Source organism: Lactuca saligna, chromosome 3, assembly GCF_052625555.1.
Source record: "Lactuca saligna cultivar CGN05327 chromosome 3, ASM5262555v1, whole genome shotgun sequence".
Classification (NCBI taxonomy): Eukaryota; Viridiplantae; Streptophyta; class Magnoliopsida; order Asterales; family Asteraceae; genus Lactuca; species Lactuca saligna.
The window spans coordinates 214,968,432-215,040,520 of NC_136419.1; the positions used below are offsets into that span (position 1 = coordinate 214,968,432).

At 35.4% G+C, this 72,089-nt stretch overlaps 4 protein-coding genes across 4 annotated transcripts; 2 read left to right on the top strand and 2 right to left on the bottom strand.

The window, feature by feature from the left end:
• Positions 1-19,746: 19,746 nt before the first annotated feature.
• LOC145037802 (mitochondrial carrier protein MTM1-like) lies at positions 19,747-22,734 on the top strand. Its single transcript, XM_078986527.1, has 10 exons — positions 19,747-20,262; positions 20,413-20,487; positions 20,766-20,876; positions 20,955-21,014; positions 21,213-21,383; positions 21,462-21,561; positions 21,726-21,820; positions 21,900-22,052; positions 22,169-22,227; positions 22,401-22,734. The coding sequence occupies exons 1-10, from the start codon at positions 20,086-20,088 to the stop codon at positions 22,537-22,539; spliced, it is 1,140 nt and encodes a 379-aa protein (XP_078842653.1). The 5' UTR covers positions 19,747-20,085; the 3' UTR covers positions 22,540-22,734.
• Positions 22,735-27,920: 5,186 nt separating this feature from the next.
• LOC145036365 (uncharacterized) lies at positions 27,921-34,503 on the top strand. Its single transcript, XM_078984812.1, has 2 exons — positions 27,921-28,637; positions 34,498-34,503. Exons 1-2 carry the CDS (start codon positions 27,921-27,923, stop codon positions 34,501-34,503), a joined length of 723 nt encoding a protein of 240 aa, XP_078840938.1.
• Positions 34,504-39,063: 4,560 nt separating this feature from the next.
• Positions 39,064-41,646, bottom strand: LOC145037803 (Nucleotide-sugar transporter family protein). Its single transcript, XM_078986528.1, has 8 exons — positions 41,496-41,646; positions 40,764-40,847; positions 40,462-40,676; positions 40,291-40,369; positions 39,969-40,138; positions 39,694-39,880; positions 39,506-39,583; positions 39,064-39,404 (listed from the first exon to the last, which is right to left on the bottom strand). Exons 1-8 carry the CDS (start codon positions 41,544-41,546, stop codon positions 39,270-39,272), a joined length of 999 nt encoding a protein of 332 aa, XP_078842654.1. The 5' UTR covers positions 41,547-41,646; the 3' UTR covers positions 39,064-39,269.
• Positions 41,647-44,208: 2,562 nt separating this feature from the next.
• LOC145037804 (protein SUPPRESSOR OF PHYA-105 1-like) lies at positions 44,209-50,494 on the bottom strand. Its single transcript, XM_078986529.1, has 9 exons — positions 50,138-50,494; positions 48,624-49,484; positions 48,281-48,438; positions 47,514-48,210; positions 46,567-46,713; positions 46,174-46,491; positions 45,478-45,537; positions 44,950-45,405; positions 44,209-44,456 (listed from the first exon to the last, which is right to left on the bottom strand). The coding sequence occupies exons 1-8, from the start codon at positions 50,354-50,356 to the stop codon at positions 45,226-45,228; spliced, it is 2,640 nt and encodes an 879-aa protein (XP_078842655.1). The 5' UTR covers positions 50,357-50,494; the 3' UTR covers positions 44,209-44,456; positions 44,950-45,225.
• Between the last annotated feature and the right edge of the window lie 21,595 nt (positions 50,495-72,089).

The window sequence follows — 72,089 nt, forward strand, 5'->3', positions numbered from 1 at the left end:
GGAATAAAGTGAGCGCTCTTGGTCAATCGATCGACAATGACCCAAATCGAATCCACCCCTCGCGCGTTCCTGGGAAGCTTTGTGATAAAATCCATCGTAATGTCCTCCCATTTGCACAGCGGAATATCCAATGGTTGCATCTTGTCGTGTGGCTTCTGGTGCTCAACCTTGACCTTCCTGCAGGTCAAGCACCGCTCCACGTACCATGCTACATCCCGCTTCATGTAGGGCCACCAGTAGTCCAGGCGAAGATCCCTATACATCTTCGTTGCCCTGGGATGAATGGAGAATCGAGATTTGTGCACATCCTCCATCAGAACCTGACGCACACCCCCGTGGTACAACACCCACACCCTACGGTGTAGTGTCAGTAATCCTCGACTGTCATAGTCAAAGGAGGAAACCTGTCCCATAATCCGCTCGCTCTTACGATGTTCCTCCTTTATGGCCTCCTGTTGGGCCTCCCGAATCCGCTCCAAAAGCGAAGTCACCACTGTTATCCTCAGACAAATATCCCTGATCAGCGCTGCCTTGCGGCTAAGCGCATCGGCCACCACATTGGCCTTTCCCGGGTGGTAGAGGATCTCACAGTCATAATCCTTTACCACATCAAGCCACCAACGTTGCCTCATCTTCAGATTCGGCTGGTCCATGAGATAGCTTAGGCTCTTGTGGTCTGTGTAAATCGTACAATGAACCCTATAGAGGTAATGACACCAAATCTTTAGGGAGAACACAACAACCCCCAGCTCCAAATCATGTGTCGGGTAGTTCGCCTCGTGAGGCTTCAGCTGCCTCGAAGCGTAAAAAATGGCATGCCCTCTTTGCATCAATATTGCGCCCAAACCCGAGATGGACGCATCACAGTACACAACGAAATCCTCAATGCCCTCTGGCAGGGCTAAGATTGGCGCCTCGCACAATCTCTGTTTCCATGTCTCGAATGCAGCCTGCTGCTCAGGCCCCCAACAAAAGACCATAGCCTTCCTCGTTAGCCTGGTCAGGGGTACGACTATCTTGGAGAAATCATGGATGAATCACTGATAGTAGCCGGCTAATCCTAGGAAACTCTGAATCTTAGATGGAGACCTCAGAACCTCCCATCTCATCACGGCCTCCACTTTGTCCGGATCTACCAAAATCTCGTTCTAGTTGACAAGGTGCCTAAGAAACTGCACCTTGCGCAACCAGAACTCACACTTGGAGAACTTAGCATACAAGTTCTCCCTTTTCAAAGTCTCTAGAACCTCTCGCAGATGCTCCTCGTGCTCCTCCTGCGTCTTGGAATAGACCAATATGTCATCGATGAAAACCATCACAAACCGATCCAACATCGACCTGCACACATGGTTATGAGATCCATGAATGCGGCGGGAGCATTGGTGAGCCTGAAAGGCATCACTACAAACTCATAGTGACCATAACGGGTCCGAAAGGCAGTCTTCTGCACATCCTCCTCTCTGACCCTCATCTGGTGATACCCTGAACCCAAATCAATCTTGGAGAACCAAGATGCTCCCTGTAGCTGGTCAAAGAGATCATCGATCCTCGGGAGTGGGTAACGGTTCTTCACCGTCACCTTATTTAGCTCCTGATAATCTATACACATCCGATGTGACCCGTCCTTCTTCTTCACAAACATAATCGGGGCTCCCTAGGGGTGAACTGCTTGGTCTAATGAACCCCTTGTCTAACAACTCATGTAGCTGTGTAGACAACTCATGCATCTCAGGAGGATCCAACCGATATGGTGCCTTGGCTATCAAAGACGCACCAGGGACCAGGTCGATTCTAAATTCCACCTGTCTCTCCGGAGGTACCCCGGGCAACTCCTCGGGGAATACATCCTCAAACTCCCGTACTACAGGCACATCGCCCACCGAGGCCCTACATGCCACCTGGATATCCATAACATAGGCGACATAACATGTGCCACCTTGCTAGAGGTAGCGCCTAGCCCTCGCTGCCGAACATAAAGTTGGTCCACGTTGTGGCCTTTCGCCCTAAACCACCAGCTCTCCCCCACTAGGGGTCCTAATCCGTACTGACTGTTGCACGCAGTCGATCACTGCCCCATTGGGGCTCAAGCAATCCATACCAATAATAAACTTGTTCCCCCGCAAAGGTATGGGAACCAAGTCCACCAGGTAACGTTCCTCGAACAGCCTCAAAACACAATCCTGGTAGACCTCTGACGCTCATACCGAACGGTCGTCCGCAATCTTGATCTCTAGAGGGCAATCCAACATACCCGAAGACTCCGGAAACTTCTTTCTAAGCGCAAGAGAGACAAATGATCGAGTGGCACCTGAATCAAACAACACCTAAACTGGGATACCGTTCACATGGAACGATCCTAAGCAAGGTACATAATATATCAAAATCACAGCGACATAACATAAAAGTATAAAATAGAAAATCATACCCGTCACCACATCGGGTGCAACGTGTGCCTCCTCGACTATCAGCTGAAATGCTCAGCTCCAAACCACTGGAGCCTCCAACTTGGCCTTCCGGCCGTCCACAACCCATGTTGTTGCTGGAGTCGGCGCCACTGCCAGCGTCGCTGCTGCTATCAATCTAGGGAAATTGGCCTTTTTATGGCCCTTCTGATTGCAATAAAAACAAATCAGGTTTGATATCTGAATCACAAGAGTAGGGGCAGTACAATCCCTGCCAAAATGCCCAATCTTGCCACACTTATAGCAGTCTGAACCCGGCCCAGTGCGACAAGCTCCCTCGTGTGACCGACTGCATTTCCCACAACGGTCCCGCCTTGAATGGCCTTTCAGCCTACCAACGGATCCCTTGGGCTTCTTCCTCGAAGCCCCCTTCGTCATCCCCTCCGCTGCCTTCCTCTTCCGGATGTGCTCCAGATCAACCTCCCTTTCCCTAGCCCTGGCAATCATGGAATCCAGGGTAGGGCAAGCTGAGAAAGTAACATGCTCCCGGATGTCAGCTCGTAGCATGTGATGGTAGCGGGTCCTCCTCATGTCCTCATCACCCGCATACTGGGGCACCAGCAATGCCCTCTCCCGGAACATAGCGGTGATCTCCGCCACAGTCTCTGTAGTTTGTCTCATGTCCAAGAACTCCCTAGCCAGCTGCTGAAGCTCCACAGCTGGCGCAAACTCCGCCCAGAATCTGGTCACAAAGTCTGACCAGGTCATAGCCTCAACAGTCGAGGCTCCCAGAGAGTCACCAACTGACTCCCACCAATCTATGGACCTGTCTCTCAAACACCCTACAGCAAAACGGACCTTCGACCCTTCCGAGCAGAAGCTCTTCAACTGCGCAGACTCGATGTATGCGATCCATCTCCTAGAACTAATAGGGCCTTTCACCCCATGGAAATCCGGTGCACCACTCCCTCTGAAGTCCTTAAAGGACAATGTGCATGATCCTGACTAGTTGGTCGCCATGTCGCTCCTGGACGCCCTGAGGCGATCCTCCATCAGCTCAATGATCCCTTCCTTGATCGACCCAAAGATAACTGGCGTCGCATCAAGTATACCTCTCGTGATCTCGAACGCGATGAAATCGCGTAACCCATCATCCACATGCTCGGATCCTGCACCCGAGCCCGATCCTAACCCAAATCCCAAACCTCCCGCTCCATGTCGCGTGACCACCATTCTGAAAATAACCATACAAATGTCAGGGTCACATATACCTTCTAGAGGTCCCACACACATTCCAAGTTTCCAGGTTCCATCTAGGCCCTCCTTGATTCAAGTATGGGTCCTCTGCTTTCAGTAGTACGGACCCATACTGTCACAACTAGCATTTTTAACTAGGAAATTCTATTCTCATATAAACATCATCCATTGTAAAAGCCTATACTCTAAGTGAATACAATACTCTATTCTCATTCAAATACATGTCATATGTTCAAATAAGGGTTGGAAACCCTAGAAAGCCCGATTCAAGTCTAATGTGTTCTAGGATTCTCTTGTTGGGCCTAATGGACCAATAAGTATCCAAGTTAACTACTTTGGGCTTAAAAACCCTAATTATGTTCTAATTGGACCCAATTCACAAGTCTATAAGATTTTGGACCATATGGGCTTGAAATGATCCATCTTATTTCTAATGGGCCTTATTGGGCCATAACAAATCCAATTAACCCTAATAAGCCATAAATGCATTCTTTTATGCCACTTTGGGCCGTGAATTTCCCTAAAGGCCCAATGGGCCGAAAAGTCATTAGTGGGCCTCATAATTTCGAACCAAGTCAAGAAAGGAGCCCAAAACCATTCTATCATCTTGTCAAGCCCATTCTCGGCCCAACATATAAAAAAATGAATAAATCTAATTAATTCATACAAAGACACCTCATTATGGGATATAGGATTTCTAGGCACATTACCCACCATGTAACAAGAAATCCCATACTTCCATGTTACCACACTTCTACATAATCTCCTTCTTTACCTCTTCTTCACACTCTCGGCTATCACCACCATAATTTAACTTTCAATGATCTCTTCCATTTTACTCTCAAACTCAAGGAAATTCACTCACCTTTTCCCTTCAAATTTTCGAGTAATACAAGTGTGCATCAAGAGGATTATTGCAAGTTTTTCTCTAACTTGGTAAGTTATTGTCAAACACAAGTATCTTCTTTCATCTTAACATGAACAACTCCTTCTCACATGGTTTTATTCCATGATCACACCTTAGAAGCTACATAAACTCGAGATCCACAACAAAGGTGTGCTAAGACCCAAAAACCTCTTCATTTCTTCATCAAATCCGAAATCTTCAAGCAAGGTGAGTTCATACCCCTTGTTTTCTGTTTTTATATGATTTTGGGGGAGAATACAAGTTGCTTTGTGTAGATCTATGTGTATATGCATGACTATGTGTGTTTTCCATGAATTATTTGGTGATTATGTGTTGATTTCCTCACTAATCTAAAAATATGTTAAGAAACTTGAAGTTTATCACTAGGATCTTTATATGAATCATGAGAAAAGTATGTTTTATCACAAGTATTACATGTAAACATGTAGATCTGGTATTTGTATACTTGATATAGCAAAAATAAGTGTTGTGTTCAAAGATCTATAAACTAAACTCACAAAACAGCTCTTGACAGAAAACTTTTGGTCCAATATCGGACTGTTTTGACCATCCAAATGGAAGTATTTTTCAAAACTGTTTTACATGGATAAAGTTCAGGTTTATACCTTTAAAATGACTACTCGCACGTTTTCATACGATTTTTCTACAATTTTTGGCGAATTTTACAAAACTGCCTATCATATTTGAAATAATTTCGGACCAACCTATGAAGATGAGCAATTTCACACTTGTTAGAAGCTATTAAAAATTATGAGTAAGTTTTTGAACAAAGTAGACAAAATTTATAAACTTTGAGAGTTTACGGATCCAAATTTCGACTTACGATGATTTTTCTACAAATTTTCAAACAATTAGGTTGGAAAAGCTCAAAAACCAGAAAATGTGTATTTTCACAAAAAATCAAGCCAAGAATGTTAATTTTGACAAAAATGGGTTTTAACATGTTGTTTTTACTACAAAATAGTCATCAAAACAAGCTTTGAACAAAATGGAGACTAAAGTGTTATTCTTACAAAAATTGAGCCCTAAATCCTAAATTTTTGACTTATTGGGCTAAGAACGTCATTTTTACAAAAAGTGGGCTTTTTATATCAACTTTGTAAATAATCAAGCTAAAATAAACAAAACAATAAAAAACGGGTTAAAAACGATATTCATATCCTTATTGGGCCTGGAAATAATATACATGTTTAGTGGGCCTTAGTGTCCTTTTACATGTATATTGGGCTTAGGATAGACATTCACATTCCTTTTGAGCCTAGAAATAATAGACACGTATAGTGGGCCTTAGTGGTCCATTTACATGTTTATTGAGCCTGGGAATGAGTTTTATATGCGTTCTTCCTTTTATGCTACTTTAGTGAATACTTGAACTAAAACCAATGATAAACCAACAAACGGATTTAATTTGATCATTTTCTAGGTTATTGGGCCTTAGTGATCCATTTCTATGTGTGATAGGTCATGTATACTATTTACATGTTTATTGGGCCTTATTGACCCATTAACATGTGCGACGGACCTTGGATACTATTTGTGTGCCATTTGGGCCTGTAAATACTTTATATGTGAAATGGGCCTTAGTTGTCCTTTCATATATATTTCGGGCCCATGTTATATAATCTCATTCCATTTGGGTCTTGAAATGATTTACATGTTTAGTGACGCCTTAGTGGTTCACTTACATGGATCATTGGTCCTAGAATGAGTTTATACATTTTTCTTCGCGTAAATTCGATTAAGGATCTAGCGAGTTTTTATCGGTTGGCACCTATTAAGTGTACGCTCGTAGCCTGTAGTTATAACCAGAGTCTCCTGGAGGGAGAACGGGGATTTGTGTATAGATCTATACAGGGTTGACACACCACACCTCAGTTGTTCGCTAGAGTTAGACTTACTCAGTCTAGGGTGACGAAAACCTTATTCTATTTTCCGTCAGCGTCCAACGACGCCAAGACAGGTGAAATTGTCATTACTTAGTATGGTTATGACGGCTCGCTTAGAGTAATTAACGTTATGAAGTTTACGGAAGACATCTACATTTTTTTAGGCAACATCGGGTTGTTTGGGAACATTCTCTTTACATGCTCTTACATTCTCTCTACATTCTCTTTACCTTTTTAGTCAAATAAACAATAACATACATGCATTAATACAAGATCTAACACAAACACACCAAACAGTTTTCAGAAAATATCGGATTTTCTGGTGGTTTTCCAAGTTATACAAATCATTTTCACAAACATGCTTATGAACTCACCAACATTTTTATGTTGACCGTTTTCAAAATAACTTGTATTCTTAGGATACCGTTGAAGCAGGATGAACGAAACAAACTAATGGATATTGTGTTATATTTTATCTCATCGTACTCGTACTATTTTGACATGTAATATTCAAATACAATACTCGATGTAAACAATGAATGTTGTAATATTACATGTGTGATGATGATGATTTTATGTTTCAATTATATTCACTGTAATGATATTTCAAGATGAAGTCACGCACAAGCCCCCGGATGTTTCCGCCGTCTGGTTCGGGGGTGTGACAGATTGGTGTCAGAGCATTGTTTATAGTGAACTAGCATATCTAATCATACAGGATATGCAACTATAAATACAATGGGTCTAAACAACTCTGAACATAATAATTTAAAATACATACCTTTGTGTGCATTTTAGAATAATAACACAACAAGAACAATAAAAGTCTTTGGAGGATTTGAACATCGCTGTTAAACTCGGGCAGTTATGTAGTCGTATTGGGGGTGAATGTAGCCTGATCAACTACATTCATTCAAAGTACGACCAACATGTGTTCGGGAGTAATTGTGATGGACAATGAATCAAAAACTTACCATTTAATTATCCAAAGAGTTTATAGAACAAAACCAAAACAAAATTAAAATACTATAGGAGTATTTGGTGTGCTATTTGTTTCTATTATTTATCCCCCCTTCGTGCAATACACTATAGACGAGTATCATTAGCCAAGAAACCCCTATCTCCTTAGTTAGGGAATAGCAGGGTGGCACGACTTAGAGAAGGAACAACAGGAGGAACACGAAGTAGAACTCGCAGATGGACCCCCCGATTCAATAGTAGGCCTCGAAGGGGAAGAGCCAGAGGGAAATGGTGATGATGACTCGGATGCAGAATCTGATGTCATCAATCCTCCATGTAAAGCTAGAGTACCGACTTATCGTGTGAGCCCCGGTGGCCCCATGCCCCCTTAGGTATACGATATTTGGAGATAGAGTCACCAGCAGGGGATACGACCACACTAGGGTAGGAACCGAGGTCTCTCCGACCATTAGCCATAGAGGACCAGCTGACCGGGCCCTCCCAGTCATGGTCCGGTGCACCCGAGGTATTGATAATCAAGCTCAGGACACCCCAAATCAAACGGAAAAATGTGGGTTGCTATTGAGAGAGATGAGAGGCAAACACAGGAAGTTAATGAAGACTCCCGAGCAAGATAGTTAGTTTGGGAAGTACGAATACGAGATATCGAACGACAAGTAGATCGTCTCCGAGGTGCATCCACTTCATCAACACCACCACCAGACACTTTCTGCCACCATTAGGATCAGCCTTTTCTTTTTCCCCCTACTATCCGACATGGCTCTCTTTCGTGTACTAAGATGGTACTTACCAATGGAACAATTAGGTGCTATCTTTATTTCAAATTACTATATAAACTCAGTTATATGCACAAGCGAACCCTCAAAACCGCTAGATACTTAAGGGTCTCGAAACCAAAACAACTTATATACACTAAGGATAGACGTGACGATCGTGCCAAATCCATGATTACCTACTACCGCAAATACATCATAGGGATGTAGATCAAAGCAGTGAGAATTATGCAACAAGATGCAAAATTTATAGAGTACAACCAGGAATGAGGATCATTACTTACGATCTGGAGTATCAACGTGCAACAGGAAAATGCCATCCCGCAAGAATAACAAGTGCACCCGCGAGACACCGCTCCTGCAGATGGACTCTGCTACATTCCAAGCTGTTGTAACAGCGGCAGTAACCATTGTGATGGCGCAAATCAATGCAAACAACCCTAATGGAGGCGGGAATAGCATTGACAACTCCAGCCAAAGGAACGAACATGGAAACCAACAAGTGAAAACCTATCAAGGAACTCCAAACCCCAAGCTTAAGAGCAGGAAGCAAAATCCTAGAAGTAAGAGAAAGGGACAACCCACTCAAGGGTTCTCAGAGAAGCAACATGTTGATGCTATTCATGCGACCATGACCCCTATTATACCAACAACCAGGAGACCATATGCTGGAAGCCTTCCAAAATGCAACCAATGCAAATTCCATCATAATGGAGCCTGTCGGAAGATGCATTGTAACAAATGCAACCGAAAGAATCACACCGCCAAATTCTGTAGAACTTATCCATGTCATAATCGTCAGCCAAATGAAAACGACAACAATCGCAACAACCCTAACAACAACACCAATGATGAGACCAGTCACACCTGCTATGGGTGTGGAGGAATCGGTCACTTCAGGCGCAATTACCCCAGAGATAACCATCAAGGAGCAGAAGGATCAGAAATGGTCCTGACCTGGGGTCAAGGCGAAGTAGTCCAAGACCCGATGGTTGTTACTGGTACGTTCCCACTTAACAAATCTTCCGCTTACCTCTTATTCAATAGTAAATCTGAGTGAAGCTTCGTTAGTAACATATTTAAACACATACTAAAACCACAACCCCGGAGGCTAAACTAAGCCTTAACGGTGGAGATAACTAAGGGGAAACCGCATCAACCAAAGATAATTATGTAGGAAACATCTTAACACTAAACAACCATTCATTTCAAATAAAAACTTAATGCCAATAAATATTAAGAGTTTTGATGTGATAATCAGCATGGTTGGGTTAAGCCCCCACCGTGTTGATATTATGTGTCGCGAGAAGGTCGTTTGCCTTCACCTTCCCAATCATAAAACTCTAATAATTCGTGGTGATAAACCTAACATCAATCCTCGTCCTATGTTGTGCATCAAGGCACAGAAGTGCCTGCACCAGAAGAACTACGTTTTCCTTGCTCATGTTGTGGACAAGACCAAGGAAGAAGTATGCATACAAGGTATTCCAGTAGCATGCGATTTTCCGAATGTATTTCCCGAAGAACTTCCGGGAATACCTCCAGAAAGACAGGTCGAATTTCAAATTGACCTAATACCGGGAACCACATCAATTGCCAATTCACACTATAGGTTGACTCCCGCCGAAAATTCACAAGTTATCCAGTCAATTGAGAAGGATTGTTGCGCAAAGGATTCATCGGACCAAGCTTCTCTCCCTGGAGAGCTCCGATCTTGTTCTTCAAGAAGATGGATCCTTTAGAATGTGCATCGATTTTAGGAAATTGAATAAGATCACTATCAAAAACCGATACCCACTCCCTCTGACTGACGATCTATTTGGCCAGCACCAAGGATCTAGTTACTTCTCTAAAATAGATCTAAGAACCGGTTATCATCAACTTTGAGCCCAAGAAGACGACATTCAAAAAAAAATTCCTTCCGAACTCATCACGACCATTTCAAATTCGTTGTGATACCCTTCGGTCTAATGAATGCTCCCAAGGTATTCATGAACCTTACGAACTGAGTTTTCCCAACCATTCCTAGTTAGCCTTTTCATTATTTTCATCAATAACATACTCGTCTGCCCACAAAGGGAGAACGAAACACTATCATCATCTACGACCAGCCTTGAAAGCATCGAAGCCAGAGAATATCACGGAGGAAGCACTGCTTGGATGGATAAAACTCTCGAAGTCGAAAGACGAAGCTTATTGTTATAAGAGTTGAGTTGGGCGTTATCTGGGTGAACGTCGATAGGTTAACCCCAATCTGCCCATTTCCTGCCAATACAGAAATCAAACAAGACGGAAAGATTAGCTTGGATCTATATCAAGGAGATCGTGAGACTCCATGAAATATCAGTATCTATTATCTCGGATCGGGATAGCAGAATTACTTCAAGATTTTGACAGTCACTTCAGAAGGCTATGGGAACATAGCTAGACACGATCGTTGTTTACCACCCTCAAACCAATAGTCAAAGCGAACGAACCATTCAACCACACGAATTCATGCTACAAGGCTGGGTGTTTGAATTCAGCAAGTCATGGGATACCTGGTTGCCCTTGCTTGAATTCTCATACCATAACGGCTATCGCATGAGCATCAAGGTTTCTCCTTTCGAAACCCTTTATAGTCATAAATGCAGATCACTCGCCAGTACTCTCATGAGACCAGAAACCATTTGCGAAACAACAGAGAAGATAATCAAAATCAAAGATTGACTTCAAGCATCGCGAGACTAACAGAAGAGCTATTCTGACAAGCAGCGTAAGCCATTAGGATGTCAAGTCGGGGATCGCGTGTTATTAAAAGAATCTCCTTGGAAAGGAATGATTCGCTTTAGGAAACGAGAAAACTAAACCCATGACACGTCGGGCTGTTCGAGATTCTTGCTCGGATTGGTCCAAAGACTTATAGGCTGCAGCTTCCTGTAGAGCTCAGCTACGTACACCCTGTGTTCCGTGTCTCGAATCTGAAAAGATGCATATCAGATGAGACTCTTATCATTCCTTTACAATAAATCAAAATAAACGAGAATCTCCTGATCGTCGAAGAACCAGTCGAGGTATTGGATAGGGAAGTAAAGCGTACAAAACAAAGCCACATTTTGATTGTGAAGGTTCAATGGAACGCTAAGTGTGGACCGAAATTCACATGGGAAACGTGAAGATCAGATGAAGTACCTATTCTCTTATTCATGAACCTATCCTTAGAAAGAATTTCGGGACGAAATTCCCTCTAACGGGGGGATGATATCACAACTAGCATTTTTAACTAGGAAATTCTATTCTCATATAAACATCATCCATTGTAAAAGCCTATACTCTAAGTGAATACAATACTCTATTCTCATTTAAATACATGTCATATGTTCAAATAAGGGTTGGAAACCCTAGAAAGCCCGATTCAAGTCTAATGTGTTCTAGGATTCTCTTGTTGGGCCTAATGGACCAATAAGTATCCAAGTTAACTACTTTGGGCTTAAAAACCCTAATTATGTTCTAATTGGACCCAATTCACAAGTCTATAAGATTTTGGACCATTTAGGCTTGAAATGATCCATCTTATTTCTAATGGGCCTTATTGGGCCATAACAAATCCAATTAACCCTAATAAGCCATAAATGCATTCTTTTATGCCACTTTGGGCCGTGAATTTCCCTAAAGGCCCAATGGGCTGAAAAGTCATTAGTGGGCCTCATAATTTCGAACCAAGTCAAGAAAGGAGCCCAAAACCATTCTATCATCTTGTCAAGCCCATTCTCGGCCCAACATATAAAAAAATGAATAAATCTAATTAATTCATACAAAGACACCTCATTATGGGATATAGGATTTCTAGGCACATTACCCACCATGTAACAAGAAATCCCATACTTCCATGCTACCACACTTCTACACAATCTCCTTCTTTACCTCTTCTTCACACTCTCGGCTATCACCACCATCATTTAACTTTCAATGATCTCTTCCATTTTACTATCAAACTCAAGGAAATTCACTCACCTTTTCCCTTCAAATTTTCGAGTAATACAAGTGTGCATCAAGAGGATCATTGCAAGTTTTTCTCTAACTTGGTAAGTTATTGTCAAACACAAGTATCTTCTTTCATCTTAACATGAACAACTCCTTCTCACATGGTTTTATTCCATGATCACACCTTAGAAGCTTCATAAACTCAAGATCCACAACAAATGTGTGCTAAGACCCAAAAACCTCTTCATTTCTTCATCAAATCCGAAATCTTCAAGCAAGGTGAGTTCATACCCCTTGTTTTCTGTTTTTATATGATTTTTGGGGGAGAATACAAGTTGCTTTGTGTAGATCTATGTGTATATGCATGACTATGTGTGTTTTCCATGAATTATTTGGTGATTATGTGTTGATTTCTTCACTAATCTAAAAATATGTTAAGAAACTTGAAGTTTATCACTAGGATCTTTATATGAATCATGAGAAAAGTATGTTTTATCACAAGTATTACATGTAAACATGTAGATCTGGTATTTGTATACTTGATATAGCAAAAATAAGTGTTGGGTTCAAAGATCTATAAACTAAACTCACAAAACAGCTCTTGACAGAAAACTTTTGGTCCAATCTTGGACTGTTTTGACCATCCAAATGGAAGTATTTTTCAAAACTGTTTTACATGGATAAAGTTCATGTATATACCTTTAAAATGACTACTCGCACGTTTTCATATGATTTTTCTACAATTTTTGGTGAATTTTACAAAACTGCCTATCATATTTGAAATAATTTCGGACCAACCTGTGAAGATGAGCAATTTCACACTTGTTAGAAGCTATTAAAAATTATGAGAAAATTTTTTAACAAAGTAGACAAAATTTATAAACTTTGAGAGTTTACGGATCCAAATTTCGACTTACGATGATTTTTCTACAAATTTTCAAACAACTAGGTCGGAAAAGCTCAAAAACCAGAAAATGTGTATTTTCACAAAAAATCAAGCCAAGAATGTTAATTTTGACAAAAAATGGGTTTTAACATGTTATTTTTACTACAAAATAGTCATCAAAACAAGCTTTGAACAAAATGGAGACTAAAGTATTATTCTTACAAAAATTGAGCCCTAAATCCTAAATTTTTGACTTATTGGGCCAAGAACGTCATTTTTACAAAAAGTGGGCTTTTTATATCAACTTTGTAAATAATCAAGCTAAAATAAACAAAACAATAAAAAACGGGTTAAAAACGATATTCATATCCTTATTGGGCCTGGAAATAATATACATGTTTAGTGGGCCTTAGTGTCCTTTTACATGTATATTGGGCTTAGGATAGACATTCACATTCCTTTTGAGCCTAGAAATAATAGACACGTATAGTGGGCCTTAGTGGTCCATTTACATGTTTATTGAGCCTGGGAATGAGTTTTATATGCGTTCTTCCTTTTATGCTACTTTAGTGAATACTTGAACTAAAACCAATGATAAACCAACAAACGGATTTAATTTGATCATTTTCTAGGTTATTGGGCCTTAGTGACCCATTTCTATGTGTGATAGGTCCTGTATACTATTTACATGTTTATTGGGCCTTATTGACCCATTAACATGTGCGACGGACCTTGGATACTATTTGTGTGCCATTTGGGCCTGTAAATACTTTATATGTGAAATGGGCCTTAGTTGTCCTTTCATATATATTTCGGGCCCATGTTATATAATCTCATTCCATTTGGGTCTTGAAATGATTTACATGTTTAGTGACGCCTTAGTGGTTCACTTACATGGATCATTGGTCCTAGAATGAGTTTATACATTTTTCTTCGCGTAAATTCGATTAAGGATCTAGCGAGTTTTTATCGGTTGGCACCTATTAAATGTACGCTCGTAGCCTGTAGTTATAACCAGAGTCTCCTGGAGGGAGAACGGGGATTTGTGTATAGATCTATACAGGGTTGACACCCCACACCTCAGTTGTTCACTACAGTTAGACTTACTCAGTCTAGGGTGATGAAAACCTTATTCTATTTTCCGTCGGCGTCCAACGACGCCAAGACAGGTGAAATTGTCATTATTTAGTATGGTTATGACGGCTCGCTTAGAGGAATTAACGTTATGAAGTTTACGGAAGACATCTACATTTTTTTAGGCAACGTCGGGTTGTCTGGGAACATTCTCTTTACATGCTCTTACATTCTCTCTACATTCTCTTTACCTTTTTAGTCAAATAAACAATAACATACATGCATTAATACATGATCTAACACAAACACACCAAACAGTTTTCAGAAAATATCAAATTTTCTGGTGGTTTTCCAAGTTATACAAATCATTTTTACAAACATGCTTATGAACTCACCAATATTTTTATGTTGACTGTTTTCAAAATAACTTGTATTCTCAGGATACCGTTGAAGCAGGATGAACGAAACAAACTAATGGATATTGTGTTATATTTTATCTCATCGTACTCATACTATTTTGACATGTAATATTCAAATACAATACTCGATGTAAACAATGAATGTTGTAATATTACATGTGTGATGATGATGATGTTATGTTTCAATTATATTCAGTGTAATGATATTTCAAGATGAAGTCACGCGCAAGCCCCCGGACGTTTCCGCCGTCTGGTTCGGGGGTGTGACACATACTACCTTCCACATATACCCATACTTTCCTCAAGGATCTATTCGACTTCACCAAGTCCCTTTTACCGATACCCTTTCCACTTACCTCATCCTAGGCTTCCCTAGGGCACTCTCCGACCTACCCTCCGCCATCAGCTGCACTAGGAGTCCCCACCACCTCCCCCTAACTAGCTTGCGGATACTGTTACATATCCGTTCCTTAGCTAGTTGAAGATGGCCAGAACTCCCATAGCACAAAGCAAGCAGCATTCGCGCATTAGGTAACCAAATCAGGCATAACCTACACAAGTCATCCTACTGCTGACAAAAACAGTCCTAGCATACAGCTCATACAACATGCATATAAGGCATCCTCCCTAGACCCTTATCCCTAACTAGCATGCAATTCTCATAATCATATATCCGACACACAAGGCATCCTCCTAGATCCTTAGTCCTAACATAACATTGTAAGTAGAGGTATCTTGGGGAAAACTTACTTGAGCCCGACCGGTCGCATGCATCACATACTTCGTCTTTCTTAAAAACCCTCCATTCAGATTTTAGAAAATCATTTTCCTTGTAAAAATCTTGTAGTCCCTCGGTTTGAGTCCAGACACCCCCGAGGGTGTGTCCGAATCCCTCAAACCAGGGCTCTAATACCAACTTGTAACATCCCAAAATTCAAGTCCGAAAATTTCATTTTTGAATTAATAATTTTTAAAACATTTTACCATAACATTGTCAATAAAGCAACACATTACAAAATCATAATATTGTGTCCCAAATCACCACATCAAAATAATGAAAATTAGAGTGCAATCCAAGAAAATCCGATGCGGAATCATGTGTATGTGATGCGATGCTACGTCGTCGGCTCCTTCCCCTTAGACGAAGAGGTACCTGAAACCAAAACAGAAATTATAAGCACAAAGCTTAGTGAGTTCCCCCATCATACCACATACCATACAATATCATCGATATCTTTCAACCGGTAATCATCATCGATATCTTTCAACCGGTAATCATCGTCGGTATCTTTCAACCGGTAACTTCCATCGGTATCTTTCAATCGGTAATCATCATCGATATCTTTCAACCGGTAACCATCATCGGTATCTTGCAACCGGTAACTGGGGACTATTCCACCCCCTACCACTAGCATACAACATCAAGATATAAACATACAATCATGCATATCCGAGTACTGACCTACCGTTCGGTCCTAAGGACCACTGTCAGGGAAACTGATCCTTACTATACACATAACATATCATAGAGATAAATCTCATAACCAAGGTACATAACCAAACCAAGATAATTATCACAAAGACAATCATCTCCTAAATATTCCTCTTTGGTGGGCCGACATTATGGCCTTAGACCCACCCCTACTGGAAGGTAACTCACCTCTTACGAGTAGCTGCTGATAATCTATGCGAGAAACCTCTATCTGCTGCTGCTCCGGAAATCCTTCGGCTATAATCCCCACAAAACACTCAATCAAAATATGATATCTACTCTTAGGGTAAAATGACTATTTTATCCCCAACCAAGTCCAAGTCAAAGTCAACTTCCAGTTGACCCGACTCGTCGAGTTGGGCCGTCAAATCGTCGAGTCCCTACCCTTTACTCGTCCTTATCCATGACTCGACTCATCGAGTTTGACAACGACTCGACGAGTTCCCCTTCCTTACGAACATCAATGAACCTTCATCCGACTCGTTGAGTTGTATGAACAAATTGTCGAGTTCACCTTCATCTGATGAACAAGTCCTGACCTTGAATCGCCGAGTTGTATGAACAACATGTTGAGTTCATCTTCAAACATAAGAAGATTGCCTTGGACTCACCGAGTCTGTTCTAGCACTCGTTGAGTCCCATGAACTCTAGGTCTAAAACTAAGTCTAATGCGTTGGGTCACTCCTTCTGTCCTGCTACAACCCTTCTAACACTCAAATGAGTTCTTTTGACCCTCAACAGATATGGGACTCAAAGCCTTGGACTCGCCGAGTCCTAAGAACGGACTCGCCGAGTCGATAACATCCATACCATAAATCCTCAATTTCTGATGTACAACACTTGTCCAAATGATAGATCCAAGCCCCTAAGCTCGATCTAGCACGTAAAGTTACGAACTTTACGTGCATGCATGGGACTTTTGAGCCAAAAAGGCTCTAAAATGGCTCTTTTGTTGCATGGGGCCTTCCTTGGGTGCAAAAGCAACCCAAATCTGCCTTGTGATTCTTCCCAAGTGCTAGATCCGAAGTCTTGACCCCCAACCATGTTTGCAAATCATGGTTGGTCACCTCATATGGCTTAATAGCCCTAAATCTTCCCCAAAAAGGGATCTAACAAACAAGCAAGCAAGGTACAAACTTTATACCTTTCAAATACTGCAAATGATGAACCAAACTCGAATCCTTCAGTCTCCTCTTGATCCTTCTATGATCTTCTTTCTTCCTTGAGGTCAAACCCCACAAAAATCACTCAAAATCCTTAGTTCTTGCACCAAAACACTTAGGGTTTGCTATGGAGAGCCTTTGGGAGCATTAGGGACGAGTGGTGGCTGAAAGAGATGATTAAATAGGGTGCAAACCCTCATATTAGGGTTTTATCCAGTCAGAGCCTACTCGTTGAGTTTGGCCGCCGACTCGACGAGTCCATCACTTAAGTCTCGTGTCCAAACCCACTCCTACCCGACGAGTCGGGCCTTCAACTCGCCGAGTCCCAGGCCAAAAATGCAAAATACAACAAAATAAATTACATACCAGGAACCGAGTGCTACATCAAGGTTGATGCTTTTTACCTCAAATAAGCTGGAAATGTAACCAATACTCTGGATCGAATACCTTCTTCTTGAACCTCTAATCTTTTTCTTCCTTCTCCAAGCTTCAAGTCATAAAAATGGCACCAAAATTGCCCAAGAACACTCACAATTGATTAGGATTTCAAGAATGGGGTCTGAGGGTGATGAAGGCTGGAGTGGAAGACACTTAATGTGTTTAAATAGGGTGCAAACCCTTAAATTTAAGGTTTCACCCAGACAAGCCTACTCGTCGAGTCGGGGCTTCCGACTCTGCGAATAGACACTTCCACCTGCGTCCTAAAGCTCGCATCTACTTGACGAGTTGGGCCTCCATGTCGAGTCCCAGAGTAAAAATGCAAAGACTTAAATTAAAAATACATACTGGAAACTTGGCATTACATCCATAGTTTAATGCAGTCAATTCATATTTTTAAACACAAAAATCACAGTTTAATATAAAAAATCGCAGTTTAATATAGTCAATTTCACAATTTAAATAAATATTTACAGCTTAGTACAGTTAATTTAAAGTTTAAAATACAAAAATCATAGCTTAATACGTAAAATTCACAGTTTATTAAAACAAATTTATAGTTTAATACAAAAAATATAAATTCACAACAATAATATCAATTTAAAACTCTTAATACAAACAATTCACAGTTTAATATATAAAATTCACAGCTTAATATAATAAACCCACAATTTAAGACAAAAAAATTTATATTTACAGTCATATTTTCAAATTAAAACTTATATTTAGATGATAGTATATGAAAACATTTATATGTATTAAATTGTGAATTTAATATATTAAGTCGTGAATAAAATTCATAGCATAATACACGATTCACAGTTTATTATACAAAATTCATCAAATACATTGTGTGCACCACATAAATTCACAGTTTAATAAAGCTTTTCAAAACTCTTATTAACAGTTTAATAATCAATTTAGGACTCTCATTCATTGTATTTATAACATAAAAACATGTTAATTCACGCATTCATAGTAACTAATTTAAATAGAACTAAACAATAGTTGAAGCATTAAAACATCATAGTTAAAAGCTTTAAAAAATCAAAATCCATATTATTTGAGAATACACTGACATAATGACACACATTTTAAATTCAATTCACAGCTTAACAACAATAAAACATAAAGTACATAAAAACTTAACACAAACATTATAAAAAAACATAATAAACATGGATTAACAACTTAATGATAGAAAAAAACTATGTTTAACAAAAGTAAACAACAAATGAGAGATTAGAACATTAAATTCACAACTTAACATAAAGAAAAAAAAATTAAACAAAAATCAACATACGTGATGCAAATATGGTGTTGTTTCACTAAAGATCAGAGAGAAAAAGATGGAGCTGAGTTGGCGATGCTACACTGGAGCGGCAAGGTACTAGTTGTGGTGGCAGTTGACATCGATCTCAGATCTAGTCCGTCAATCTCATCAGAAGTCGTAGATCTAAATATATAAATCATAGATGCATAAGCGAAAATCATAGATCTGTTGTCAGAAATCATAGATCTAACGTCGGATATCATAGATCTGGACTGAAGTGTTTCAGATCTGATGAAAACAAAGGATTTTGGAGGTTGAAGACATACATCTATGGTTGGTAGAGGTGGTGGTGGACCAAATCTAAACAGATTTGGTGGTCTTTCATAGAGATTGAGAGAAAAAAAGATGGAGGCGAGATAAAGATGTATCATCAAAGCTCACATATATGAACATAGTGGTGATAATAGTGAAACTTTGAGAATATTGAAAGATACCTTTTATAGCGTCAAATTTCAAGGAATGCTAACCGGATTTTTCTTAAATTTGGCCAAACTTTTAGGAAAAAAAAATGTAAAGAAAAATTGCTTCTTTTTAGTTTTTTTTAATATAATATTAATATAAATTAATATATGATAAATACTTTTATCATTAGATATAATTAAATAATTAATAATATATATTTGGTTTTTCACTCGATTTGATCATGCAAACCAAATAGTGAAGAATTAATTTTAAAGTTTGTTTTGGTTTTGTTTTTGGTTTACTTTGAGTTTATTTGAAACAAATATTAAACAAGTTGTATAAAATTAATGAATGCGTAGCTGCAGGCCACCGTGCCACCTCCCTCCTGTTTGGATGTCTTGGGGCCTTTGTTCCACGCCACGAATCACACACTTCCTCCATGCAAAACGAGAAGACACCCTACAATCCCCAAGTCCCAACCAATTTCTCCATTGGGCATTTCGTCGAACACGTAATAGGACTCATATTAGGCAGCAAAGCAAACCAAATCCTCGCGATTTCCTGCAACCTTCGTAAAACAACTCAATTCAACGGTGTTTAACAATCTTATACCATCTCCGTATGTACGATTGAAAGTAATAATTCGGGAACGGCGAGCTCGTCTCCGAGGCAGCGGTTGTCGGCGTCGATGAGTGCATCATCATCATCATCAAGTGAGATTAATTTTCAAAATTCTTCGTCAATTCAAACGAATTCGATGGCTTCTCCTTCGAATTTCAATATGGGTTTCTCGGAAAGGGCGTTATCAGCAGCCGGGGCCGCGTTTTTGTCCGCCATCATAGTCAACCCCCTCGATGTCGCCAAGGTACTATTTTTTAGATTTCCCTGCAATTCGTTGGGGTTTCTGTATTTTTTTTTTTTTTTGAAGGAATCATGTATAATGGATGCTACCAAGCACCTTCATTTTGAAATTGCAGGCCAAATTCATGGTTTTATGTGTCCTTAAATTTTACAGACAAGGTTGCAAGCTCAGGCTGCTGGTGTTCCTTTTCAGAATCTTAGCCACACATGCTCCTTCGGTACTAATACGGTGCGCTAATCTTTCATGTTTTCATGGTTTGTTTTTACTTGTAATAGGAATCTCTTGTTATATGTCGTCTTTTTGATGTGGATCTATTGTGTTGTGGTCGACCTCTTTCGCTGAATTAAAATTAAAAAATAAACCCATTAAAATATGCAAACTTTTCTTCTCTTTTTTGTGTAAGACATTAAATGCAAAGGAATCTATGGTGGAAAATCAAAATCTGTCCATGGGATTTTTCCATTACCCATTTGTGTTGATTTTTTACAACTTCAGTTATTCTCCAGATGTTACCAGATACAAGATGTTTTCCTTCATGCTACCGATCAATTCTTGGTGAACCATCATGTTCTCCATATAAAGGCACTCTAGATGTCTTCTACAAAGTTATACGCCAGGTCAGCAAATTTCACACATTTTTTTTTTCTCTATAAAAAAATAATTATATTTTCTGAAATTGGAGTTGATTTCGGCAGGAAGGATTTGGCAGACTTTGGAGGGGTACAACTGCAAGTTTAGCATTATCTGTCCCCACAGTAAGTCATTACATTTTATTTACTAATTCAAGTCTATGCTTTTTTTTTTTTGTCGAAATTTCATAAAAAACACGATACTTTGGGTTTCTTTTGGTAAAAAAAAAAAAAAAAAAACTTAAACTACAGTGTTTTTTATGAGATTTGGACTTAGGGTTTTTATTTATTTATATAATAATTTGTGACAATGATTGTTGGCAGGTGGGCATCTACTTACCTTGTTATGACATTTTGTGCAATTTTATGGAAGAATATTCATCACAAAATGTAGCAAGCATGACTCCTTATGTCCCACTAGTTGCGGGTTCTGTTGCTCGTTCACTTGCTTGTATTACTTGTTATCCTATTGAACTTGCAAGAACCCGTATGCAGGTAATATAAGTATATATACATAATTAATAAATTTTAAATATTTATTTTAGTAAATAATTGAAATTTGTGATGTGATAGGCGTTTAAAGATACCCGTCATGGTAAAAAGCCTCCAGGCGTGTTGAAAACACTCGATGGGGTAATATCCACAAACAGAACCACGGGTACCCTTGGAAGCTGTAAGTGGATATGTGTGTGTATGGAGGTGGTGGCATAATAGTAAATTTGCCGATGTTTGGTTAAAAAATTTGTTTCTCACATCATCTCTATGTGTGTATTATATTTATATGTTTATATATAAATATATACATATATATATATTTTTTTTTTATCAATTTGGCAGCATTACGTAAGTTTAGATTCTTGTGGACTGGGCTTGGGGCCCAATTAGCACGTGATGTTCCATTTTCTGCAATTTGTTGGGCTACTCTTGAACCTGTGAGACTTACAAAATAAAGTTAATCCCATTTTAGTTGAAAGTTAAATGAAACCATTATCTCTTGTGTTTTTGTTACAGGTGAGGAGACAAATATTTGCCATGTCAGCAGGTGACGTGTCAAGTCCTGTGACTGTTGTTGGTGCAAATTTTTGTGGTGGGTTTGTTGCAGGATGCCTTGCTGGCGCATGTACATGTCCTTTAGACGTTGCCAAAACCCGGCGTCAAATAGAGGTAGTCTCTAAAAATTTATGATGAAAATGTATATTAAATGCCAACAAGTTTGATTTAAAATGTAAATTGGTTTTAGGGGTATTATGGTAAAAATATGTTTTTGTTGTCAATTTCAGAAAGATCAAATACGAGCGATGAAAATGACCACAAGGCAAACATTGATTGAAATATGGAGGTAAGCATCTTCAACACCAATTTTTATTTTTCTAGAAAAAACACCTACGTTTTCAAAAATGTCCATAGTGGCTACTTTAACTTTTATCAAGAAACAATATATTTAATATATCAAAATTTATAATATTTTCCTCTAATATATCAATTAACCACAAGTGTGATGGAATGGAACAGAGATGGAGGAATGAAGGGACTATTCATGGGAGTTGGGCCACGTGTTGCACGTGCAGGCCCATCAGTGGGTATTGTAGTATCCTTTTATGAAGTTGTTAAGTATGTTTTACACAACAGAAAATATCAGACAAAGAACTAGAGAACTTGTTATCAATTTTTTAACAGATGAAAAAAAAAATGTTGCAAAATGCCAAAATCCATGGCACGTTACCTATTTTATTTTGTTCAAAACTGTAATTATGCACGAACTCATGTCTAATCTTTTTTTTTTCTATTCATTATTAATTTTGTCGACCATGTTTCCATTTACACGATGATATTAAATTTAATTAAATGGTTTGAGCATAATTTTGAAGATATTGTTTGAACGTGTTTTTGTTGCTTGAAGTTGTAACAAGTTTATAGTTATACATTTTTAAAAGTAATTATGTGATATTGAATGATTAAGTCTCAATAAAAGTGTAATGAAATAGTGTTTAAGTGTGCTTTTGTTGATTGAAAGTTTAACAATCTTGTGGTTGTTTCCAAGCGTTTGATGCTTTTGATTAATTAAGGGATTAATATATAATGTCATATAATGAAGAACAAAGTCTCGTACTTTTACTCGTTTTTTCTTGTGTAATAGCTATTGAAAATTTCATTGTTGGGTCTCAAATGGGTACTATAAGTTTTCTTGTGTAACAATTCATCCAAAATATCAACTCATTTTGCATGTTGTAACTAAATGGATCGAGAAACCATCAACAAATTAAGGAAAAGTCGTTTTGATTGGATCCATATATAACACATTTTTTAAATCTTTCTATATATCTATATTAATTTGTCACTTTTCACAAAACGAAAGGGGTATCCCGTTTACCTCTTATGCCACATTTAATTGGTCTAATCGCTTATTTGTTTATTATAATTCATTTTCGTTTTGTCAAAAGTGATTATTTAATCCCGACAAAACCCATTATATGCCCCATAAAACAACAAAAATAATTTATGGACTGATTAGACCAATTCCAAAAACATTGTAAAGCTAACATGTCATTTCCGCTCATAAAAGTAAACTTTAAAAAATCCAATTTATATATTATTTTTTTGTTGATGTTTAAAAACATTTATTTTATATTGGATAGAAAACTAAATTTAGAATCACCCCTATTAAACCATTTAACAATTTTTGCTTAGTTATATAATAACAATATTGCTTTTACAATGTCCATGCAAGTTTTGCTCACTATATAATTAAGCCTAACATTAAACTATAAAACCCATTAGAAATTTCGATTACACACACACCTACAAAGTAACAATCAACAAAACAACTTTCAAAAATTCGTGGAAAGTTCTTATAAAATTGAAGTAAAAAAAAAAAATCAATCAATTCATAAATCTCCTAAAACCCATAAAACAAAACCAAACCTAAAACCAAAACTCTTTTCCATGAGAAAGACGAAGCTTGTATCAATGGTGCAGATGATTCCAAAACATCAGTTTGACTTTGTTGTGCTGCTCCCCAATATAATAGTGGTACTATGACACCCATGATTTTCTCTTCTTCCACTTCGGTGTGTTCTTGCTTGATCGATTTGCTCTCTTCATCGATTGAAAACGATGGACCTAAATAATAATGATCGATGATGATGTTATAATTAGCCAAAAACAAATCGATTCCACCACAACATGAATCATGGAAACAGAGCTTAAATCAGATCCAGATATACACAACAACACGATGATCCAATCATTAAAAGATATGATTATCAAGCGAAAACAGAGAAAGAATATGAATGTTTACCATTGCTTGAAGGAGCCGACACCGGTGACAGCAATCGAGCTCCGGCGAATGATGGAAATCCGGCTACTGACATGGCGAGCATTGCTGCGATTAGAAAGCCCCTAGTTGCACCCATTGTTGGAATAGAAGTTACGACTGTAAGGTGTTGTTTGTTTTTTCTGAGGCAAAATGTCTGCAGTCTGCGGACCACATCTGTAGACCTCTGCAGTAGAAGAGGTAGACCAAACGTCTGCAGTCTGAAAAAAGAAGACTGTTTGTTTTTTTAACATCTGCGGGCTATTAAAATAAACTGAAATCTAAATAAACTGATTTTTTAAAACTTCAAAGCGAGTTTTTTATATATTTTTACGACTTTATCTTCTCTACTAATAAAACAGTACTGAAAACGCCACTTGGCAGTCCCTTAGCCTCTCCACCTTACGTTTTCCCGCTCATATATTATAAGTGAAGTTCCCACTTTGCCCTTCTGTTCGAAAACATTTTCTACATCAGCAAACATGAATTATGAATAAGTAAATAATAAGTAAATAAGTAAATATGTAAATCAAGAAGTAAATCAGGAAATTTAAAATTGATTTCTGTCGAATATGCAATATCCATCCCAAAAAATCAGCTAATCAATTTAAATTCCATTATCAGCTAATCAATTTAAATTCCATATAGTGTCAATACCTAAAAATCAAGCAATCAGTTTACGCATAGATGATATATTTCAATACAACTTGAAAAGTCAATACGATTCCTGTTAACGTGATTTATTCAATACGATTTCAGAGATCACATATTCATCGTTAGGTTACATTTCAGAGGTGACATATTCATCATCAGGTCAGCAAAACTACACTGTTCTTTACCTTTTCTGTTTCATCAGTTTTATATTTTGTTTTTTTCCCTGTTATGTATAAGAGAAAAGTTTTTGATACATATGTTTACAAGTAAAAAAACATCGATTCTTTAGTGTAAAAGATAAAAATCGCATAATCATGTTCACAAGTACAAAAAACATTGATTCTTTAGTGTAAAAAAAGGGAAACACGTGTTATATTTTATAAAAAAAATGATCTTAATGTTATGTTAACATCATGTGAAAAGTAGATATCAGTAGTTTTCTATTCAAGTTTTAAAATCATCAGTTTTCTCACAAATACTTTAATAATAATCAAAATCATTTTTCTCACAAATACTTTAAGAATACAGACAGGTAGGTAATTAGAACAAATATATGTTTTCTTTATACATTATTAGTAAAATGGCAATTTACTTTCTTTTTGGCGAATTTTTTTATAATCTAAACAATAAATTTCTCAAGGTTTTAGTTTTTAAAATATATTTCTCAAATATTTTGTTTTAATTTATAACAACTAACTAAATATTTTTTTAGGATTCTTTTTCACAGACCGGTGAAAATTTAACTCCATGTGCTAGGGACAAGTCAACTGCAACAAGTCCTATAAAATTCATTTCTACACCAATTGAGTTGAAAAGAAACCTTGCTACATGCATAGATATTGATGAAATGGAGAATTTTTCTACTTCTAAAAATCCTAGACTGTCACCACCAGATGAACAACCAACTCCTCTTTTGGTACCCAAGAAAGAAAAGTAAATGCATTTTACTTCGACAAACAATCTTACTTCGTGTTTAATTTTGATTTCGCATCATAGACTCCTAAGCCGTTTACGTTTTTATCTTTCTTGGTTTTGAATGTTTTTTTTTGGGATTTCATGGTTGTCATTTTTGTTTCTTGAAAGTACATTCGGACCATTGGGTTTTTTTGTAGTCCTATAATTTGGTTTGCCATGTTATTTTGTTTTTCCTACAACTTATTTTAAACTACATTGCTTTATTCCCACAAAATCTTGAAGAATTACATTCATATGTGTAATTATGCAGTTACTTATATGTTTCATTTTACATATCAATTTATTTGACATACCACTTTATTTTACCTAAATATACTTCTGTATTTACACTATCTCTGTAATTAACTAACTTATTTACCCCTAATCAACTTAAACACATAATAACACGTGAACTGCATTTGACTCCAATATTGAACAAATCACATTTCACAGTCCTTCTTGACTTCGCATTTTTCTTCACGAATCGTCCCTCAATCAATAACCCAATTAACCCAATTGCTAATCGAAAATCAAAACTTATCTGTTTTCATATGCGAACCCAACTGATTGGCTTTTCAAAATCAAATTCGCAACTCCAAATCGTTCGATTATTCGCCCCAATTCCAAAATCAAATAACAGATCCTTCGTATGATTCATTTAATAACCAAGGCTTCTTTTACTTCAAAATGACCATATTGCCCCTAACTTGATAAGTATTTCATATATCGCAATTAACAATTAAGACAAATCAATCAATCAATCAATTTGTATAAGAAAAATGCGAAATTCTTAGCTTTCTTCCCCAATTCGCATTCTACTGTAAAATTCACATTCTTTATTCACCCTCTTTCTTCGCATGTTCCAGTCATTTTTTTTTTAGTTCATTCGCATTTGAGTTGTTTGTCTCACCAAATACGAAATGAATATTAACCATAATCACCTTCGTATCTTTAACCCCAATCCATACAACCTCATATGCGAAACCCAATTTTGATTTGTATTACCAAATGCGAACATTTTTGCTTTTACACGTGAACTGCATTTGACTCCAATATTGAACAAATCACATTTCACAGTCCTTCTTGACTTCGCATTTTTCTTCACGAATCGTCCCTCAATCAATAACCCAATTGCTAATCGAAAATCAAAACTTATCTGTTTTCATATGCGAACCCAACTGATTGGCTTTTCAAAATCAAATTCGCAACTCCAAATCGTTCGATTATTCGCCCCAATTCCAAAATCAAATAACAGATCCTTCGTATGATTCATTTAATAACCAAGGCTTCTTTTACTTCAAAATGACCATATTGCCCCTAACTTGATAAGTATTTCATATATCGCAATTAACAATTAAGACAAATCAATCAATCAATCAATTTGTATAAGAAAAATGCGAAATTCTTAGCTTTCTTCCCCAATTCGCATTCTACTGTAAAATTCACATTCTTCATTCACCCTCTTTCTTCGCATGTTCCAGTCATTTTTTTTTTTTTAGTTCATTCGCATTTGAGTTGTTTGTCTCACCAAATACGAAATGAATATTAACCATAATCACCTTCGTATCTTTAACCCCAATCCATACAACCTCATATGCGAAACCCATTTTTGATTTGTATTACCAAATGCGAACATTTTTGCTTTTACACGTGAACTGCATTTGACTACAATATTGAACAAATCACATTTCACAGTCCTTCTTGACTTCGCATTTTTCTTCACGAATCGTCCCTCAATCAATAAACCAACCAATTAACCCAATTGCTAATCCAAAATCAAAACTTATTTGTTTTATATGCGAACCCAACTGATTGGCTTTTCAAAATCAAATTCGCAACTCCAAATGGTTCGATTATTCGCCCCAATTCCAAATCAAATAACAGATCCTTCGTATGATTCATTTAATAACCAAGGCTTCTTTTACTTCAAAATGACCATATTGCCCCTAACTTGATAAGTATTTCATATATCGCAATTAACAATTAAGACAAATCAATCAATCAATCAATTTGTATAAGAAAAATGCGAAGTAGACAAAACATTGTTAATGCTTCGTTAAGTTCTTCATATTTATGGCAACATTGCAAGATCCATAAATTAACAAAAAAACATGAGACTAAGTGTTGGAAGGGATCAATCTGATATAGAAAAAATCGGAGATTTTGCAAATTGGTTGTTGGATATAGGAGAAGGCAAACTTGGTGGTATCAACGATGGAGAAACGGTTATTGATATTCCAGATGATATTCTCATTAATGATGCACATGATCCTATAGGTTCATTAATCGAGTTTGTATATCCTTCGATTTTGGAAAAGTACAACAATACAAGCTATTTTCAAGAAAAAGCAATACTTGCTCCAAAGAACGAAGTGGTTCAAGAAATAAACGATCGTTTGCTATTGAAATTTCCAGGAGATGAGGTTGAATACTTAAGTTCAGATAGTATATGCCAATCTGAATTTCTCCATGATCAATTTGATGCAAATTTATATTCACCTGATGTTTTAAATGGTCTGAAAGTATCGGGTTTACCAAACCATAAGTTAGTTTTAAAAATCGGTGTTCCAGTTATGTTGCTGAGAAATATTGATCAGAAAAACGGCTTGTGTAATGGAACAAGACGCCAGGTGATTTCATTGGGCAAACGTGTTATTGAGGCACGTATCATATCTGGAACTAATATTGGAAACCACACTTTTATTCCAAGAATGTCTCTAACTCCATCAGAAAAGAAAATTCCATTCAAATTTCGAAGAAGACAGTTTCCATTGGCTGTATGTTTTGCAATGAACATTAATAAGAGTCAGGGACAGTCATTATCCAAGGTTGGTTTGTTTCTCAAACATCCCGTGTTTTCACATGGCCAATTGTATGTTGCTTTATCTAGAGTCCAAAGTAGGGACGGATTAAAATTGTTAATTTTAGATAAGGATGGTAGTCTCACAAATAAAACTTCCAATGTCGTTTATAAGGAAGTTTTTGGGAATTTATAAACAATGCTTTTCTACCATCTTTTATTTACTTTTCTACCATCTTTTATTTACTTTTCTTGTATCGTACTTCATCTATCATATTAATTAATTAATTTTTACAACTTTATTGTATTTGACTTATTCATATTAATGCTAATATCACTATTCTTCATTTTTTCTAAACTTTCATATCTTTTTTTTGTTACAAATTAAAAACTATAATTATATTTCAATTTATCACCCGTGGATTTCCACGGGTTTAAACCTAGTTATAAATATATAACGAATCTAGATCAATTTTTATGTATTATTATATAAAAAATAAAAATAAAAATGGTATTAATTCATATACATATTTGATAAAAACCAACAACTTTGATTGCAAAGTTATAACTAAACATTATAATTAGTGATCAAAGAATTTGATACATAAATAGATGGAAATAAACTTCGATTTTTTCAAATAAATCTATTAAAAACGTACGATAAATATTTTCTCGAGAAATTGATGATACTCTATTAAATAAAGTTTTACAAAATTTTGGCAAAAAAATATAAGAATATATTATGATTTTTTTTCATATTTATATAAACAACTTCAACGACTATTATTATAATAAATTTTTATTTATAAATTTGTTAAAAATATCATGTTTGTATCGTCAAATGTTTTTTTTTAAGTTTTGTAATTTTTTTTTCATATTGTTTATCATTAATAAAGTTGGAAAAAATATAAATTAAAAAAAAAACTTAAAAAAATAAAGATATATATGTTTTTTTAAGCTAGAAGATGTCTGAAAATGTTAGAAGACTCTGGTCCACATCTGCGCCAAAAAGAGGGCGCGCAGACATTTTTAGGTCTGCAGTCTTCAAAAAAACAAACAGTCTGCGAAGACTAATGTCTGCCCGTGGTCTACGCGGCGCAGACAGAAGACGTCTCGCAGATCTGCAGACAAAAAACAAACACTACCAGTGCTTTATCGAAGTCATGATTGGTATTTATAATCTATCTTGCCCCCATATCTCGGCACTATCCCTAAATATTTAGTGTCATAATCCAAATAGGTTTCGTTTAATATAATCAGCTTTCAAAATTTTGGTGTACTTTTTTTTTTATCCCAAACTCTTTTTGGATAAAACTTCTCTTCATTCATGTAATACAATTCCCTCGAGTTTCTTATAAAAACGTGTTAAAAGATAGTTTGTTCAATTTGTATAGGATTGTTATACACGTCACATTTTTTAAATTCGGAAGGATATCTACATGTCTATTAATAGATTATTAGGAAAGATCGAGTTCTTTTTAAATTTCTAGTTAAATATGAAGTTTTCTTAAAATTAATGGTTTGTGTATTTATTTATTTTTTTTTATCATGACTTCTTCAACTTTTAACATTTGAGTTAGGGATATTCATTAACTTTTGGTAACTATCGGTAATGATGACATTGGGGTGTAAGAATGGTATGGTCGTAGAAGTCTTGGTTCAAAATTTTCGTTTAATATTATATTACTAAAGAGAAATTAAATATCCTCCTACCATTTCTTTCTATTTTTCCTCCTATCATAGCAAATGTTGACAAGTAGATTAAATGATTATTAATTTCATTAAATGTCTAATTAAAAATGATACATGTCAACATTTGATATGTCAACATTTGATATGGTAGGAGGAAAAGTAAGAACAAATGGTAGGAGGATATTTAATTTCTCATTACTAAAAAATCATAACATAATAAGACAAAAACTATAAAATATTAGTACAATTATAGTAATATGATACCAATGTCATTTATATTTGTTAGGCTAAAGAATGTGGTGATGTTTTTGTCAATAGTAAAACTATGTCACATAGGCACCACATCAACTTTTATATTTTTTATAGTTTTTACCTATAGACTACGATGTAGTGACCTATGAACTTTTTTTTTTTTAATTTCAATAAAAAAATAAGAGCTTTTTAAATAAAAATCATACTAAAATTAAAAATTACATTTTAGAAATCCTAAAAAAAAACATAAGATCGAAATTTCATTTGAGTTTTAGATTATATTTTTCTTGAATCGACGTATTCACCGCTTTAGCCGCCCCCGATCTTCGGGGTCGAGTGTCTCACGTCTTGCATTAACAACGAATATTCTATGAGTCGGACGGTTTCAGCTATATGTTTCTCCACGGTTGTATTCAATTGTGTTATTTGTGCCATCATTTCCTCCAATCTAGTTGACCACTCTGTTCCGACCGATGAAATTGACGATGTCGCTTTTCTTTTTCCCTTTTGCCCAAACTTTTGCTTTGTGCCTTCCCATGGGACAAGGAGACATGCGTATTTCTTCAATGTCGTCGTTATCATCATTAAAATCAACGTCTATGTGACCATCCGATGAGATTTTTGTGAACTCGAATATGAAGATGTTTGGCTTCTTTTTGGCGGATTAACAGTGTCTTCATGTGTTGCAAGCTCTTTCTACTTAATACTTCTTTTGACAACTTCCCATACATAAATGAACTTAAAAAGGTATAACATATCATCTTGGAATGTCACATGCGTTTTTTTTCAACAACTCGCTTCACTTTCTCCGCTAGCCCATTGCTTTTCAAAGTTTGCGTAAATTTCGTTCCATTGTGTGACGAGTTTGTTTACAAGATTCCATTTCGAGTTACATTTGTCAGAAGTCCAGCAATCTTGATCTCGACCCATACCCTTACAAAACCGCTAGGTAAACACGTAACCAAAATTGATCATGCAATTGGCCCTTTCCCGTGTTGCTATCTTCAGGTATGTTGACCCGTGCATTTGTTAGATTAGGTGTTTAAACCAATAACTGAATTAGTATGTACTTGAAATTATTAGCAAACTCCTTTTGGGTTGCCGTCAAATCTAATAATTGAATAGGATGAATTTTAGAGAGAGATTAATTTATTGATTTATTATATGATTAATAAATAGCAATAAATGAATTTATTATATGGTATGATAATAATATATTAATTTGAAATAGTAATATTTAATTAAGAATTAATCAGAAGTTAATTAGAATTAATTTTGGGTTTAATTTAGATTAATTAAAAGTGCAAGGACCTAAGTTGTAATTTTTTAATAGTTGAACAAAAGGGATTCTACAACCCTCCATATAAGGCGAACAGTTTTGACCCATTCTAGGGCTTTTAGAATGTCCCTTAGAGATAAATAGGAAGTAGGATAATTACCTAATTTAATATAATAATATTATATTCAAATTAGGGTTATTAGGGTTTCCTGGTTCAGCTATAAATAGAGACATTCACTTGAAAATTCGGCCATACTCTTTGGATCAAAAGCCAGCTGAAATTCCCCTATTCTCCTTTTAGAATGTCCCTTAGAGATAAATAGGAAGTAGGATAATTACCTAATTTAATATAATAATATTATATTCAAATTAGGGTTATTAGGGTTTCCTGGTTCAGCTATAAATAGAGACATTCACTTGAAAATTCGGCCATACTCTTTGGATCAAAAGCCAGATGAAATTCCCCTATTCTCCTCTCTCCTCAAAGTTTTCTATAGTTGCTAGGGTTTGGGTGTGAAACATTACAAGTACGAGATTTCTGGTGCTAGCTTCCAAGTGACTACAAGAGCAATTGGATTTGATTTGTTTACTAAAACAAATCAAAGGTATGCAATCTTCCTTCATGAATTCTGATTTCTTTATGATTATTGTAGTTTGATAATTCATAGTATGTAGTCTTTATGTGAAAGACATAGATCCTTTAGGTTACATGTGCCCTAATATGATTAATTGTTAATTGTTTTTCCGCTTAAAGCATTGTTGTTGTAACCTACGATTTCCATCAGACTATGGTTGTCTTTCATCTAATCGCACATAAGTGAAGCGAACAAACAAAAAAATTGTTTTTTTATATCTCACGACGTGAGATCTAGAAAAACTCAATTTTTTCGATTTTATCTACCTAATATGTTTTGCATGCTTATTATTTGGTAATTATCTGTATTATAACTACCAAATTCAAATTTGCCTATATATTTGATAATTAAATAAAAGCCTATAAATTAGAAGATAAATCTTTGACTTGATTAATTATTTAATTGATTAATATAATTAATTTTTAAATGTGTAAATGAATATTAATTTAGATATTGATTAATTCTAATAATTAATGTCAAATCCCTAGTATTTTAAAAATTGTTTAAAATACTAAAGAAATGAGAAAAATTCAGTAAACTTAGACTGGAAGAGTCCAATTGTAACACTCTGTTTCAGATCGTTTTCATTGCAGGGTGGTGATCAAGGATTGAGTATTGGTAGGTTTAGAATCCTTGAAGAAGTTACTTGTGAGCTCATTCGGAGGTGAATGATGTATATTGGATGATTCGGGTATTTGGTTTGTGTTTTGGAGTTAAAGGGGTATTTCGGTAATTTTTCAGCTTGGGCTTCTATGGAAATGGATGTTTGATCGGGATATGATATGAAGGGTACGAGTTGATTTAATCATAGAGCTTCTCGTTACCTTTTCGTGGATATATGGATCGTTGGAATCGGATGTGTATCAAAGAAGTTATGGTTTTGGAATGTGTAGGGTTTGAAGGGAAGTCCGAGTACGCAGGGCGTACCTAGCAAGTACGCGGGCCGTACAGGTGCGAAGGGTGGTACGCAAGGCATAGTTCAGGGTACGCATATCGTACTACAAAGGTTGTGGCGGGGGTGTGGAACCCTGTACATTGGGCGTACGACCGTTAAAGGAAAACCCTAATATTTGGTATTTAGACCCTATATAAACACATTTAGTCTTTAGGGTTGGCCTCTTAACCAACCTCCAAGTCCTCAAAACCCTATAAATCGATATTTAACCTTCATGATGGTATTTTGATCTTTAACCTCCAAGTCTTAGGGGGGCATAGTTGGGCCTTTTGGGCCTTATGGCCCGTTATTGATTTTGGACCAAGGGTAGTTGGGACCATTAAAGGAGAAAAGCCTTTAGGCCTTATTTGAAGAATTTGGACTTAGGGATTTTGGGTCCATGAGTGGGTTTGTATCATAATTCTAACTAGGGTAAGTTGTATAATCACAGTGTGATTTCCGAATCGGTAGCCAAGCAGTTATTATTTATCAGCAGTCTGAGGTGAGTCTTCTCACTATATCAATTGATCGAAGGCACCAATGTCGGCCCATTACTTGACATGTGGATTGACAGTTGTTTATGTATTTAATTGTCTAAAGACCCCGAGGGTAGTTCGTGGCACTTGTAAGAAGACCATGGGGGTAGCTTATGGCATGGAAGACCATGAGGGTAGCTCATGGTACTTGGATATCAGACCATGGGGGTAGTAGGGGTGTTTGCGGTTCGATTTGAAACCGTGAAACCGGCCAAACCGGTCATCGATTTGGTTTTACGGTTTGTATTTTCTTTACGGTTTGGCTTGCGGTTTCAAACTTTTCAAACCATATTGAACGGTTTGGCTTACGGTTTTTAAGATTTCAAACCGTATAAAAATCAGATCGGGCCGTAGGATTTGTATATATATTAATTAAATTTTTAATATATAATTGTATTTTGTTGTATTATATATTAAATTTTTATATACAAATAATAAACTTTAAAACCCACAATATTTAATTATTGTAGTTTTTTTTAACAATATTAGGCAATTTTTTTGCTTGACAACTTTAATATTGCAGTTTTTTTAACAGACATAATTTTTTTTTGTTTTGGCAGCTTTAATATTGTAGTATTTTTAACAATATTTGGTAGAATTATAACTGTCTTAATACCTTTAATAGTGCAGTTTTTTTTTACTAAATTACTTTAATGGACTCGACTAAAATGGATCTAAAAAACTCAAACCGTGAAATTATACCGTTAGTAACGGTTTGGTTTGGTTCGGTTTTAAATTTTCAACGGTTCGGCTTCGGTTTTTGCTTGACAAAAACCGTTAGTAACGGTTTGACTTCGGTTTGACCTAAAAACCGAAAAAATCGGACCGTGAACACCCTTAGCAGGTAGCCTATGGCATATCAGGTAAAAACCATGTGGGTAACCCTTGACAATTATATGTATGTCGCATGGTATTATGTGGTTGTATGTTATGTGGTATTTTGGGAACTCACTAAGCTTTTGCTTACAGTTTATTTGGGTGATTTCAGGTACTCCCGGTACTAAACGGAATGGTCCTGCTTGATGGCGCAACATTCACTCTCCAATATTTTCCGCACTCATTGATATTGATACTCTGATAATTTGACATGATATGATGTACTGGATTTTTGGAAATAAATTATGATTGTAATTTCTATTTTTAAAAATGAAAAAATTTATCTGGTTTTTGGGCTGTTACAAATATAAATAAATAAATAAATAAAATCCTAAAATCCGGATTCAGTTATTTTATTGCCTAAAATAAAAGTCCATATTAGTCTTCAAATGGATTTGAAATTTGAATTCTTAAAAGAAAATTATTAATAAATGTAATCGTATAAGAATGATTCTATTTTTCATTAATCCAATGGTCAGAATTGTGTTACACAGTTACACTTACACAATAAATGTCATTTACATTTGAACCTAACCACACACACATATATATATATATATATATATATATATATATATATATATATATATATGTGTGTGTGTGTGTGTGTGTGTGTGTGTGAGTGTGTGTGTGTATGTGTGTGTGCAGTCAATAGCGGTGGGATAGGGATGTCATAGCGGTTATCGGTAGTTGGCAAAATAGCGGTACCGCAAATATCGACGATATTGACCGATATTTGGCAAATTGCGGTGGGATAGCGGTGAAATAGCGTTTATAGCTAAAGCTTTTATTAAATCACTTCATTTGTTGTTAAAATGTAGATATATGGTGGGGTTTTTATGGGATTAACAAACATTTGCTTCCAACATTTTCTAATTAGTGTATGTTTTACTTAATGATCTTGTATTCAACCAATACAACACAAGGTTACAAAGGCGCTACGTAATATAAAACTATCGATATCTCACTGATATCCCACCACGATAACCCATATATCGAATATCGGCCCTTGATCGATATTTGATTTTGAACCGCTATAACTGCATATATATATATAAAGGATCAAATGAGAACAACTAAAAGGTTGAGAACGCGAGAACAAGTATATTCATTTGGGATTCCATATATTCATTTGTGGAAAAATAATAAGTTTTTACGCACAATCAACATGAATATGTTTTTTCTCTTCAATTGAAATTAAAGACGTAAAAATTTATCATTTCTTCACAAATGAATACATGGAATCGCAAATGAATATACTGTGTTCTCGCGTTCTCAACATTTTTGGTGTTCTCATTTGATCCTACACACACACACCTATATATATATATATATATATATATATATATATATATATATATATATATATATATATATATATATATATATGTGTGTGTGTGTGTGTGTGTGTGTGTGTGTGTGTGAGAGAGAGAGAGAGAGAGAGAGAGAGAGAGAGATGGATGTAATTTTGGAAGATGGTCATATAAGGACCATATGGAATCAATATTTTAGCTTGGAGAATCATATAGGATATATGTCATCCAAACTAAATTTTGTTTGTAGAGGAGTTACATGCTTGTTATTCCGATGTGTTCTAATTATCCCAAAGATATGGATAATTTGTTTTGAGGATTGTGAATTGGCAGCTAGAATGTGTAATGTCATAGTTAGATGGTGTGATTTTGCAGTGGCATGATTTGATTATTTACGGGTATGAATATTTAAATATAAAGCTATCATTATGACAACTTGATGGGTCTTATGGAACTATCGCAACCCTATCGTTTTCTGGTCACAAAAGTATAGGAGTGAAACTATTTTGAATTTTGATTATTGAGTTTCCGTTTAATTGGTAAACTATTTTTGAATTTTGTTCTATGATTTAATTTCCTTAATTGGTTTCTTAGTTGGAAACGAAAATTGTAGCTTAACCGGGTCTTGTGGTTAAACAACCGAAGTTTGGTCATTTCTATATAATAGTTTTTCTTTTTTTAGGCTTTTGGATGTTAAGACATGCTATCATATTCAAAATTTGTACCATGTCATTCTTAACACCATTTGATTTAGGAAAATCTCCAATAAAATCCTAAATTTTTTGTCCGGTTTACGTTTTAGTCCTAAACTAATTTTTGTTTACGAAAAAGTCTTAAAAACCGGCAAAAGTATGCATTTTGACCCCTTTTGACCGGTTGGAACCGACAACAAATTAATTTGGGACTATTTCATAAACTAACCTAAAATATTGGGACTATTTCACAAAATGACCTAAAATATTGGGATTTTTTCTGCAAAAAAAAATATTAGGATTTTTCTACAAACAAAAACTTTATTATTATTATTATTATTATTATTATTATTACTATTATTATTATTATAAACAAGTATACTAATTTTTAAATTCATTATTATTAAAACTTTTAATAATACATATAAATACACTTAAATAAAAATATATTAAAGAAATTATTTAAAGGTGAAGGTGGTGGTGATGATAATGTTTTAAGCATTGAAATCACTGCTTGTATATCCTCACTATGTATATGATCATTTCACATTTCTTATTATTGTTTTCAATTCAAAATAGTAACACTTAACAATTTAAAAGAAGTTATCTATTTGTAAAATTATGTATAAATAGTTTAAGATAAAAGGATTTCTCACTTTGTATATAAAATTTCTTAAGGTAGAATGATTTCTTTTCAAATCCAACAGATTCACAATAAATATTTACATTGGTGACCCATATCAAAATTCGAAAATATTAATTAAAGTATCTTATTTAATAGAAAGTAATATGATTTATTTTGCTTTATCACACTATATCTGCTATGTTTCCAAAAAACCACAAGGATAAAGTAATGAAAAAGAGCATAACACATATTGGTAATTCAAAAATACTTACACACAAGACATACACGCATATCACATGCTCACTATTTGTAAATAATTTGAAAAATCAGTAGCTTCTTTTAAATTGTTAAATGTTAATATTCTGAATTAAAAACAATAATAACAAATGTGAAATGACCATATACAAAATTAGAATATACAAAGAGACATTCATGATTTCGAAGCTTAAAGCATTATCATCCGCTCAACCTTCACCTTTATAAAATATCTTTAATATCTTTTTAATTTAAATGTATTTATATGTATTATTAATAATATTAATAATAACAAATTTAAAAAATAGTATACTTATTTATATTTTTAATATAATAATAATAAGGTTTTTGTTTGTAGAAAAACCCTAGTATTTTTTGTTTTTGCAGAAAAGTCCCAATATTTTGGGTCTATTTATGAAATAGTCATAAATTAATTTGTTACCGGTTCTAACTAGTCAAAAAGGGTCAACTGCAAACTTTTGCCGGTTTTTGGGACTTTTTCGTAAATAAAAATTAGTTTAGGACTAAAACATAAACCGAGCTAAAATTTTAGGACTTTATTGAAGATTTCCCTTTGATTTATGTAGAAAATGATGTTCAAATGTTATAACATGTTGAGAGAGAGAGAGAGAGAGAGAGAGAGAGAGAGAGAGAGAGAGAGGCTTTTGATTGGTTAATGATCATGTTACTTCTCGTTGCCATAATAACATTTGTTAACATAACATCAAATAACATCAGAGAGGGGTGGTGTGCTGCCCGTTATGACGGCATTATTAGACTTCCAACTCGGATTAACGCCTCTTGGCGTTGCCCTTACCTACCGGTCTTAGCTCCTCTTTAATAAAATTGGTTGTTCAAAAAGAAAAACACTAACATTTGTTATCATCTGACACCGTTATATATAACTCCAAAAGTTATCAGCTGAAGTGACGTCAACTTAAATTAATTGAAATATTAGTTGATTGCTATCACATATCACAGGTAAAGATAAATAAATAAATAAAGTGTCTGGTTGGATAAAGTTCATTGCTATATTGGTGCAAACTCCACATGGTAATATAACATATACAGGTAACAAAAACACTTAATTCAAATAACAGAATAACTTTATCCAAATTTATACAAATATAATATAAAATTATAACAACATATGTATCAAAGTATCAAACTAAATAGAAAAAAATGATGCTTTTAAAACTTACAAGTTGGACACACTTCGTTGATAGATATTCTTTTTTTCAAAGGATCTATTTTACAGCTTGTGAGAAATTAAAAGGTCATGGTTTCATGTTTAACAAATCTTAAGACAAAATTACACATTTTCCACATCTACATTTTTTTAATATAACTTTAATCTACAACATGTTTTTAAAATCAAATCCATGCATATATTTGCATACCCCATATAGTAATCAAATGGGTTGTACTTTTTCTTTTTGGATCAAATATTGTACTAAAAATCAATTACATCATGGAATAGAAAAATATTTATGGTTCAAATGAGTAAAAAAAAATAGCATCAACCTACCAAATACCAAATAATTGTCTATTTTGAAGAAGAAGAAGATGAATCAAGAATCTGTATCTGTTCTTCGCTCTACTGAAACTTCAACAGGCGTTGACTTCAGAGGCAAGTCAACAAGTGTGGTTGGAGGTGCAAAATACATGTGTAACGACATTATGCAGATAATAATACCCAAAAGAAGCTACAAAGAAAAATATATATATTATATAAGTTTTAACGTGTAAAATTTCATTAACTGATAATTTATAAATTAAATTGTCAAGAGTGAGTAGTGTTACTTACTTGTAATGTTGGTTTGAAAGTAAATAGGAAGACAGACAAAAGCATTGTGAGTAGCATAGCCATTGATGTGGAATACACCTGCAATCATATGATATAATATAATATAATATAATATAATATAATTGAGCAATAACTAATTAAGAGAAAAGTGAAATGTTTAAAATAAATCGGAAGTCAAAAAGTCAAACCTTGACAATGTTGTCAGCATACTTCATCAGCCATGAGACAAGTAAACCAGTGGAAGCAAGATTGAACACCACCAACCATGTTGTAATAGTGTAGCCATTAAAGAGGCGTTCCCACCATGCTCCTTTCTCAAATCCTCCTCTAAAATCATCCGCAAAAAGTCTTGCCATGTTAAAAATTGCACCAAACCTGAATGAAAATTAAATAAAACATTTATCGTCATGTTTACATATTTATTATTATTATTAAATAAATAAATAAAGAATGAAAAGCTTACGTGTAGAGTTGAACATTCTGCCAGTATAAACTGTCGTTAGTTTTTTTCATTAAGAATTCAGTGTAAACACCAGCTAATGCTGAAAGACAAGCTGACAAGACACCTAACATGTACCCTTGGATTGGGGATGAGAAGAGAGACTCACAAGATGCTCCTCCACATCCTTTGACCTATATAAACAAAAGCAATTATGTCCTTAATAAACTTTATCAATATCTACTCTGTATTATCAGCTAAAAGCTTATGTTGGATACAAGAATTTATCTCATGTGATTGATACAAAACACAATGCTGGAGATAGATAATTAGATATTATTAGTACCTGACTTGTGGTTGTTCCAACAGCCAATAAAACTATTGCCATCCACTGCAATGTGGAGAGCTTCCTCTTCAAGAAGAGCCTAAAGAATTAAACAGTTCCATAACTTAATAGTTAATACCAACCACCATTAATGCAATTGAATTAAACAAAAAGATCAGGGATCTTACTTACCTGAATAATATTCCTGTAGTGACAATTTTCAAATTTCCAAGTATTTGGTATGTGGATGTATCGACATATGTGAGGGTTGCAAATTGAACATTATTATGGATGAGGTATATAATAGAGGGGATTGGGTATAAACGAACACTCTTCCATTCTGTTGTCATTCTAGGAGGAGGTGATTTCTTACACTCTCTCCATAGGAAGATGCTGGATACAATAAGCTGCAATTCAAAAGGAATACAATTAGGTTTTTCATCATGAAGCAGCTCTTAAATTATACATACTTACTCACATGAAGATATAAATACCTTGAAGATTTCAGCAAGAAAAGGAATAGTTGCATAGTCATACTTGTATCCCCCATTACTCTGTGACAATGTAGTCAAAATTCCCTGCCATGATTGATGAAATAGAAAGTGTGCAATCAGTAGCTGGGAAGATTAAACATCATAATGTTCTACATCCAAAATCATGGAAGTGGTTTTGTGTGGACAGTGTCTTAGGAGTTCTCACACCTCCACATTAGGATACCCTAATTGCTAAAACAGAGGCAATGGTCGATATTGATTACTAGTTAGAATATCAGGATGTAAAGTTCGAAGATCCAAATCATCATCAACACGTATTATTTCGAAACAAGAGATTTGTGGCAACGATTAGCTCCACCACCACTACGGATCAAACCAGCAAAACAATGTTGTGAAAGATGAAGATATTAATTGCAGAAATAAAGCATCAAATCTCATTTGCAACTCGAAAGGAGTGCAAATCGACAGTGCTGGTCAGTGTAAACACGCAATAGAGATCACATAACCTTAAACCTACCTGAATTCGCATAACAGTGGATAATAAGTTCAAACTCTACTAAATTTGAGTAATCTCGAAGCAACAATGACGAAAAAAACAAAATCAGTACGCTCAAAATGACAAAACAGACGTTGATGCGGTTTAAGTGTGCTGTAACACGCAAATTACATGGAAAAAAAATGGTTGTTATTGATTTGAAGTGGAAATTAGGGTTCTAAGACAGCGAAAGGTACCTGAGAACTGGTGAGAACTGTGAGGAGCGATGCGACGACGTACCACTGCATCTCATTCTCCGGCGATTTCTCCGGTTGTTGATTTGCATACCGACAGAAAGTATGTGTTACGCGCTACTTGTACCATTTTTCTATTAACTAAATCTATTATTTTACCATTAAACTAACAATTAACCAAATAATACCAAAATGAAACACACACCTTATATCTGTAATCTGTTTTTAATTTTGAGATAATAGTTTAAAGAATACATTTAAAGGTATTTTTCTTTTTTACAACTAAAGATAATATAAAGATCCTATACAAGTTTGTTTTTTAATTACATGCCAAAAATGACATTTCTTTTTTACAACTATAGATAATATAAAGATCCTATAAAAGTTTATTATTCTTATATCAAATATTGTCATTCTTCAATGATAGCACGTAGCAACAATGTTTGGAGTTGTCAATACTCATAATCAGTTTTGGAGTTGTTAAAGCTTGATTATTTGTGTTTTGAAAATGCATTAATCAAATAATTGGCTTTCTAATTGCAATTCTAAACCCCTTAGGTTGTTAAGTGTGGTCAACGCTAATGGGGCGTTTTTGCACGTTATAACGGCACAAACACCGTCTCCCCGTTGCACGTTATAAGCATGCACCTTGCTCCCAGGGACCACCACGACATCTTATAACACCCGTTTTCTTCTTTTTTTTTCCTCTAAAAACGTCGGTGGGCGTTGCCCACACTGACCAATCTTAGTTGATCAAAACGTCAAATTTTAACAGATTATCAAAAATAACAACCAATATGATTTGCTTGTAAGGTCGGTAAAAAGAATCAGATGTTTTTTGTTTTTTGTTTGCAGATCTTTTTGATATCTTCTTTCTGCGTTGTGCAGACCATGCGCAAACATTAGGTTTTGCAGACTGTTTGTTTTTTCTGAAAATTACAGACTAAAAAAGGTTGGTGTGTCTTCTTTTTGGAGTAGATGTGGATCAGAATCTTCAAACCTTTTGAGATATTTTCTAACCTAAAAAACACATATATTTTTGTTGTTGTTTTTCTTTCTTTTTTCATTTTCTTTTTTTATTTTTTTAAACTTAGATTTATTCCAATTTTATCTATGATAAATAAATTTGAAAAAATGTTACAATACTTAAAGGAAAAAAATGTTTGATAATACAATCATGATCTTTGTGACAAATTTATAAATAAATATTTAATTACACAATCATGACTTTTGTGACAAATTTATAAATAAATATGTAATTACAATAATAATTTGTAGAGTTGTTTATATAGTATGCAAAAAAAATCATTATATTGTATTATATTTTTTTGTGCCAAATTTTATAAAACATTATATAATGCAAGATCGTTCATTTCTTGAGAAAAATATCTATGGTCGGTTTTTAATTGATTTGATTGAAAAGGTAAAATAAAAACTTTGAAAATTTTCATTTAAAATCAAAGTTTATTTCTATTCATGTTATGTGTTAAATTATTTTATCCCTAATTACAATGTTTATGTATAACTTTACGATCAAAATTTGTTGGTTTTTATCAAATATATACAATGACTCTTACCATTTCATTTTTATTTTTTATACAATAATGCATAAAAGTTAATCTATATTTGTTAATTATCTATAATAAAATCATAAAATTATAAAAAAAAAAAAAAAAACACTCTTTTATTTTTGTATTTTTTTTTTTATAAAAAACAGTTTAATTGGATTTTTAGTTTATTCTAACATGCTGCAGATGTAAAAAAAAATAAAAATAAAAAAAAAGTCTTCTTCTTTCAGACTACAGACGTTTGATCCGTCTTCTACTGCAAAGATTTACAAATATGATCCATAGACTGCAGACATTTTGCCTCAGAGAAAAAAAAAACATCTTAGATATATACAAAAAAATGTTGGGGATTTTGTTGGATATAGAGACATTTTTTAGGGTTGAGTTCCAAAAAACAGACACAAAAAATCAAGTTTTTAGGTATAGACATGGATTTCACAAAATGAGTATAAGCTCTTAGGAATCGATATGGCAAAAAAAATATCTTAAGAACAATTCCGCAGAGCTACCTCCGAGGAATAAACTTTTGCTCTGCGAAATGAGTATAAACCCCGAAGAATCGATGTGGGAAAAAAATCCTGAAGATCCATTCCGCGGAGCTGCCTCCGTGGAATGAGTTCATTCCTCGGAGGTAGCTCCGCGGAACGGATCTTCAGAAAAAAAAAATTGTCACATCAATTCCTCGGAAATTAAGTGGCTTTCGTGGAAAGCTCACATCCGCAGAATCCATATCTATACCTGTAAATTCGACAGGACCTAACTACAATAATTTGATGAAAATTTGACTTGTTTAAAGTCAAGTTATATAATCTTCTAAAGCGTTTGACTTGTTTAAAGTCAAGTTATATAATCTTCTAAAGCGTTTTATTTAAAAACTAAAAGTTATTTTAATAATATCATTTTGTAAATCATATTTAACACAATAGTCGTTATAAAAAGTTTAAAATCAAACAAGAAAATGTTTACAAGTCAATCCAAATTCACCCACATCAACTCATACAAAAAAAGTTATTGTTTATTTTATCAATTATACAAAAGAAAATGTTTATGAGTACAACCACTCCTTGTTAATTTGAACGTTGCATACTTTATTGCATGTTTATGTTCTAATCATAGAAAGGGTAAATCGTACCTTAAAAACAGTAGAAGGCCAAACTTTTCTATTAATATTTATTTAGAAAAAAAATTACGTGTAAATAAAAATCCATATCAATCATCAATCATGAAACTTGAGGCAATACTAAGCTTACATCAAAATCATTTAATTACAAACAAAGATAATCACAAAAAACAATAAACCTTTATAACATTTTATCCTAACTGCCTTGCTGTGAACTATCTTTGATGTTGACCAACAAATCTTAATCAGATTTAACCAAATCTTGCTCATTTGCTTCTGGGATTCACAGAAAAGGGTTAAATTGCAAGAAATAGCAACATACTTTTATTTATATGTTTACGATAGCATCCTACTTTTATTTCTTCCTACTACAACATTATACTTTGAAAATTCTACCTAAATATAGCAATTTTTACTGCCATAATTGAGTAGATTATTCAAAGTACAATGTCCTACTAAGCAAAAAAAAAAATTGTATAAGTAAAATGATATAATTTGGTAGATTTTTCAAAGTATAATGTCATAATTAGTAAAAAAATGAAAATCTATTCATCCCAAACCCCGAAATATTTGATGTTGATTAATTTGATCAAAACTTGCTGATTTGCTTTCAAGTTTAACAGAATAGGGTTAATTGCATTTAGCCCCATGAAAAAATAAAAACATTATTTCCTCATATTAATAAAAGAAGATATGATTTAATCTGAAATACATAAATCTCCTATCTTGTATTATTTCCAATAACCAAAAAAAAAAGTAGCATCTTTACCTGATTCCGAAGGCATTTCCTTCATGTTTCTGACTGGAAATTATTTTCAGGTGGCAGAAGTTGCCGGAAGTCTGACTGAGTTTATGGTTTTCCGACAACAATTCCAGATTAATGCCGCCAATTCCCACCACTTTTTCTTGCTAGTATCGTTTATGAGTATATGGACTTGTTTTTTTTAGGTTGAAGGGCAAACTAGTCATTTCCACATTACTGCTTATAGCAGGCTTGAAGGTAGGGAGGCTAGAATTGTAAAATTAGTGAGCATATATAGGCCCTTCACAATATTTTCAGAACCTTTATATGTCCACCTGAATTGGCAGCAACAATCATATTTGATTTTTCCCTCCAGCAAACACTGGAAACAAACTCTCCATTGTTACCACCGGAAATGGAATCAGTGGTTCCGAACTTGTAGGAAGTAATTGGCATTGGGAAACTTTTATGATAGGCATAAACCTGAACAGAAACGGAATAAAAAATCCTTAATTTGATATAATGTAATAGTTTAAATAGTAATAATTCCAATACCTCATTGGATTCAGAACCGCATGCTATATATCCATCAAGAACAGATAAGCCAACAAAGTTCTGAATAAGGAGAAAAGGAAAGGGTCAGATTTGGAATATATTATTTTTTCCTATTACAGAATACTTTGAAAAATCTACCCAATAATAGCTAGATTCTACAAAGTATAATGACCTAATAAGAAAGAAATTGAAAATGCAATGCTACAATTAAGTAGATTTTTCAAAACACAATGCCTTGATAAGAAAAAAATAATGGTTTATGCTGTAATAGATATAAATGAAAGTAGGATGCTATCATACACAAAAAAGTAAAAATACGTTATCAATTCTTAGATGCTTGAATATTTTATTAAATACCATTATTAGATGCTTGAAATTTTCACATAAGGGTGTCTCCCTCCTATTGATTTGTTTGTTATAGCCTCATACTTCTATTTTTTCCTATTACAACATTGTAATTTTGAAAAATCTTTCCAACAATATTTATGCCATCAAAATACGAATCAAATTTCACTGTTAAAAGTAAGATTTTTTTTAAAGTAGAATGTCCTATTAAGAAAGAAGTTGAAAATACAATGCTATAAATGGGCAGATGTTACAAAGTGCAATGCCTTTAAAAGAAAAGAACTAAAAGTATAATGTTGTAATAGAAAGAAATGAAAGTAGGACGCTATAATATACATAAAGGGTGTTAACCTTTTTGTTAGTGTGACCTTTGTAGGTCATGCAGCAAGCATCAGTAGAAATCCCCTCTAAACTGGTTTTTTTCAGGTCCCAAAGCTTCACTGTATTATCAATGGATGCAGAAACAACGGAATCGGAATCCAAAAACTTCACATAGCTTACAGCCTTTTCATGTCCTGCTAACGTGCACCATGGAATCTTTACATGTCGAAGATCATAACAATGTATCTTGTAATCAGCAGATCCAAAAGCCAATAGATGTGAAGAACATGGAGAGAATTGTACACAGCACACATCCGCAGCACTTCTGATTGTGCATGTTGATTTTTTCTGTAAAAAAATGTTTTTTTTAAAAAGCTTTTTGATGATTAAAATATATTAAAATTAGTAGTGAGAGAGAATTACATCGTTTAAGCTCCATAACTTGACTGAACAATCATCGCTGCCACTGGCAAATTGCGTGGGGTCCACACGAGAAAAATCAACACACCATGCCCTTCTTTGGTGTTCTATATAACGAGATAACCCTTGACCAATGAATGCATCCCACACCTGTTTGAGAGAAAAAAAAGTAACACATCAGTGTCATTTATAGACCAAGGCTAAAATGGTCATTTAGTCTCGTTGACATGGTTTATTTTGGTTCAAAAACTAAACAGACTTTGTGTATAACACTTTATCCAGACGAACATCATTGTCATTCATAGACGAAGGGTAAAATGGTCATTTAGTCTCATTGTGATTGTCATTCAGACACTTTGTGGAAAAGAAACAGCCCCTAAAAGGCATGTTTGATTCATGGATTTTGATGAAGTCTGTCTGACGCATTTGGAATTGAAGATTCCATTCCATGGTATGTTTGGTTTCCAAATGGACGGAATTCAATTCCGTTCTTCCTTTTTTTATTAATATACCAAAATACCCTCGTTAATACATATTGAAATAAACAGAAAGAAAAGAATTAAGATTCACATAAAAATCTAAAAATTATTGAATTCCATTCCATTTCTTGCTAACCAAACGAACAACATATTACAATTCCCTCTGACATATTCCATTCCTTCCAATTGAAGATTCCTTCAAATTCCATGTTTGATGGATTTCACCATTACTAAGGGTGATTGGAAGGAATTCAATTCTCCATTCTTCCATTTTTTTATTAAAAGACCAAAGTACCCTCAGTAAATGTATTGAGAGAAAAAAACAAATTCAAATTTTATTATTGAACTCCATTCCATTTCCTGCCTACTAAACACATAACAAAACATTATTTGATTCCTTCCAAAGCATATGAGTAAAATATTATATAGTATTTCACAATTTAAAGTTTCCATAAAGCAAAGAACACATACCTGAAGCACACCATCATAATCAGCTGACACCAAATAATTCTTGAGGTACTTGTTCCAACAAACACAACTAAGCTTCGAATCATTAACCAACTCAACAACAGGATAATTAACATCATCAACAGAATCATTTAAAAGCGAAACAAATTCAAAAATCTTTATTTTCTTCAAGACACCAGCAACAGCAATGTACTTCTCATCACGATCAAAGCTCAAAGAGCATATCACATTTGCAGAATTCAAAAGATTCCCGATTTTTAAATTCCCACATTCCTCAAACTTGCTATATCTTATAAACTTACATATACCCTTTAAAAAATCATCACAGCACCTTTCATGATTCCCTAACAGGTCAAGGTCATTTCGGTCATTAGAGGCAGTGGTAGAATTAGAAAGTTGGAGTTGGGACCTCTTGCTGAAATAAGCACATTCAAGATGACTCATGTTTCTCTTCATTCTTGTCTCGAATATATTTTTTGAATCATAATACACGTGCTGAAAACTCTTGATATCGGTTTCTAACAACTGGATGTTTTTATATAACTCCAACGCGTGTTTTTCCTTTTGTTCCTTTAATAAAACTAGAAAATTAAATAGAATCTTAAAATCGGAATCTTCGGTCTTGTCTATAATTGGAGAATAAGTGTTCTTGGAGTAAAATTCTTTGGTTCCACTTAATAACTCAGATTGTAGGATTTCCCTGATGGAGATAAATATGTTATAAACATTTGAAAGATTTGATAAAATGTTGGAATAGAGAGAGAGAATACCTTGTTGTTGGGCGAGATGAAGGGTGAGGATGGAGGAGCCAAAGACAGAAGGCAGATTCTTGTGGATTTTGAGAAATGAAACTTGGTGGAAGGATCCGGTATTGTAAATCTAACATTGCTGCAGAATGCATCTCTAATGATGCAAATGAGGAGTGTAACTGGAGGGTAAAAGGGTAAATTAGTGTAAGATCATAAACATCATTATGAAATACTTAAACAAATGTCAACTATAAAAGAAAGTAGCTTTGAAACAGAACATTTTAAAATGTTTTTTAATGCAAGTAACAAATATTGCTATGCTAAGAGTATATATAAGAATGAAAGAGAATAATAGCCATGTCACCTCAAATAAGAGAACACCAAGGTTGTAGATATTTGCTGATAATGATTCCACTCCATAGAGCTCCTCTGGAGAAGCATACCATTTTTTTTCAAGTTCAATAGTTACAGAGTATGACTCTCTCCCTTGTTGAATATGTTTTCTATTACTTTGAGAACTATTTATTGCTTCGTAATTTGTTGAAGAATCAAAATAAATGATCTCATTTGATGGCAACAAACTGAAATTTGAAAGCCATAAATCTTGCAAGGCATTTCCTTGAGAGTGTGCCATATCAACAACCTGAACAACCTGTCTGTATATCTGCAACCTCTCAGCTTTATTCACTTGTATAGAATTGTGTTTTAGCCACTTCCTCAAGTTCATCCCTTTGTATGCAATTTCTTGAGGGAAATCAAGAGTCATTTCACTTAACTTTAATGATCCATTAGAACTCATTCTGCCCATGAAATCTTTATTTTCAGTATTCTTTGTCATTTCTGCAACATTGTGCTCATTAGAGATCTTTGAACTTTTGCACAAAAACCCTTTTCCCTTTATAGATTGCCTAAAAAGGAAATTAGAGAAGTTCATTGAGCTTGATACCTTTAACCTCTTATTGATGTTACTATCCATTAACTGGTCAGATGGTTGTTCTTTAGGAAGATCTTCATTCTCTTGTTCATTATTAAACCTAGCTTTAACACTTTCAGGATTTAAAGGCATGCTTGACAAACAATCCCTAATATCCCTTGTGCCTGAAGTGGTTGCAATGTTTGGGTTCATGAGGTCATAATTTGTCACATTTGTCTCAACACCAAAGTGTCCAATGTCACTTGTACCAAGGGGTCTTGTATTAGTTTGACTTGAACTTTCAGCATGACCCTATTACAAATAATGACCAAATTTAGAGCATATAAATTACAATGTAAACCTTAAAAAGATGCACTCATTCCAAGAATTTAAGTATATAGATACATTTTGAAATTTACAATTCAATGACCACTATTCTATAACTAAATATGATCTATATTCATTTAACATTTGGAATTGATGAGCTTCATAAGTAACTTTACTCGTCAGTTTGCTTAGCAGCTTATCATTATGATTATTGGTTTAGGGTTTGGAATTTAGCTACGCTCCTATTCAAACAGTTTAACTAACAGAATTGAAGCCCTAAAAACAATTAATGATATTGATTAGTTACATACAAAATTATCAATAAGCTTCACAAATTTATTAGACAAATGACAACAGCTCACAGTGAAGAATAAAAATCCCATAATAATACTAAATGTGTCCATGTTTCAAATTCAAAGACATTTACTTTCTCATATTTACAAATCGTAGTTTGTAAGGAATTTGTAGTATGATTTCATTCATGTCCATGAGATTATCAATAGAAAAGACACACTGTTACAAAGTCAGAAGCTAAATCACGGAAATCTACAACAAAATTGCAATGACTAATCAATGAGAGGATAGAAACGATAAAACCAAAAACCTGAAAGAAATTAACAAAAAAAATTGTTTCTTACCTGTAATGAATCAGTGACCTCTGGAGAAGCTTTCATACCTTTATTAATGGAAGAAAAGAAAGAAAAGAGAATGCCCGTAAAATGCAGACGGCGATAGCAATTTCTTTGGTTGCATTTTTGGATCAACTGTTTTTGAGCGAGAATTAAAGCAATGGTGAAAGCACGATATTCAAGAACACAGAAAATTGTCTCAAAATATCTAAGAAAATATCTGACCATGTAGTTCTTTTTTATTTTTATGTTGTTGTGTATGTCGTTGATACATTGTACATCTCATGTATAAACTATAATATATCTTTTTTATCTTTTATAGACAATAAACAATAATAAATATTTATCTAAGATAATAAAAGATTACAATAGGATATCTTCGTCTTCAAGTTGGTTTTAGATAGGAAACATATTAAATTGAATTTAGAGTAAATTATTGAAATCGTCCCCTGTAGTTTGGATAAAATTACGAGTTTGATCCTAATTTTTTTTTTCATTCAGAACGCCCATATTTTGTTTTTGTTTCGTTTTTGCCCCCCAACTGACCTTAAATGACCATACTACCCTTATTAACCACCACCTGCACCATACCATATGAAACCAAAAGCAAAACATGTACTTGAAAATTTGATGAACCAGGAAATCAAACTTCATGCGAGCTTTTCATTTCAGAAAAATTAAATCTCGAAAAAATCTTGAATGAAGTAAACGAATTAAACTTATTGCAAACCTCAAACAAACATGAAGCAATCCTGCTGCAACCTTCCAAAAAAATTCCTCAAGAAAACCTAACCTAATTATATTTGTATGACAATCGATTTCAAAAAAGTTGAAAATCGAGTGAGAAATCGATTCCAGAAAAATTCCTCAAGCAAACCTGATGCAAACCTAACCTAAAACACACCTAAGTGATAAATTGATTTTGTGTATAATAAAAACCCCATCGCATAGTGATACTTGAGAAAAGAGAGATCAAAGTGATGAACGTGAAGAAATCGATCTCCAATGTCGAGCTTTCTGGTGCGCATCAGATTCATTGGGTTACTTCAGGTTTGCGAAGTTAGATCTTCCATAGAGTTTAGACGGTAATAGTCGAAGACATAAGGTGGTGGATGGTGGTTCGATGGTGGCGACGGGGTTTTCCGGCAAGAGAGGCGGAGTAGAGACAAGTGAGAAGAGAGGTGACAAAAGGAAGAGATGCATCGGAAGGGTTAAAGCGATGGGTTGGTTGTTTTGATAGGACGTTGGCCGATATTCTTATTAATTAATTAAACAAAAATTAAACAAAAAGTAAATATATAAGGGTAGTGTAGTTATTTTAAGCTGTATGGGACCAAAACTGAAATAAAAATTAAATTTACGTACGGTCTGAATATAAAAAATAAATAAAGGACCAAATATGTAATTTTATCGAAACCACAGGACGACGATCTCAATAATTTACTATTGAATGTAAATGATACGCATATCTTGAAGTTCTAAAAAAAAAGGAATTATACATATTAACAAGGATGATAAATACAAATAAAACAATTTAAACTTATTTATAGTAAAAATAGATGTGATATGGAACAATCTTCTTTAAAAAATCACATATACATTAATCAACAAAAAAAACTACATAGTAAAAACCAATATAATGGTAAAATATTATTATTACAGTAAAATATACCAAAAAGTGATATTATTTTATTTTGAATTTTTTAGATTCCACGTCGTTTGCTAAATGATAATGATCAAAAATATGAGCCGTTTCTCTTTTTACGAACTTTGGGCCACATGCTGACCATTGGCTGCCCACTCCTTGGCATCATTGGGCCACATGCTAACCATTGGCCACCCACTCCGATGGTCCAAATATCTCCTAACACTTATACACTTGCCATTTAAATATTTTATTTATTTTCTGAAAAACATTCATATCCTAATGGTCGGATATACTAGGAGTATTTCTTAATAATAATTATAATATATATCTTCTAAAAACGAATATCGGCGCCTTAATTTTTCTTTCCGTTCCCTTCCATTTTTTTTATTTTCTATTTTCAATCCTTTAACATTCTTCTCTTTTACTTTTGGCAGTTTAAGCCCCATGTTATGTACCGTCCTTATACTTTATAGAATGAAATTTTCAACCCATTATTTTTTTTTATCATATTCACCGATGAAACGTTGGAAAATGTCAATTTCATCCCCTTCTATTTTCTAAACTTTTATGTTATCCCCGATAATACGTATATAATCTAATTTTCCTACCGTTATCACCCCTCTAATTTTGTAACCTTTTGGATGTGTGGATATAAATTAGAGGTAACCAACGTTTCGACATAAATTGTTTCAGCATAAATTTATAACTTTAGACCGTTGATTTAAAACAAATATTTTTTTTATGTACATGTCGGTATAAATTTGAGTCTGTCTGCGTCTCAACGTAACTTTTTTTTTACCTTTTCGTGCTTATGTTTATGTACATTTCTTATGTCTAAATCGGGACACATATAATACGTTTTTAATTATTTGAAACTCCGTTTTTAATTTTAAAAAAATCTAGTTATTTATTTTTATATGCGTGTCACATATAATATGGTTTTGATTATCTTTGTTTAGCATGACTTTCGTCCCAAACTATTATACTTTATATACTTTGTCAATTTAAATCTTCTTAAGTTCATAAATACATTACTGCTTCATAAATACACATATAATACGTTTTTATACTACTTCTTAAATACATTACTATCGCCGCAACGCGCGACGGGTAAAATCCTAGTTATATATCTAAAATACTTGTTTAAAGATAATATAGCATAAGTAATAGACCATTATCAATCTTACTAGATCTTTGTAATATATATATATATATATATATATATATATATATATATATATATATATATATATATATATATTAAGAATGAGCAGTTTGTCTCAAATCCCGATCCCGTGCTGTCACACCCCAAATACGGAACGGCAGAAACGTTCGGGGGCGGAGGACGTTATGTACAATATCAAAACAAAGCATAGTAGTAAACAAGCAACAACATCATCCATTGCATTAATAATATAATTTAATACAAGTGTGTTCTGTGAAGTTTATAAGACACCAAAAGTGTAAATCAAAATAAGAGATGAGCTTGAACGAGCTCCATCTTCTCAAAACCTAGCATCGGTACCTGTCTACTGATGACATGAGAATACAAGTTATTTTGAAAGAGTTGATCAGCTTTAAAGCTGGTGAGTTCATAAGCATTTTAGTATCATTGTTTGTATGAAAATGTTTGTAAGTGTTTGATGTATAAGTTTGTAAATATTTGTAGTAAATGTTTGTATTTCCTAGAAAATCCTATATTTTCTACTAAACGTAGCCTTTCACCAAGGCATTAAATGTTTTGTATGTTTGTTTCTTGTAAGAGTGTGTATTTTCCCAAGTGTGACTATCATTAACCAAAAATATAGTTTTACATTATCGTTTATGTGAGAAGATCACAATGTGAATGCAATGGGAAAATAATAATAGTATTGTAGTGTTGTATTATAGTAACTACTGATGTACTAACTACCTTAAACCAATTGTTATTTAAGGTATAATGTGAAATGGTTGCACCATACTTTCGACTAATAACACGACGGTGAAAGACGTCGGAAGAAATGACATTTAGCACCGTAGACTTGCAAGTTCCACTGTAGCGAACAACAAGGTGTAGGATAGTCAATCCAGTATAGATCTATACACAAATTCACACTCTCCATCCAGGAGATTCTGGATACAAAACGAGCCATGGCAGTGATGCCATGTCACACCCCGAACCAGACGGTAGAAACGTCTGAGGGCTATTGTGACTCAATTGAATACCATCACAATGAATATACATGAATCATAACATCATTCGTCACCATGCATTGAAATATTACAACCATCAGTGTTTACATTCAGTACATTGTTTTTACACAATACAATTCCAAAACATAAACCGTTCGATATTAATTAAACGAAACATCATGATATCACTGGATACATTTTCTTCGATTTACCTGTTACCTGAGAATACAAGTATTTTGGAAAAACGTCAGCATATGAAATGTTGGTGAGTTCATAAGTAATGTTTGAAAAGTAATGATTTGTATTATTTTGAAAACCACCAGAAAATCCGATATTTTGTGAAAAGATTATTGTAAGTAAGAAAAAGTGTGAAGATCCGTAAGTATGCTTGTTGATTTCTGTAAGTGTGAATAATTATTTGACTTTGTATGCATCACATAGGTGAAAGTGTTGAATTCCTTAGGAAAACCCGATGTTTTCCTAATACGTCAATTTACGTGGCTTAGTTAGTATTATTCCGATACGATGTTGTATTCTATAGTTCAGGTGACATTGGATTAATTATGGGTTGTGAGTCATTATAAGCACGCATTAATGAAAATGACTAGTTTACAACTTTACAAACGATCCCTTAGGCGTCGTCCGTACTACTCACTTAATCCAACCACCCTGACTTCTCATAGCCCCACAACCGAGGAGAAAAGAGGGTGCGAAGCCCCCGTTATTTCCATAAGTCGTTCAAGGCTATCGTGAATGCGAAAGGCACTTGGTCCGACTCGCATTTGACTTCTCGACTTTGCTAGCAGTACCAAAGGACCCTTGGGGCCCAACAGCACAATAAGGCTATTGAAAGTCCTTTTACAAGGAATTAGGTCATGTAAGGCCCAATAACATGTAAGCGTGTTCCCTTCGGGCCTAAAGATCATGTCATTGGGCTAGCTAGGCCCAACAAGCACGATTTGAAACTTTTGAGCCCAAAGAATGTGTATTGACTTCTCGTATAATATCGCGTGTGTGTTGTGGTACCGTTGTATATTAATTTTTGATTCATTATTGATTCGAGACCGAATCAATTCGTTTGGTAACGATTTTGGTGTTAAGGGTGTATTCATTATCACGTTTCGCCGGTAGCCGTAATACTTGTACTTTTATTTTAAGGGATCTATTGTTTTAAGAATGGGAGTTTATCTTCTTAAGCCCTTTCTCAGATAAAATTTACACTTTTAACCCTTTGTGTATAAAAGAATTTTCGGTTTAGTCCGTAAACTATTTTTCTTGACACTTTAGTATCAAAACTTATTGGAAAGACATTTTTAGCACAAATTTACTTGAAAAACATCTTAAGTCCCTCAAAATGAAATTTTCTCGGTTGAAACCCCCATTTTCGCAACTTTTACAATTTTGGCCCAAAATGGAAAATTTTTACATTTTTAGTCCCTTTTTAATTTGAAAACATTTTGACCCTTGAAATAGTTTTATTACACTAGTAATCCCCTGTTTTTCATAAATGTGCGGTTTCAGCCCCTCTATTTCCGGATTTTTCGCAATTTGGGGCTTATTGGGCCGAAAAGCCCATTTTTAGCCCATTAGGTTTAAAATTCACATTTTAAGCCCCTCCAAAGTGTTTTTATTCAGAAAAATTATCTTAAAAACTGTATGGACTTGTTTCAACCTCCAGAAATTTTGTTTTGTCATTTTGGGCCCCTTAGTTTTGTATTTTTGACATTTTGGGCCCAAAAATGGGTTTTGTGTCCAAAAATGTTCATCCTAACTAAATAAATCATTTTTATTGACTTGATTAGTGTAGAATGGTATAAGCTATGTTTATTTCATTCTTCATATTGTATATCTCGGTTTTTAGGTATTTTTAGCTAGCATAATCATCACATAACACATAAAAACCATACATACATGCATAAAATCACACAAGACATGCATGAACTCATAGATCTACACATTTGCTTGTATTCTCCCCCACAAAAACTTACAAAAACAGAAAAATAGGGGTATGAAGCTCACCTTTGGGTGTGGTTTCAGTTTTTGGAAGAAAATGAGAAGAAAATTCGGCCTTAGTACCCCTCCTTGGAAGATCTCGAACTTAGAGGGTCTCTAAGAGAGTGATCATGATTTTTACATGGATTAGAAGGAGATTTTGATAAAACAAAGAACCTATATCATAGATCCAAACTTTATCTTACCTTAGATGAAGAATTTGTGTAAGAATCCCCTTGAATCCTTTCTAGATCTCGGAAATATGGAGGAGGTATGGGAGAGTTTTCTTGAGAGAAAAGTGAGTGAAATGTGTGTGTGTGTGTGTGCTTGAACTCGGCCGAGAGCAAGAGAGAGAGGGAGAAAAAGAGTGGCTAAGCTTGGAAGTATGAGAGTGCGTGGATGTTTGAGTTTTCAAGCATGGATGTCCAATGAACAATTGTGAGGTGTCACTCACAAAGTCAACTCCTCTTTCTCTTGGGCTTGGGCCAACAATGGGGAGTGTAAGAGGAGGTTATTGGGCTTTTTTCCCTTAAGCACATGTTATAGCTAGGTTGGATGATTGTTGGCCCTAAAAAATATAAATGTGATTTTTATGCTTTATTAGGCTAGATTAGGTTAATTATAGTCCAAAATGGTTCATATAATTATTATATTTCATTCTAGGCCCAATATGGCCCAAAATACTGAATTAAATGGAAATGGGTCCAATTAGAGCTCATTTAAGAGTTCTAAGCCCAAAATAGCCAAATTGGAAGCTTATTGGTCCTTTGGGCCCAATAAAGAAGTCCTAGTCCAAAATGGACTTAAACAAGACCTTTTAGGGTTTCCAATTGTTTAACGACTATTTGAATTGTTTGCATGGGGTGTTTGATTGAAATTTTGTTGTCATAGAGTAAGCATCATACATGCTCTTATGTTTTTGATTCATAATTTGACTTGAGTGTTATAGTTACAAGGCACAAAAATTCCTGATTGTGACATGCCATGCCCCGAAACAATGGTTCACATTTATGTTATAGTATTCTTGTATATATATATTGTATGTACTAGTGTAATGTATGTTCTCTATGTCTAGTATGTAGTATGCTCTCTTTGTTTCTCATCATAATATGTTCTCTTGTATAGTGTAGTGTATTGTATGTATTGTTTCTCGTTATAGTATTCTCTGTTTGTTTCTCGTTATAGTATTCTCTATCTGTTTCTCGTTATAGTATTATCTATCTGATTCTCGTTATAGTATATCCGTTCTGTTTCTCATATAGTAAGTATCGACTCATGTATGAACTGACTCTTTGTATGCTTCATTGTACTAGAAGTAATGTGTAGTATCCTCCTAAACTATATCTATTATAGTTTACTAGTAAAGTTGCTTGTATGACTAAGTGTATTGAACTGAGATAAAAGTTTTTATGTCTTATACATATATACATAATATATAACTAAGGATCAAACGACACTCGGACAAATAACAGGGTACTCTAAGTCCACAACCAAACAAGGAACAGGAAATAAAGTGCGTTATCAGTCCTAAGTCCTTCAAACCTTACTTATATAATTATATATGCATTAGACATGGTTTTGACAATATATAAGTTTAAAAGAGTTTAAAAGAAAGGTTTGACATGTAAGAACAAGTTTGATAAAGAGTTTAACATGTAAAAGAGTTTGATAAACATTTTGAAGTAGTTTGTTTGATAAAACAGTTAAAAGTATAGTAAATCCATTTGTTTGATAGTTATTAATCACATGTGATTGATATAATAACTATAATGTTTCAACTTGTATTCCCCTTATAAAAGCATTTAAAATTAATTAAAAGGTATATTAAGGGGTATGAACTCACCTGTAGTGAGTGATACGGAAGTATGTTTGGAAAAAGGACGTAGAGTGTCAGGTGAAGCCTTAAGCACACAAAGATCCTAATAAACATATAATGACATGTATGTGTATTTGATTAGTGTATAAACAAATAATTATAAGGGATAACACCCTAATAGACTAGGAAACTCTTAGATTGAAGGGATACAATCACATATGATTGCATAACTAGGGTGTATGGCCACCCTAAAGTGTTTACGATCCAACTGGCATGACCAAGTGAGCTTACGGTCAAAATGGTACGATCATTGGAGTTCACGATCCAAGTGTTCACAATATAATGACCTTACGGTCATGGAGTTCATGGTCTAAGGAGATTAAACTGTAAACTCATCAAATCTTGCACAAATGATGGTTTTCAAGGGCTTCTTTCAAAGGCATCGGATTCTAGGGACCATGCTTAGCCTTAGGAAGGGTTTAAGGTCTTTAATGCACCTTTCATTAGATTTTACGGTCTAAGGAGATACACTTAGACCGTAAACACCTTGTTCTTGGCTAAAAATGATGTTTTCAAGGTGATTAACTAGTGATTCAAGCATATATCAAGCTAAGGGTAGTGTACTTACTTATTAGAAGCTTGTAAGGGTGATTAGGATCCAAGAACACTAGTGTGTGCTCTTGGTGAAATGAAGAACACTTGAAGATCTATCAAAATGAAGAGATCATGCATAATCACTAGATAAAGAGATGTAACAGCAAATCAAAGGAAAGAATTCTTACATTTTTAGAAGATCAAGATGAAGATCTTATGATACTTGAGAGAGAATTCGGTTTACTAGGCTTGTAAAGGAGAGAAATGATCAAAATGATCATGTACTATACATATAAAGGGAGTTTACGGTCACCATGATCGTAAGCTTTAAGCTTCCTGACCGTAAACTCCTTTTGAGGAGGTTTACGGTTTGCTAGATGGTTTGGAACTTTAACTGATAAATCCAAACACTGATTCCTTTGATGCACTAGCCTCAGAATACTCAGAATAGATCCTAAACAGTGCTAAAAGTTAGCATAAACAAGTCTGACTTTGATTGATTTGAACGTTTATACAAGCTAGAAATTTCGGGTTGTCACACGTGCCTCTTAGGATCGCAGGAAGGCGTCGGATTGATTGTACACACAAGACGGAGTTATGTTTTTAAGGATCCTGGATTTTTATTCAAACAATTATGGACATGTGTGTTTTGATAACTTGATACTTGAGGTTTTTGTGAATTGTGTCAATGAGAATTATGTGATTTTAAAATGAAAAATTTCTTTGGAAATTTTCGGTGTCACACATACCAGATAATTATCACAAAGACAATCATCTCTACTATAACTCTTACTAGTGGGCCGACATTGGTGCCTTCGACCCACTTCTACTGGAAGGTAACTCACCTCAATGTTGTGTAGTAGCTGAAATGTCCTCGGCTCTGGGATCAACTCCTCTCATACTCCTACACATAAAAATCTCATTTAACCACCCTTTCATACTCATAACCCCTCTAAGGGTCAACTTTGGTCAATGGTCAAAGTCAAAGTCAACATCCTGGTCAAAGTTAACATTATGGTTGACTCAACTCGCCGAGTTGGTCTATCAACTTGTCGAGTTCCATGATCCATAAAACCTTGGAAATCTCGATCCAACTCGTCTAGTTATTTCATGAACTCGTCGAGTTCCTATTCATAACATAGTCGGGACATTTCCCTCTTAACTCACCGAGTTCCTCCTTGAACTAGTCGAGTTCTTCAATCTTCTAAACCCAAAATCATGGCCAAATCACTGAGTCATCTCCTAGACTCAATGAGTTTGCCCAGTAATAGAAAAGGTTAGGTGACCACGACCCAACTTGCCGAGTTGCATGAACAACTCGTCGAGTCCCCCATAGGCTAAACTCATTCAGTCGTTTCCAGTCGAGTTTAGTGCTTCCATACCATTGATCTGATCCCCTAGGACTAAGTTACCACGTAAAGTTGCTAACTTTACATTCATGCATTGTTCCATGAAACTAAAAACACCAAAACTATGCTATATAAGAGGTCTAGGGCATGGGGAAGGGCCAAGGCTTGATAAATCTAGAAACTTCAAGCCTCGTAAGCTCATGAGTGCCTAGATCTGAAGTCAAAACCTCATGATACACTCAAATCCCGAAAATGATTTCAATATGGCCCAAAAGTAACAAAATACAACCATAAATGAAGATCTAAGCAAAGGAAAGCCAAGGTATCAACTTTATACCTAAAATGAATCAGAAATGTTGCTCAACTTCTGGATCTACTGGCTTCCTCTTGAATCCTCAAGCTTCTCCTTCCTTCCCAAGCTTCAAAATCACCAAGAACACACAAAAATGGCTTAAGAACACTCAAAGTGTAACGCCCTGATCCTCAGGTATTAATTAATTAAGAATTTCTGGATGAAGCTCTACTCGATGAGTTGGTCGACCTACTCGTCGAGTAGTAGTGGGGTGAGAACACGTGTTTAGTGACCTACTCGGCAAGTCCACTTTTGGGACTCGGCGAGTAGGAGCTGGCAGATGAAACCCTAAATCCCGGGGTTTGCACCCCTATTTAAAGGAGCCTCAGCCTCCTTTGGGCCTCCTTACAGTCTTTGAGACCCCCTAAAACCCTAATTCGTATGTGTGTGCCTTAGTGTGGGTTTGAAGCTTGGAAAAGAGGATCTTGGAGGAAGGAAGTTAAGAGTGCAAAGGAAATTGAATCAAGAAAGGAGTGGGAAGCGGGTTTTTCCTCAGCTAGCATCTTTTGAAGGTATCAAAGTGCCATTCTTACTTCCTTTTCTTCCCTTTTGTTGAGTTCTAAGGCTTTTTATGGATTTTCAAGTTGGGATGATGAGATATGGGCTAGATCTGAAGTTGTAACTTCAAATTTGGACCCTCCTTGGATGCTAGAGTCATAAAGTTGTTGTATTGGTTGTGGTTGAAGTACCTCTTGGACTAGAAGCTCTATTAAGAACTTAAAATAGACATTTGGAGCCTTTATTACCATGCATGCACATAAAGTTTGCAACTTTACATGGTAAGTAAGCCCTAGAAGCTTGGATCTATGATTTGGAGCCGCTGCATTGCTCAAAACAAGTCCGTATGGAAAGAGGACTGGATGGACTCGGCGAGTCGCAAGGATGACTCGGCGAGTCACATGAAGATGGTCATTGAACTCGGCGAGTTGGATGAACAAATCGGTGAGTCCAATGAAGATCGCCATAAAACTCGGCGAGTTGAAGAACAACTTGGCGAGTCGGATGGCTTTTCCCTAGGATATGTATGCGTGTGTACTCATCAAGTTGCAGGGAGGAAACTCGACAGGTGGCCTTAAGGATTGATTAGGATTCGAAGGAACTCAATGAGTCACTCCGATGACTCGGCGAGTTGGAATGTGCTCCATGGACTCGGCGAGTGGCCGAGTGTACTCGGCGAGTTGAGGTTAATATGGACACTCTGATGATAAATGAATTGGAAATGTTTTGTATCGCTCCTCATCCTCATGATCTATTTTGGGACACTCCGATGATAAATGAATTGGAAATGTTTTGTAAAAACAATTACTGTTTGACTCTTTTATTAGTATTAAAAGTTTAAATTTGGCGTAATTTTATGGGTGTTACAAGTTGGTATTAGAGCCTTGGTTTGAGTGAATTAGAGGAACACTCGTGTGAATCCAGTCTCAAATCAAGGAGATTTTCGGAAAATAAGTTTTAAAATGGTTTTCAAAATAAAGGATGGAGGATGAAGAGGGTATGATCAGCCGAAGACTGTAAGTAAGCCCCAAAATACCATACAGTTATTTGATATTCTGATATGTTAGAATAGCATGCTAGTGCTAGGCTAGGGATTTTCAGGAATCGCATGATAGATTGGCCTAATTATATGATACCTATTAGCCTAGGGTTTCTTGTGTTGGGTTATGAGCATTCTAACACTCCTAAGTGTACATGCAACCCTAAATACCTTGGATCTATGTTTTCTCTATTATACATGCAAATATGAACATCCAAGGTATTATCCTAATCTAGCATACAAAACAATGGATATAACAAGATAGAATACATACCTCTTTGATAGTGCTTGTCTTCATGAAGCTTGAGTGCCTAGTGCCCCAAGTGTGACACCTCAAATGGTTCACACAACACCAAATACACTTGGAATAACTTGAGAGAAATCTACACTTCATGTAATCGGCTAGCCCTCTCTAGAATAATACTAGTTTCTCTAGTGGCCGATTTTGTCAAAAATAATATCTTTATATAGTGTTACAATTAGGGCAAACCCTAATTGTCATGACTTTCCATTTCCTTGGATCCATGGGTTCAAATACACCATGGAGCATCATATGGGTTTTGGCCCAACTAGATAATCCATGGAGCATTAGCCCACTATACAAGTATGGATGATTTACACAATCAACCCATATATTTAATTAGTCTTCTTTTGATCACTTAATTAATCCTAGATTAATTCTTGATCAATACTAATTAAATAATATCATTATTCTTATTATTAATATACTAGAACTTATAATAATTAATAACCATAAGTGTCTTATTTCTCTCATTATAGTCTATCCAAGTGCATGATGCCATGCAACCCAAATGGACCATGCCGGGTCGGGTCAAGTCTTACCAATTATAGTTATGGACTTAGACATTAATCCAACAGTCTCCCACTTGGATAAGTCTAAAACTATTATTGCGTATGACTTCAGGAACCAACTGGCAATCGTAGCTCTCAAAAGCTTCTGTCGAACTTTGACCTTGTAGATGAACTCTGAACTTTGTCAATGACTTATCCATTAGATAAGGGATCATATATTCCTCCATTCTAGATATCATATGGACTGAGACATGGATTATAATAATTCTCTCTGTCCATTTGTTGTTTCCCGATTTCCGATTTATGACGACTGACTAATTGAACAAATCAAATCAGTCGTGGCCCGGCCGAGCACTTCCATTTGTCATCATCAAATCATCGAGGGGCCCACAGATATCGCTTTTATCCCGAAGGTAAAAGGAATGGATAAACTTCGACTCATATGGCTTGTTCTACTACTAGTTGAATCATACACAAAGGCACGTTTTATAGCACCGAGTTACCAAATGCGGTTTCGTGCAATCAATGTACTATCAACTCATAGTAACAACTCATATCTCTAGGTTTGAAGAATATAAGATATTATCGTCTCATGATCACTCGTGATAAAATCCATGAAGTGATTCCAATGAGCGCGGGTTGAATCCAATACTCAGAACTTATGAGCACTCATGAGTGTTGTAGTCCTTTGTCCAACACCTTAGACCTCTACAAGCCAACCCATGACAGTCTTAATTCATATCTACTTCCAACATATGACCGACTGTGGATGGTTTGAATAACTTAGTCATTCCGGAAGAATAACCTAGTTTATTCGGGAAGTCAAAACATGCAAAGTGAAACACAATAATAATTGAATCCAATATGGTATCAAAACCTATGAACATAAATAAAACACCTTTTATTTATCACCATATGATTGCACATTATTCATTGTATACTGTTTCAGCTATCAACTTTATTCTTGAATTTAAAACAATAGTTGTCCCATGCTCCAAGCATGTACACTATGTTTTCTAAACACTAGTCATGCCATACACCAAGTATGCATACTATGTTTGTCTATGATCTTTACTTTGTGAACTAGATCAATTGAACATAACTTCAATAATTCTCTTTTCACACTCCCAAATCCTTACTGTAAATACAAGAATTCCAAATTCATGTCATTTACTGAAATCTGTTAGATTCTAAACTTATATGCATTGATCCTCTTGTAATGATTATGCACAAAGTTAGAAAGACTTGGCAACAATCATTACAGAGTATTCCAAAGGAGATCAATTCCTTGGAAACATCCTTCTTGCATTAAGTTTCCTTAATCTTACACAGATTGAAAATTCTAACTTTGAAACATTTCCAGATTCCATTTTGACTATCACTTCTGAACAAGAGTTGCCTCCTTACAAATTATGTCAATATGGTCCTTCCAGAATTATCACTATACTTCCAACTGTCCTTGAGCAACCAATCTTTGGTAAACCTTACATTGTCCTCGACAATTGTTTAATCCTTTTAGTCATATCCAGTTCTAAACCTTTTCCCTTCTTAATGCCCCAGGCATTTGGAAACTTTTAAAACGGATAACTATAGCACATGTAATCGATCCTATATCCGAAGCATATGGGACACGATTCATGATGTCTCACATAAAGACTAAACCAGTCTTTTGCTATAACATTTCCATTTCTATTTGACAAGTTCTCATAATTCAGATTATGAAAAGGGATGCCGTAATCATAATCGAATTTTAGAACGCAAATAATGGACCCATATATAGAATTTCCTTATGTTGAGCCATTCCAACATGAAATTCATATATATTTCCTTGACTAAATGATTAAAACCTCACGATCTAAGCTTATAGATTTGAGATGAAGTATAATTTCCTCTCCCTTAATTATAGCAAAACAACTTTTTCCCAATTGAAACCTTTTGTTTTCTATAATTAACATTGCTAACTCGCAATACTTATCATAATTATCATGCTCCCACTAACATGATGATTATTAGCATAACACTTATGCTCCCACTAGCTTTGACATGTACTCAGAAAGCTCGACTTCTAGAAATCAATACTTTATTGACTTTCTTACCAAAGTTTAGATTTCTGATACTAGATTGTTTTGATAAGACTTTATCAAAAATATACACCTTCCCTTAGATAGCACACTTGTGTGTCTAAACAATTATGAAGAGGGATGCCGTAATCATAATGCTTAGACCTTTTTGCCACTTCTCACAAGTCCATGTTAGTGTGCCAGTAAACCACACACGCTCCACTAACGGCTTTGAGAATGCAAATATCACAATTGCTATCTAGCTAAAATCTACTTAGTGAAAGTGTTTCCTCACCATCATTTTCATGAATCGGAGAGAAACCTTATGACACTTAGATTTAATGGTGTATGAGTTCTTAACCATGTGAATTGTCAAAACCATAGTCACAAGACAAGGATAATGACAAATCCAAACCATATGGATTGAACTCAATCTTAATTTCTTGCCACCTGGCAGCTCAAGGGCCTGCCATTGCTTCCAAGTTATTGTGCAACCAATTGAGAACTCTAAGAACTCATATGCAAAACCAACTTTGATTGGAATGGGCACAGAATATGTCAACACGATAGGTTATAAACCTCAAGTCGTGTGCTAGTGAAGAACTTTAGGTTCTATTCTTGATTAGTTCTTGAGACTTTCAAGACCTTTAAGACTCCCACTGTCCTCTTGACGTATAAGACTCCCTTGTCAAACATCCAAGAGATAGTGTGGATTCTAACCAAGACAAACACTTCACACAATTGGCCTAAGTTGGTCTTTGTTTTATCCAAAACATCACAACTTACCAATTTCAAATGTACAAGAGTAGAAAACTTTTACTCTTACATTTGATAAGTGTTTTTAAACCTTCTTTAAGACATATCACTCAAATTACAATCTTGGAGTATGACTCTAAGACTTGTATTGGAACGAAGTATGACTCATCTTCTTGATTTAACCACTTCAACAATTCAAGTTCCTCTTCTTAGTCATAAGAATGCACTAAGATTTTCCTTAGAGAACTAATTTTTATATGGTTTCTTAATCATTAAGATGATCACAAAACTGATAATAAAGTACTCTCCCATCTTTTCAAATTTGAGAAACTTTTATCCTTCTGCCCAATTTGATTCTTCTTATCCGCTCTGCCATGCATTGGAACCTTTTCCAATGTCTCAGAGTTACACTTAAGCTTGTAAGTATAATCATATTTACTGAGCTTTAGTAAACGATGACGAATAGCCTTATATCTTTTGTGGTGGACTTAATCAGTGCACATGACTATGTACTCGATCCCTTAGTCCATTACTTGACTCACACATCCATGTGAATAAGTAATTAGTCTTAATTTTCCAATACTTGAAGGTTCTCATTCATCATGCTATACAACTTGCATGATTCCAAGTCCCGGTCCAATTGAAACTTGGGTGATGAGAATCTTTCCTTATTTGGTAAATCTAGACATTACCACAAATGAAAGAATCAATTTCATATTTCCACTCTTGCTCTTAATGGAATCATATAAGCAACAATTTTTCCTCAAATGCCATTGTAAGGATATTTTAAAATAAATAAAATCAAAAATTTTCTTTTATTTTAAAACTATGCGGAAAAACTTATCCTTACAATCCATATGAAAACTTGTTGTTATCTATTCCTAAGCAATATCTCATAACTCCTAAGAAGTAGCTCAAGAATCCGATCTTCAAACTACGCGATAGAAATCCATCTACGCGATCAGATTCAACATATTCTTTCTTTAAGTTTCTTCACTTCTATTTGATTCTTACAACATCACCATGTGACCCAGTCACATCATGTATTAAGAATCTCAGAATAGGAACTTAGCAGAGTTAGATAGTGGATTTTACCTGAAGTAGAGTCAAACTTATTGACTTTAACATCCTTAGGTAAATTTGGCAGCTTCACAACTAATGACCCTTCCTTTGGCAATATAAACATATGGACCCTTTGATAATGGTACACGGGACTATTACAGACTTAGCCTTTTCTCTTTACCATTTGGTCAACCTAGTTGACTATGGTCAATCCCTTTCCTTGGGAAGAGAATGCTTTTTCTGTATTTCCAGTGTCACCATTGTCAATGTCCATAAAGTTTCAGGAAGTTGATCTTAGCAAATAGATAAGATCATTAAGGGTCTTGTCATAGTCTGTTTCATAGGTGTTCCAAAAGAACTCACTATGTGACTTAGAAAGTGATTGAACCACCAACTTTCTCAAGACTTTGACACCCTTCTCTCCCGACTTGTCAATATGTGACTACATCTCCAAGATGTGATCACACCTAGACCTTGCCTTGCCAATAGGGCTTGAGTGACCTTAAACTTTTCAGGAACTTGTGGGTTAGGGAGAATAATCGGAGGAGGTGAAAGAAGTATGATATCCATGGGACATCATCTTCATTAGGAAAGCTTGTTTCAAGAGATTTGGGAAGATCATAAATGTCTAAACCAGACATGTTTTGGGAGATATTCAAGATAGTTGATCTTAACTCCTTAATATACACCCAATATGAAATATTAAGGCTAGGACCCAACAAACTATTTTATAACTTAGAAGAGGTATGCCGTAATCCAAGCTATAAAACAATTTGAAGGTAGGTGAATGACGATTCACCAATTTCCACCAAGATAAACGAAATGTATTATTAGGTTTTAATTGGTTTTGAAACACCTAGATCTTTTAAGATTCATTGAACTGTTCAATGGCATGTTTCAATCTCGAGTGTGCCCTTCAGGTTTTGTGACTGGGATGCCGAGGATCACAAAACAAGGTGTGAAGTAACCATGCAAATTACTTGGTACCCTTAAGTGTTTACCCCTTAATCGATGTGCCGGTTAACCACACACGCTCCATCGATACTATGATAAACATTAAGTCACCCTTTACCTACCTTGTTAAGTCCAAGTTAGTGTGCCGGTTAACCACACACACTCCACTAACCGACTTAAACTAAGATTGGGTATTTATAAGAGTTTAGTTACTTAGTATTTATCATTAATACTTTTAATGAAGGGAGAATTATAGTCCTGTCAAACCCGTTCGGCTAACGACCCTCCACCAGTCAAGCAAGCGGTGGGTGAGAGTGGACACCCATTAAGTTGCCATTTTATAGGCAACAACCTTATACCCACCTTATAGACCGGCTTCGTGAATGAGGCGTACTAGCGGTAAGACCGACGTTACTCTTATACATACATACATATATATATATATATATATATATATATATTATTAACTTATAATATTATAAAGTATAAGGGTTGAATTTTAACTTTTAAAAATTCTAAGGGCTAACTTGGAATTAAAGTATTCATAAGAGATAACTTTACAAATTCCAAAACTTGAGGGCAAGTTTTGAAACTATTCAAAACTAATTAATTCCATAACTTATGTATTTAAAGTAGTTTTAATCCAAAAACTCTTCAAGTTCCATAACTTGAGGACAAATTATGGAAGACTTTAAACTAATAAAGAATTAACTTTTCTTTATTTTATAACTTATGGAATTAATTAAGGTTACATTTTTTATTTAATGAAGAGACTCTTGGTCCTCCATAACTTGAGGACAAATTATGGAGTCATAACTCCAATTAATTAGAACTAGACTCTTCATTTTGTAACCTTTGCCAACTTTTATGAGTTTTATGAAACTTAAATGTGACTTTTCATATAACTTGAGGACAAGTTACAAAAACACATTTTAGAATCAACTCTTAGATTAATTTGGATTGAAAACAACTTTTTCCCTCAATTTTTCTATTAATCTAAGCAACTCATAAGAACAAGATAATTCAAATCAAACTTTTTCATGTAATTAGTCTAACCTTTAAACTAATACAAAACATGAATCTATTGACAATTATCTTTGAAAATGGATTAGCATGAACATTACCACATTAAAAACAAGTTTACAAGTTCAAAAACAACTTAGGGTAATGTTCCTAGTCCATTTCTAGCCAAAAACCTCGAAGATATGCTGTCTGGGGTCCAACTCGTCGAGTGCATGAACAAAACTCGGCGAGTTGGATGCATTTTGCCTCGGACTCGTCGAGTCCCTTCATGGACTCGGCGAGTCTGCTGGGCTGACAGCATCAAAACTCGATTTTTCAGCTCCATTTGCAAGTATAACAAGAAAACAAGCCTAGTCTCTGATACCACTGTTGGGTTATGAGCATTCTAACACTCCTAAGTGTACATGCAACCCTAAATACCTTGGATCTATGTTTTCTCTATTATACATGCAAATATGAACATCCAAGGTATTATCCTAATCTAGCATACAAAACAATGGATATAACAAGATAGAATACATACCTCTTTGATAGTGCTTGTCTTCATGAAGCTTGAGTGCCTAGTGCCCCAAGTGTGACACCTCAAATGGTTCACACAACACCAAATACACTTGGAATAACTTGAGAGAAATCTACACTTCATGTAATCGACTAGCCCTCTCTAGAATAATACTAGTTTCTCTAGTGGCCGATTTTGTCAAGAATAATATCTTTATATAGTGTTACAATTAGGGCAAACCCTAATTTTCATGACTTTCCATTTCCTTGGATCCATGGGTTCAAATACACTATGGAGCATCCATGGAGCATCATATGGGTTTTGGCCCAACTAGATAATCCATGGAGCATTAGCCCACTATACAAGTATGGATGATTTACACAATCAACCCATATATTTAATTAGTCTTCTTTTGATCACTTAATTAATACTAGATTAATTCTTGATCAATACTAATTAAATAATATCATTATTCTTATTATTAATATACTAGAACTTATAATATATTAATAACCATAAGTGTCTTATTTCTCTCATTATAGTCTATCCAAGTGCATGATGCCATGCAACCCAAATGGACCATGCCGGGTCGGGTCAAGTCTTACCAATTATAGTTATGGACTTAGACATTAATCCAACATCTTGTATATGGGATTGACATCATAACTGTAGATGTTTAGTGTATGCATCATGACTGTGTGTAGTCAAGATCTTATAGCCTGAGAATGTCCAATTCGACCTTAGTGTAGGATCGGATATTCAAAAGTCTATCGGGTCCAGCGCTATATGCATCCAGTGTACACTAGCGCTGCAGGGGATGATGGAAGTTTCATGGATGTGTGAGTGGTACGGAACTGCAGGATCAATTGCTAGTTAGGTGATGTCCCCTGTTAGTGAGGGTTGAGCGCATATTATGTTGAATATAGTTTAAGGCGTTGTGGTGATTCTTGAGAAAAATATGGGTAGGTGTGGAAGGTAGTAGGGGCCCATCTACTGAAAGCACAGGACCCATACACGTATCAAGGAAGTCACAACCCCTAGGGATTGAGGGTAATTGGTCTTCCGTCATTATATGATTTTTCTGAGACATTGGGTGTGTTTGCATTATGGTGGTGACGAGACGTGTTGCTTCGGGATCCGGATCACGATTAGGATCAGGATCAGGGTCAGGAGATGGAGGATTGGAGGTGCCAGTAGCACCTGAGCCCGTGATTCAGATAGGGACCGAGGAGTTGGATGCCCGGATTTGGGAGATCATGCACGAAGAGATTGTTGTTGCGTTCCGAGTGCAGCTGCCAGAGATGTTTGGGTTGATTAATACTGCGATGGTCGAGTATTTTGATGAGCGGTATGCCGCTCTAGCAGAGACAGCTGCAGCCACTTCGGTTGTAACTGTTGCAGGGGTTGAAGGAGGATTCGGCAGGGCTTTCCAGTACCGGGACTTCGACAATACGAAGCCCTCGGCATTTGATGGTACATAGGATGATATTCGGGCTATGAGGTGGTTATCTGATGTGGAAGGATGTTTCTTCATGTGTTCATGCCCTGCTGACCAGAAGGTCAGATGTGCCCTGAACCTGCTGAGGCTTAGGGCGAAGGACTAGTGGAGGCTGACGACTGGGTTGTATACTGATGATCAGAGGGATGCTATTACCTGCGAGTAGTTCCATGATATGTTTCGCACCCGCTACGTTCCGCGCGTGGAATGGGAGCGGCTTGCTCAGGAGTTTTTGACTTTGAGACAGGATGGGGAGTCAACGATTGAGATTACCTGTATGTTCACGGAGAGGGCTATGTTTTGCCCGGAGTTTGCATCGGAGCAATCTCAAATGACTCGTTATCTGAGTATGCTTAAGACTGATATACGATACTTTGTGGCTACACAGTGTTGCGATACCCTTCTGGATCTTTAGGAAGCTGCGCGGCAGCGTGAGTTGGAGATAGAGCTGCAACTGAAGGAGCAGCGTCAGGCACTGACACAGTCTCAGCCGGCGCCTAAGCGGTCTAAAACCGCTGATACATGGTCTGAGGGTCATCAGATCCGCACTTGTGGAAAGTGTGGCAAGGCTCATTCAGGGGTTTGTCGAGTAGGAGGTGGGTGCCACAAATGTAGCAAGGAGGGGCACTATGCCAGGGACTGTCGTCAGTCCTCCCCTCTAGCAGATATGAGGATTTGTTTCCATTGTCATTAGGTTGGTCATGTGAAGACCAACTGTCCGCAGCTCGCCACCAAGCCAGCGCAGGGTTCCACGCCAGCTACTGTGAGGATTGGAGTTGGGAGGCCAGTCAAGATGGAGCCTCCGAAGGCTCAGGGTCGCGCCTTCCAGCTCACGACCGAGGAGGCCAAGGTAACACCGGATGTGGTTGCTAGTATGTTTCTATTCTCAATCTCAGTTATTGTATTTGTACTATGCTTGTTGGTTGTGCCTATGATTATGTACGTTTTTAGTAAATTCTTTTCCTGCTTTGGTTTTATTTGACTCGGGGGCGAGTCGGTCGTTCGTATCTCAAACCTTCTCTAGAGGGTTCAGTGTGCTGATAGATGATCTTGAGTGTCTGTTGTGAGTTTCGATCGCCAACAAGCACGGGGTTTTTGCTTCTTTGGTCTACTGAGGATGCGAGTTGGAGATTTTCGGGGTGTCTTTCCTGATATATTTGATTCCTATCCCCATGGGGGATGTATGCGTGATTGTAGGAATGGATTGGATTAGCCTTTTTGGCACCATGATCGACTGTGAGGGATAGCGGGTAGTGGTTCGAACCCCAAGTGGGGGAGAACTGGTAGTATATGGTGAGGGCACCAGGTCGAGATCAGGGTTTTGTTCGGCGGCTAGGGCTCGATAGTATATTCAGCATGGGTGTGCCGGTTATTTGGCATATGCGGTAGATACGCGGGTTAGAGAGCATCTCTCAGTTTCAGAGGTCCCTGTGGTTAGAGAGTTTGCTGATGTGTTTCTGGAGGAGTTACTCGGAGTGCCTCCGGTGAGGCAGGTTGAGTTTAGGATTGATCTAGTGCCAGGTGCGGCCCCAATTGCCAAGGCGTCGTACCATTTGGCACCGCCTGAGATGCAGGAGCTATCTGATGGGTTTTGAGCATTCTAACGCTTCCTAAGTGTACATGCAACCCTAATAACCTTGGATCTATGTTTGCCTAATTATCATGCAAAGTTGAATTCCAAGGCTATATTCCTATCTAGCATACATGGGGAACAATTTTTAAGTTGAATGATAGATAGAATAACTTACATTATTGTTGCTTATGTTCCTTGAAACCTTGTGAGCCTAGCACCCTAAGTGTGATGCCTCAAATGCTTCACACAACAACAAATGCTCT

Excerpts from the sequence above, each read along its gene's own strand:
- LOC145037802 (XM_078986527.1), top strand. The coding sequence starts at position 20,086 with ATGAGTGCATCATCATCATCATCAAGTGAGATTAATTTTCAAAATTCT. Across the intron at positions 20,877-20,954 it reads TCTACAAAGTTATACGCCAG|GAAGGATTTGGCAGACTTTG; the intron begins GTCAGCAAATTT and ends TGATTTCGGCAG. Across the intron at positions 22,053-22,168 it reads AAACCCGGCGTCAAATAGAG|AAAGATCAAATACGAGCGAT; the intron begins GTAGTCTCTAAA and ends TGTCAATTTCAG.
- LOC145036365 (XM_078984812.1), top strand. The coding sequence starts at position 27,921 with ATGAGACTAAGTGTTGGAAGGGATCAATCTGATATAGAAAAAATCGGA.
- LOC145037803 (XM_078986528.1), bottom strand. The coding sequence starts at position 41,546 with ATGCAGTGGTACGTCGTCGCATCGCTCCTCACAGTTCTCACCAGTTCT. Across the intron at positions 40,677-40,763 it reads TTCTTGCTGAAATCTTCAAG|CTTATTGTATCCAGCATCTT; the intron begins GTATTTATATCT and ends TTTGAATTGCAG. Across the intron at positions 40,370-40,461 it reads ACTACAGGAATATTATTCAG|GCTCTTCTTGAAGAGGAAGC; the intron begins GTAAGTAAGATC and ends TTAATTCTTTAG.
- LOC145037804 (XM_078986529.1), bottom strand. The coding sequence starts at position 50,356 with ATGGTCAGATATTTTCTTAGATATTTTGAGACAATTTTCTGTGTTCTT. Across the intron at positions 48,439-48,623 it reads TTGGTGTTCTCTTATTTGAG|TTACACTCCTCATTTGCATC; the intron begins GTGACATGGCTA and ends TTTACCCTCCAG. Across the intron at positions 45,406-45,477 it reads GCGGTTCTGAATCCAATGAG|GTTTATGCCTATCATAAAAG; the intron begins GTATTGGAATTA and ends GTTTCTGTTCAG.